This window comes from Cornus florida, unplaced genomic scaffold, assembly GCF_030987335.1.
Source record: "Cornus florida cultivar Cherokee Brave unplaced genomic scaffold, ASM3098733v1 CherokeeBrave_3.0.0_Hap2_Chr06, whole genome shotgun sequence".
Lineage (NCBI taxonomy): Eukaryota > Viridiplantae > Streptophyta > Magnoliopsida > Cornales > Cornaceae > Cornus > Cornus florida.
The window spans coordinates 57,101,479-57,153,116 of record NW_026775576.1 but is presented as its reverse complement, the minus strand read 5'-3'; the positions used below and the strand labels follow the sequence as shown (position 1 = coordinate 57,153,116).

General features: G+C 34.9%; 2 protein-coding genes across 4 annotated transcripts; one reads left to right on the top strand and one right to left on the bottom strand.

Moving 5' to 3' along the window:
* Positions 1–9,020: 9,020 nt before the first annotated feature.
* Positions 9,021–14,645, top strand: LOC132311584 (disease resistance protein RPV1-like). The gene is made up of 6 exons (XM_059809572.1): positions 9,021–9,707; positions 11,053–12,145; positions 12,319–12,603; positions 12,704–13,651; positions 13,759–14,236; positions 14,414–14,645. Exons 1-6 carry the CDS (start codon positions 9,205–9,207, stop codon positions 14,416–14,418), a joined length of 3,312 nt encoding a protein of 1,103 aa, XP_059665555.1. The 5' UTR covers positions 9,021–9,204; the 3' UTR covers positions 14,419–14,645.
* A 500-nt stretch (positions 14,646–15,145) lies between these two features.
* On the bottom strand, positions 15,146–37,636 carry LOC132311583 (type II inositol polyphosphate 5-phosphatase 15-like). Of its 3 annotated transcripts, none has more exons than XM_059809569.1 (11): positions 36,663–37,633; positions 32,589–32,838; positions 26,961–27,759; positions 25,120–25,244; positions 24,598–24,682; positions 23,810–23,975; positions 23,650–23,690; positions 23,264–23,531; positions 22,935–23,058; positions 20,302–20,662; positions 15,146–16,137 (listed from the first exon to the last, which is right to left on the bottom strand). In XM_059809569.1, the coding sequence occupies exons 1-11, from the start codon at positions 37,522–37,524 to the stop codon at positions 15,784–15,786; spliced, it is 3,435 nt and encodes a 1,144-aa protein (XP_059665552.1). In that variant the 5' UTR covers positions 37,525–37,633; the 3' UTR covers positions 15,146–15,783. The 3 variants fall into 3 exon arrangements, with proteins under 3 accessions (XP_059665552.1, XP_059665554.1, XP_059665553.1); XM_059809571.1 differs by having other exon boundaries at positions 36,658–36,745; XM_059809570.1 differs by lacking the exons at positions 15,146–16,137; positions 20,302–20,662 and adding an exon at positions 20,745–20,989 and having other exon boundaries at positions 36,663–37,636.
* Positions 37,637–51,638: the final 14,002 nt, after the last annotated feature.

Genomic DNA, 51,638 nt, shown 5'->3' with positions numbered 1-51,638 from the left:
TTACTTAAATCACTCCTTGACAGAATGTTAATATTATTATACTTGGGCAACAAGTTGTTGCTATATCTATATTTTAATTTTTGTGTAATTCCTTTATTACAAGTCTTCCTCAATTCACCTATAAATAGATATGGTTATTGGAAACAAAATTAAGAGACAATGTAATAAAAGAGATGTAGCATTCCGTGCTCTTTGTGTCATGCATATAAACCCTAGTGGTTGAACCACATTATATTATGTGTTTTTCATGTTTTAATTTCTCTCTTCAATTTTTATTTCTTTCAACACGATATCAGAGCAGGTTTATCATGCCCTACTATATACTCTACTCGTCTCGAATCTTCAAATCAACTCGTCTTGTATCTCCGGATCAACTCGTCTTGTCTCGAATCATCAAATCAACTTATCTCGGATCTCCAGATCAACTCGTCTTGTCTCGGATCTTCAAATCAATTTATCTCAGATCTCCAGATCAACTCATCTCAGATTTACTCATCTCAGACTCTCCACAACTTCATATTTAATTTCAAGTTGGACACTTGAGTTAAATCTCCGTGTACCAACTTGAGGGGAGGTGTTGGCGAATAATTATAGGAGTGATTTAAGCTCTTATATCACTCCTTAATAGAATGTTAGTGTTGCTATACTTGGGTAACAAGTTGTTGCTATATTTATATTTGACTTTCTGTGTAACTCCTTTATTACAAGTCTTTTCCAATTCACTTATATATAGAGGTGGTTATTATAAACAAAATTAAGAGAGAATGTAATGAAAGAGATATAGCCCTCCGGGCTCTTTGTGTTGTAGATGTAAGCCCTATTAGCTGAACCACGTTATATTCTATGTTCTTCATGTTTTAATTTCTCTCTTCAATTTTTATTTCTTTCAACAACTCTTATACCATGTTAACAACCATCTACTCTAAAAGTTTAAGCTTTAGAGAAGGTGCAACTTTAATACTTAAATCCTTTAATATTAAGCAAAACTTTCTCATTGATAAAGTTGTTATGACGGCAATCAAAAGCTTGAAGAATAATAAGATAATGACAGAGCCAACCGAGGAGCACTCTTAAATTAAGAGAGAGAGAGAGAGAGAGAGATCAACAAACAAAATTGAAAAATTATAGACAAATCCAAGGATAATTGAACATGAAAGTTAATAGTAGAATAAAAGAGCACTACATGTGATGGAGTAAATTACAATTCTACTAAAATATCAATAAAGTACTGACTCATATTTTTTCTTCTTACTTGCTTCTCAATTGTTTTTATTTTTTCAGATTATGATCACTGAACCAATATAAACTAGCTTCTCTTTTTGTTGCTTTAATTTATTTCATTAAGGGTAAGGAAAAACATATCAATAGCTCTAATATTTTTAGACAATAAATATGTTGGTGAATTGCACCATGAGTTGTTTACCTTTCATATTGTCTTTTTCCGTGTTGAAACTTTAGTAGGCTTTACTTAATGAAAATGCTCACGGGTCTTGTAGATCATGCCTAGACGGGCTATTTGTTCATCTATATTCAGCTACTAATATAAGAATTAGTCTAATTATGTTTTTCTTTTATTTAGTCTATTACACATCACATTCAATGAAAGTGCTACCAAAACCTTTTAATACCTCTATCCCTTAGCGATGAACACTGCCTCAAATTGCTACACAAGAAGAACAGAAGTGATATTGAATCCTATAATTAAAACAACTTTGGATGATTTTGCGGCAGATGAATAGTTTAGAGAGAGAGAATCGATGAATCCAGAGAATAGTCTAAAAATAGACAAATAATCAACCTTATCTGCAAGATAAAATCTGAAACAGATGGAACAGATGGAAGAAACAGAAGGAGTGACGTTCAGCTTTTCCCAATGATATATTTGTTGAGAGATAATTGTTGGTATGGAAGAGCTAGCTATTGGCTAGTTCTTGGTACAAGTGCAAGTAGGTAATTTAGAAAGGAATTTAGAATTAATCAATAATTTTTTTTTTTTAATTTTTTGGTAGTGAGTACCCACACACACGTTGTCCACGCCACGGCTTGAACCCTTCCCCTTCTCTCTGAGGGCAAGGAGGTTATACCATTGGGCTAATGACTCATTGGTAGAATTAATCAATTAATTGATTCTATTAGAATTCCTTTCAGAAGTGTTAATGCATTCATGTATTTGGTGAAGCCTATTAGTTCTAGGAAGTCAAATTGACTCATAAAGATAAAACATTCAGTGATGCATTCAGTTTATTTAACACCAAAGCATCTTAATGAAAATTTTAGCCAAATTTGTTAAGTGGAATTGACATAATTTGGATCTTCCGAAAGACTATTATAGGCCACGACCTCTCAATTAACTTTTGTATTCAGAATTCTAACTTACGATCATACAACAATTGAAACTTTTAGGAAGTGCATGATCATTAGTTTACCAAAAATTATGCCAAAAGAAATTTTTGTAAAGCTCAGCAGATAGGGGGAGAACATCTTTAGTTTGATAGACATGATCTATTTAGTACTTAAGATTCGCAGCCGTCTGACCAGTCCAATGTGGACTGAATCAATCAAGTCATTCTCTTAATTTATTTGCCTTCAGTTTTTCCTCCTTCCAAACACACGAGTTTTCAGATCTGTGGAATTCTTCACATCCCTTTTCTGCAATTTCAAGTCAAGGGACTAACTTTTGGTTTCTTGCGGCATGGATTCGATTATTTCTGAATCATTTTCTTTATTTGTAATTCTTACATAACCTTTGTTAACTTGTGACAAAAATAGAGTAGAATTTAGAGCGAATATAACAAAAAAAAAGGAGTTCTTGAGTTCAAATTCTTGATTTTCCTTGCTTCTCTTTACTTTATTTTCATATGTATAGTTAATAGTAGTATCATATTTCTATGTTTGTCTTGGGGTTATACTGTGCTTGACATTTTTGTTTCATGGTGTATAATTGTGCTTCAAGAATTTAAACAGAATCCTAAAGATTAGAGTCGAGGAAGCTGAAGGTTAATGATTGCACACACTTGAAATAATAAAATTAGATATCTTTGGTTTTAGATTGGTTACGAGCTTTAAATAGCCTAAAACATCCCTAATTGACCTTGGTTAATTGATCTAATGTCCAGAAATTGATTAGAAACCTTAATTGTATAAAACTGTAGAGGGATCATTTGGGCCTCTTGTGGTTTGATCCATCCATGTACACATTGGGTTGATTGATTGAAAAAAGTGGACCAGTCAAGGGTGGACCAGTAGCTACTGGACCAACCGAGGTCAAGGTGGACCAATCCAAGTTTGTGATGTACAGGATCAATTGAGCTTTTTAGTCAAATCGATTGAGCTTCAAAAAGTGTAGGAAATTCTTGAAGTACTCAAAACTCCAAATTGGTTCTATACTCTCGTGAGTTACAGATATTTACTTCGGCCGGGTTCACCCATGAGAAGGGAGTTTTATGAGACCACAAAATAAAGAAAGAGAGATTTCTTTTTCTCCCAATATTTTACTTCTGTTAAATTTCTAGCTATTTCCATCCTCCTTAACGGTGGACTGACCTTCACAGATATTTACTTCGGGTGGGTTCAAAAAGTGTAGGAAACAAATCGGCCTATCCCTCTGGTTCTATACTCATAAATTTAAGCCAGCCCAGACTAGCCCAGCCCATCATTGCCAGTGTCTTGTTAAGACTAGACACTAGACAACTTTTTGCATTATGTACTGTTGGTCAATTTTTTTTTTTTCCAAATATTTTATACCTATAAAATTCTATGTTTGCCCCCACTTTTTGCATTATGTACACTTGGTCAATTTTTTTATTTTTATTTTTATTTTATATTTTATACCTATAAAATTTTATGTTTTTCCCCACTTTTTGCATTATGTACCCATATAGTTCTTTCCATCAATTTTAAAGGAGGAGTTGGTTTGGTTCCATGCATGGTTGTCAATTGTTGCTCATGAATTTTTGTCAAATCAATCAATTTTTTTTATTTTTTTTATTTTCATACTTTTTAAATATACAAAGAATTTTAAAAATTTTATGCTCCATTATCCTTCTTACTCAACTTTTTAGGTCCTAAAATATTTACGAGTTTGTGAAAATGTGTGTTCAATTATTTGTCTTATTTTTCTTTTGTAGGTGCTTGTTTGTTAATTTAATTATGTATTTCAATATACTGTTGTTTAATTTTTTGTCAGTTTGATTTGTTTGAAACATATGTCTGACTTGAAATTTCCAAAATTTTGTATGAAGTGCCTCTCGTTTAAAAGTTCACCTAGTATCACTCAAAATTTTGAAAGTCCCAGACAGGTCCATAAATTCTATTATGGAGTGACCATTAGGAAGTCTTTCTTCAGCAGCCTAATTTGACCCACCCACTCCTTCCACACGTTCTGTTTGTATGTTAATTGATCTTTATATGCATATATTGTCATTACTTGTAAGTTGTATATTAGATTTGGATTAATTAGGTTGCTATATAATTTAAAATAAAGCTACCTCTCTGTTGGTTGAGATTTGATGCGAGATTTGATGCCCAGTTAACGACAATTTACAAATGTCCAAGGATTGTCATTGTCTTAAAAGAGTAGGGACACCCTTGACCAATAAGGCACACGACAATTTACATATGTCCGAGGATTGTCTTTGTCTTTACTTCTTTGTATATTCCCAAAGGAAGGAAATTGGTTAGATGATAGCAATTGTTACATCTAGGTTATTTTTAAAACAAACTCCCACATCTTGTTGTAACATTTAATTTATTTATTACTAATTTATAATTACAGTTGTTACTCTCATGTTATTTTAATAGATTATTTCTTAGTTTCAATGTTTGCATACATCCCTCCACGTTAAGTTTTTAAATTTGAAACGGAGAAATATTGAGCTTCAGAGTGCCGTATAGAAGTGAGTTTTGACTAAGGGAGATTAGACCACTTACTAAAATCCAACCAAACAAGGCCCTACCATCCATATATTTCTTCTTTCTTTAAAGATTTCTGAGTTTTATTGCCAAATTATTCTTCAATTGCATACTATAAATTATTGGAGAAGATTGAAAGCTCCAACTACTCCCATTAAAAGAAATAGAGTCATGACCACTTTTTAGCAAGAGGAGTGCTAGTTGCAATCCCGCTTGCGACTGCCCTTTCACACGCTTCTTATAAGTCACAATTTCTTTAATTACATGAATAAATCGCTGCATCAATGATGGGCTCATCGAGTCAATGAGCCAACTCTTGACTTGATGATTTTCGATTATCCATGTCTCCAATTTTGGATCTCCAGATGCGGGGTTTTTTGCTTATCCGGTGAGATATCCAGCCTTGTTACGAGCAGCAATCCACATCTCCATGAGTTGAGACCAATAATAAGTAATTAGTCTCATCCAGTATAATTCCAGTTGGAAATGCAGAATTGTCTTGGTGGACTATGATCTGCGGTGACTGAAGTAATTGCCAACTAGACTAACAACAGTAATAAATTTTGAAATATTATATTCAGAATACGAAAAAGAAAAAGAAAAAACAAAAATTAACTTGGTTGGTTGACCAATAAGGCTCGCAACAATTTACATATGTCCCAACCTTGAGAGAGGAAAGTTCCCAGCACCTTGTTTGTTTATGTTCCCGAGTAGAGCATATAACAAGGAAGGAAATTGCTTGGATGATGCTTACCAATTGTTACATAATAATGGGGGAGAGAGACTTTGAAGTATTCAAAACAGGGTCATCTGAGCATTAAGCTTGTGGGCTTCGTACATTTGTTGTAAAATTCAATTCTAACCTCGATTTATATGTTTTTTTTTTTTTATTAATTTTTTAATTTTATTATTTTGATTGGTCATATTGATATAACTCTTGGATGGTCTTAAATAGTAACATATAAGCAAATTATTTTACTCACAACACGACCACTTGATTTAAATGTTTAGTAGTGGTAGATTTTGTGTATATTTTGACATATGAACTGTGTATTATGGAAGTTCTGTATCTATTTATGCATGCTTTCGGTGTACTTGCACATTTGAACTTTGGAAAATTCACCAAGATGAGACAACAGCGTGAAGATTCTCACCACTTGCACATTTTGGTCCGCACACTTTCTGTCCATTCAACTTGACACCAATATGACCCACATACACCGCAAAACTGGTCCACAAATAGTAAGTAATATGGTAGGTGTAATTTATAGTATGCAGAAAAACTTAGGTGGTAATGGAGTAACCTTGTAATCTAATCGCCCCCTCAAACTCAATGTGAATATGAAACCATCTTAAGTTTGGAGACGAGATCATAAAAGCGGTGGTAAAGCATGAAGACTACTTGAGATACGGTAGCGCACGAGTGACGAATTTGTGAAGATTCGCCACGTTGATGGTGCTTTAGGAAACGTATGATGACGTGGCAATGCGATGACGGAATTGTGAAAATTCGACACATTGATGCGCGTGTGAGCGCATCATGATCACTGATGGCGCGTGGTGGCGAGGTAACAGAACTGATTTGGCACGTTAAGGTGCGGGATTATTGCTATTGCACGTGGAAGCACATGGAAGAATGTGATTACCACTTGAGACGCATGGTGGCATGGTGACGGAGCTAATTCGACATATTGAACATATCTGAACGAGTCATCTCGTTGGTTTCCCTGAGGAAGACTTAAACAATGAGGCTTCCCTATATGGGGCATCCCTAGGCGAGGCTTCTCTAAACGAGGCATCTCGTTGGGTTTCCTTGAGGAATAGTTAGACAACGAGGTTTCCCTAGACTGGGCATATGAATATCTTGGCATGCGAAAGCATGCCGCCGGGGATGGGGCTAATGGTGCCATCCGCGACGAAGATTACGATAAACTGATTACCAGTGATCGAAAGCTCTAATACCATGTTAGAAATAAAAGAGAAAATATTATATTGTATTGATGTTTTAATGAAGATTAAATAAAGGTCCAATATATAGGAGAAGGTTTTGGGGTAGGTGAATGAAGAACAAGTAACCTATAAAAAGTAATATGGTAGGTGTAATCATATACGGTTATTTGTAGTATGGAAGAAACTTAGGTGGTAAAAAAAGTAAACTTGTAATCTAACAGTAAGGTTTGGATGCACAGGTGTGAAGATTTGAAAACTTTATGTACAACATAAGTTGGAACACGATGAGTTCGTATGTTTTGGATATTTATATGTCACGAATGAAATATTTTTAGAATTCTAATTTTTTGTATATTGTCAATGTTAAGGCATATTAATTATGAAATTTAAAGATATCTGAAAAACATGTTCTCTGTTTCTTCATTTTATACTTTCTGAAAAAAAAAAAAAAAAAAAAAAAAAAGAAAAGAAAAAAAGAAGTTCATATTTTATTAAGTAATGATAAGGGAACGGAAAAAGAATTCCCGAATTAACATCGAATTTGACGTGGTTAACTATACTTATCACGTGTTAAACAATTATTTTTTGAAAACTGTTTAAGTAGATGAGGTGAACAAAAACAAGTCATATTCGAGGAAATCATTCGGTGACCCTATCATTTTCCTATTTTATTATTTGTGCTACAAAAATTTTCATCCAGTCAATCTAAACATGCAAAACTCTTTTTAGTACCATTGAGATTCCAATGATGGGTTCTAGGTTTCTTAACAAAATCCCTCATAAAAGTGAAGTTATTTTAAAAAGTCGGAATAGAATTTTTTAATGACAACTGTTTGAAATAACAGTTGAAATTAGCTTAAATTAACTTAAACCCTTAAACCTAGTATGAATAATATGAATAATTCACTCAATTGCTGAATCCAAAAATATGAATAATTCACTTATTAATAGTAATAATATTGAGGGAGAAATATTGAGCTTCAGAGTGGCGTATAGAAATGAGTTTTGACAAAGGGAGGTTAGACCACTCACTAAAATCCAACCAAACAAGGCCCTACCTTCCACACACTATACACTTGTATTATTGGACAAGATTGAAAGCCCCAACGACTCCAATTAAGAGAAATCGAGTCATTGACTTCTCTTTATCAATACTATTGCTTTGACCGTCACATATAATTCCATTAACTTTGATATATAATCTCCTATAATTTTATTTTATAGTATTTTTAAGTCTCCATCTTTTTATTATTATCATGTATAACTATTGAGGTATGAATGTAATGACTTCAAAGATGATTAATACTGACTAAGTGATGATATTATCGGTAAATTATTTTTATTACTCAAAGTATTCTAATTTAAAAGAGAACTCTTGATGAGGGATATCAACATTTATCTGAAGCAAAATATTTTAATTTAAAAGAGAACAGAGATATCTCATAATAGAATTTATTTAAAGCAAACTTTTTAACTTTTGATGGACTTATACAATAGCTTTTATTTTACTACCTCCATCCCAAAAATAATGTCATGTTTAGGGAATCGAGTCAGTTCAATTTGTGAGAGTCACGATTCCCTAAAAGTGACATTTTTTATGGGACGAAGGACGTATTTTATTATATTTTTTCTAAACCATCATTCGCTAGTACAAATATTAAAAATAAAAAACGAATACGGTCTCGCTTAATATAATTTTAATTTAAGTTCATAATAATATTAGGAAGTCATTTTGGATAAGTTACACTCCATAAAAATATTAGAAGTCTTTGTTCAACCGCCTAATTTATGTTAATTGATCTTTATTGTCATTACTAGTAAGTTGTTGATTCAGATTTTGATGCCCGATACGGTTTTTACATATAGGGTGGGAGAAACTTTGAAGTATCATCATAATTAGTATTACACACAATTTCTCCAATATACTAATTCATGAATAATTCAACCTTTCATTTTTTTTTCCTAGTTAATTCAACCTTTCATTTTATTCAAATCTCAATATTAAGCTTGTTCTAAGCTCGAACCACTTGCAGATTTTGGTCATTAAATTTTTGGAAATCTTTCTTCAGCAGCCTAATTTGACCCACCTACACCTTTTTCACACACTGTTTTGTTTTTTCCCATCTAAAAAGATATTTTCTTTGATCAATAAAGTTCATAAAAATTTACTATCAACTTCCACATACATGTCCATCACCCAGAAAAAAGATTGCAGTCTCAGAAAATTCCCTGCAACTTCTTATCATGTGCATTCTCTCTCTAAATAGTATAGAGGGGAGAGAGATATTTGAAAGTATCATAGTCACACCGATAAATTTTGCATTCACAAATTAACAAGCCTCAATGGATGCATTTCCTTCTTCTTCTTCTTCTTCTTCTTCTTCTCTGCCTCAATGGAATTATGACGTCTTCTTGAGTTTTAGAGGTGAAGATACCCGCAAGAACTTTGTGGACCATCTCTATATGGCTCTGCAACATAAAGGAATTCACACCTTCAAAGATGATAAGAAACTTCAGAGAGGAAAATCGATTCCTTCTGAGCTCCTCAAGGCAATTAAGGAATCGAAATTTGCAATCATCATTTTTTCAAAAACCTACGCATCGTCCACTTGGTGTTTGGATGAACTCGTACAGATCATTGAATGCAGGAATCAAGTGGGACAAACAATTCTGCCAATTTTCTACAACGTCGATCCGTCACAAGTACGGAAACAAAAGGGAAGTTTTGCAGAAGCATTTGCCAAACATGAGGAAACTTTTGGAGAGGAAAAGGTGCAAAAGTGGAAGGCAGCTTTGGTAGAGGCAGCAAATTTAAGCGGGTGGGATTTGAAGGATGTAGCAAATGGGTAATAACTAACTCAAGAAATTTTATTCTTCTATTATATTTCCTATATGAAATATGTGCACTAGTTTAACTAAACGACTGTGCAATACTTAATTAGAAGAAAACATGAAGCACATTTTATATTTTCAATTAGCATTCTTTTTTATTGAGAAAAACTGCACAATATTTTATACTAAATTTTAATTGTTATTATTAATTATTTTATATCTTGGTAAATAACACACATTTTTGTTCCTTGGAGTTAAAGCCTCAACCTCCCTCTCACTTTGGGAGGAGAGAAGATATCATTATCCTATTAACTCAATCGTATGTTGGCTATATTTTAATTTTAAGTGAGTGTTTTAATCTTTAAATGAATACATAGGTTAGTTTTGGATTTATTATTAGCACTCAATTGCGTATCTCCTTATTTTTCTATTTTTTTCTCTTTTTACACCAAATTAAAATCAAACTAATCTCATTAAAGTTGAATTTTTATTTTTTAGAGTTATTATTAAGTTTTAGATGTTTCTTACCAAAAAGGGGAAAAAAAAATTATGATTTCAAGTTTAATTGATAGGTGGGTTAAACTTAAGATTGCCATTCTAATTAAGTTTTACATTCTTTCTTTCTTTCTTTCTTTTTTTCCTTTTTTTGACTAATTTTGGTCCATAGAACAACTAAAGACTTTATTAAAGTGGTATGTGCTGCTGTTTTCAAATGTAAGTCCATAAATAATAAACATGACTCTTTGTTTTTTTTTTTGTTTTTTTTTCATAGTTGTGTTTGAACATGACTTGTCTAACAAAAACAAAAATATATATAAATATTAATGATCCATAATTAAAATAACTTTTATTTATTTGTGTATTTCTAATACGATTCTTATATCAATTGTATTGTAGTTTGAAGTGGATTTTAGAGGGTTGGATTGAAAATTAATACCTTCCAAACTGCCGGAACTCAATTTCATTTGTCTTTTTGTCCTTTATCTCATTAAAGTAGAAATGATTACATTTGCGAATTTGGGTAATGAAAGATCATTTTGATTTTGTATTCAACAGTTTATATATATATATATTTAGATGTATTGTTGAACCACCGCAAGAAATAAACACAGGCAGCCTTGCTACTAGAACCACTTGTGCATCCCCATGGACCTACATAGAATTTTATAGTAGTACTCATGACTTGAGTTATACTTGAGTTATCAACATTTTTATGATGCATTAGTCTATTTCAATCAATTTAGTTTACCAATTGAGTAATTTATGATCATTATTATTATTTACCCATAAAAAAAATATAAAAAAAAAAAAAAAAATTATGACTCACTAGTTCTTTTTAATGTGCTTTGTACTTCATAGGCATGAGGCGAAATTTATCCAAAAAATTGTTCAAGAGATTATAAAAAAATTGGAACATAAACCATTATATGTTGCCAAGTATGAATTAGTGGGGATAGATTCTCGTTTCAACGGAGTGATCAAATTGCTAAATAAGGGGTCAAAGGATGTGTGCACTGTGGGAATTTGTGGAACTGGGGGAATAGGAAAGACAACCATAGCCAAAGTTGTCTTCAATCGAATATTTAATAAATTTGAAGGTTGCTGTTTCCTTAGTGATGTGAAAGAAGTTTCAGAACGACAGAATGGTCTAACTGATCTGCAACAACAACTCTTGAATGGCATCCTAATGGAAGATCTAAAGATTTCTAATGTTGACTACGGGATCAATGTGATAAAGAAAAGATTATGTTACAAGAAGGTCCTGGTGGTTCTTGACAATGTGGATAGTTTGAAGCAATTGGAAAGTTTAGCTGGAGCAAATGATTGGTTTGGTTTTGGAAGTAGGATCATTGTAACAACCAGAAATGAACGTTTATTGGTGGAGCATAAAGTAGATGAAATGTACAAGGTTGAGTTGTTGAATGACGATGAAGCTCTTCGACTTTTTAGTTGGTATGCTTTCACTAACAACCATCCCTTGGAGGATTATTTGGATCTCTCAGGAAGTGTGATAAATTATGCCCAAGGCCTTCCATTAGCTCTTCAAGTTTTGGGTTCTTTTTTATTTAAAAGGAGTTTAAAAGAGTGGGAACATGAAATGGACAATTTGAAAAGAATTCCTAATAAACAAATTCATGATGTTCTTAAGATAAGTTTTGATGGCCTTGACGACACAGAGAAGGATTTATTCCTTGACATTGCTTGTTTCTTCAAAGGGTATGATGAAGATTATGTAATGGATATATTGGGCAGTAATTGGTTTCACCCACGAATTCCAATTCTTATTGAACGATCATTGATAACTATCGCAAACAACAAGCAGCTATGTATGCATGATTTGTTACAAGAAATGGGTAAGGAAATTGTTCGTCACGAATCACCTGATGATCCTGGCAAACGAAGTAGGTTGTGGTATTATGAAGATATCTATAAAGTGTTCAGAGAGAATACAGTACGTTCTAACCCCATATAAGTTTATTTGCAATTTTGATACTCATGTTGTGTAAAAAAAAAAAAAAAAAAAATAGATTTCTTAATGTTTTTTCCATCTAAGCAGTTGTAAACTTGGATAATTTTAACATTTTAACATTGCATGGTAACTTACACAATGTTCTTGGTGATCAGGTGACCGGAACAATTAAAGGCATTATGCTAAACTTGCCTGATGATCATGTACCAGAGGAGTTACATGTAGATGTCAATGTTTTTGAGAAGATGAAGAAACTAAAACTACTTAAACTCAGTGGGATAAGACCTTGTGGACGCCTTACATATATTTCAAATGAATTATGTTATCTCGATTGGGATGATTACCCTGCAAAGTTTTTGCCATCCAATTTCCATCCAAAAAATCTTGTTCAACTTCGCCTTTGTCACAATCAAATCAAAGAAATACCATCAAGTATCAAGGTATGATCAAAGTTTATTTATACAATTATTTACATATGAATAGTATTGTCGGATTTTATTGAAACTGATTGATTTCTTGCATTGTTTGTTTCCTTTCCAGTTTCTAGATAAGTTAAAATACCTTAATCTCTGTCACTCTTTAAATTTGTATGAAACTCCTGACTTGTCTAGTCTCCCACGTCTCGAGATATTAAATCTTAAAGGATGTAAAAATCTAATTGAGGTCCATAAGTCAATTGGAGTTCACGAGAGGCTTGTTAGTTTGAATCTTGAGGATTGTAAAAATCTGAGGAGTCTCACAAAATACATCAAGTTGGAAAAGTTGGAATCTCTGAATCTAAGAGGATGCTTAAAACTTGAGAAGTTTCCAGAGATTCGGGGGCATATGGATTGTTTGCGGCATCTTTCTTTGACAAAAACTGGAATAAAAGATTTGCCTTCATCAATTGAGCTTCTTGAAGGGCTTCGGTCTTTACGGGTATACAATTGCCGAAAGCTTAAAAGGGTTCCAAGCAACATTTTTTCTAGAATGAAGGATTTAACAATCCTTGACATGAGAGGAACCGCTATAGAACAGTTACCATCGTCCATTGTACACTTGTGTAACCTTAGTGAGCTTCGTCTAAGTGATTTACAAAAATGGTCTCCCAAAACGCCAAATTCATTGGTGCCATTTTCATTGGTGCGAAAGAGAACTCCTCCTGCTTCAACTAATTATTTGCAACTGGAACTGCTCTCCGCTTTGAGCACTTTATCTTATTTAAATTTAAGTGGAAGCAATTTCTCTAGCATACCAACAAGCTTCATTCAACTCGAATGTCTGAGAGTCCTTTATTTGAAAGATTGCACAAGCCTCCGAACGTTGACTTCACTTCCGTCATCTATTGAATTTGTGGATGCACATGGCTGCATATCATTGGAACGGTATTGGATTCCACCAAGTGGAATTGGTCCAAACAATCGCAAATTCAGATTCACTGAGTGCCACAAATTGGTTATGGATGAGATGGAGAACATGCCAAATATATCATCACAAACTCAGCTTCAGGTTAATAACTTAACCTCTCTCATTCTATCTATATATATATATATATATATATATATATATATGTATTCAAAACTTGGGGATCTTTATTGTGTGCGTGCATGAAACAGGGAATTGAATGTATCAGTTTTCCGGGAAGTGAGATTCCGCAGTGGTTTAGGCATAAGAGTGAAGTTGAGGGTTCTTTGTCTTTGGTGGTAGATGATCTATCTTCTTACAATAACGTCGAAGGAATTGCAATCTGTGCTGTTTTGGAACTTGATACATTTTTCACATTGATTATATTTAATCTCCAAATCAACGGTTATAGCGTGTACCTAAAGGCTTATCCGTATGAAAGGTCTGAAGGCAATCACGTTATTGTGAGGAACATAACGGAATTTGATGAAGATGAGTCTAAAGACAAACAACCAATTAAGAATTTGATGAAGAAGAGACCAAAGCTCAGCCCAGGCCCTCCCAATATTTGTGATGATGCCAGCTGTTACATTCAGGCTTCAGTTTTATCAATTGACTGCATACGTGGCACTAGACAAGAAAAGAAGGTGAAGAAAATGGGAATCAGTCTAATTAGGAGCAAGGTTGAAGGTGAGTAGACCCACCCAATAATCATCATATCATACTTTCATCACTCTCTTCACACTCAATTTCTCAATTCTTAAAATCATACCAACATTTTGAACTATATATCATATTTTTCCATATATAATGTTCATTTATGCAGCAATTAATTAATTACTGTATTTGATTGTTGCAATTTTGTAGGCTAACACACAGAAATCCTAGAAGACAGTTGTATGTTTGTGGAGCAACATCCTAGCATTAAGAGGCAAACAAAGGATCATTTGGGTACTTTTGATTGTCAATTTTGTATACAAGAAGCTCTGTCTGTCGTAATAACTATTTCAATCGTGATGGAAAATGTTTTGTTAGTACGTACCAAAATCTTGTGGATTATAATTTCACATCAAGTCCTGAAAATTTTTATTTATAATAATCACACCGTGTAATGGTCACATGCCATATTACAAATGACTTCCTAGCAATACTGAGGGGTCACTTGTCATGGTGATCTTGCCAGTGATCTTGATGAAGGGTGACGAATATCTGGTGGTAATGGCAGCAGCAATGGTCTAATGATGATTATAGTGGTGAGGACAAAGCAGATGGAGGCAGAGGAAATAGTGTGCTGACAGCAGTGGAGGCAATGGCGGTGCAAGTTGTGGTAAGTCGAGGCAATGGTGGTGTAAACTGGCGGATGACCTACTCACCCATTCATGAATTCATATTCCCAAATTCCTTTCATTTTTAAGCCACCCTCTTCTTTTCCTTTCTATTCCGTCAATTCAAACTAAAATGCTAGAGTGAAAAAGGACATGTTTAATGTCCTCGACACTATATAATAAAGACCATAAGGCGCAGCTCAAGAGTAAATTAGGTGCCCCAAACAGACCACGTCATTGGTAAGTTCACCTTCTCGGGCAGAACTACACATCATTACACATTTGAATCTACGTAATACACCATTAACATCAGTAAATACATACAAGTTTTGCGCATGGAGTTCACTGAAGAAGACGATCAATACTCAACTTACTCTCAAGAATAATCCTACCAATCACAACTTTTCACTATAAAGAAAATTTGATTTACTTTTGAATACTAAAAAAATGGAAAATTTTCAAACAGCTGTCCCTCCCTCTATTTTTTTTTTTTTAACTATTTAATTTACAAGAAATTCAAAAGGTAAATGAATTTTGGACATGCTAAATCCAGCTCTTCTCAGCTTTGAACTCCTCACCTCAAAATTTGAGGTTACTTGAGATCTGATACCAGCTTAGCCACAGCTCAATGGTCACCCAATTATTGCTGCTCGGGGCATTTAATTTTGCTATGAACATTCGGAGTGATGTTGTCAGTCCGAATGTGCAACGTTTCTTGATGAAAACGCTACTACAATAAATCAAATTCATTCCAAGATAGCGCAAAATGGCTCTGCACATATTTACATCAGGAAGCTTGCGCAGAAGAATTATATAGAGGAGAGGATACTTCAGCTAGACAGATTAGTACTCAGTTATGCATGCCTCCCATCATCAAATATGGATTTCAGTGCTGACATTATCTTTACTGTTTCAAGGACTATGCAAATTCCGCAAGTGGTCCACCACATCACATGAAGAGCTAAGTCGTGGAAAATCGGACCGGTGAAGGACATTTGCTTGGACACGGCTTGTGTCGGGTTTGTGATCCATACGCATGGTCTTGGCCGAGAAGCTGTGGCGCACACGGACACGGTGATTTCTTGTCTCTGTAGTGCAGTTGCCGCGCACCTTAACCACCAGTATAACTTCCTGATCTCTGTTGTCTTCACACCACCAGTTTTGTGGGATACCATCAACAAACTCCTCTAGGGTTTGGAAGTCCTCATGATGAACTAAAATCTCCACAATATGACCTGGTTTAATAATGCCAGAAGCTGGACTGACCTGGTTTAAATGCATGGTGAATAAGCCAACGTTAACAATAGATAGTACATACAACCAAGACTCAAACTCCCATGGTTGCAGCCCTTAAGACAGCATGCAGTCATTTGATTAAGTAGCGAAAAAACAACATAATAGTGTCAGGCCATAATACATGTTAGTCAAAATTTTAAAATATATATACATATAGAAAAAGATGCAAATATGTAATGACGACAGCATTTCTTGTTGTACATACAGGGATGGTCGAATCAGATATCAAGATATCAGTTTGGCTCTCATAAGAACATACTTTTTTCTATAAGAAATTTAGTAGGTAATCATCAAGGGCCAATATCCCCATTGATATATGTGATGTTGTGGCCCGAATCCTGTTTCGGTCCAGGTTGCAACAACCCGAAATGGGCTTTGTGTGAATCCGAAGCCCACCAAAAATTTTATGACCCTTTTTTGCTTGCAAGTCTTGGACTCTGTTTAGGACACTCTTGTTGCCCAGTATATAAGGGTGTTTGGGGTTTGCAGTGTGTAACCAAAGACCAAGGAAAGAGAGAGAAACTTGTAATCTCCTATTTTTCGCACGGTGAAATTTTTCACCAGATCTTCACCGTGGAGTAGGCTTATGCTGAATTACGTAAATTGTTGTATCTCCGGATCAACTCGTCTTGTCTCGGATCTTCAAATCAACTTATTTCGGATCTCCAGATCAACTCATCTCAGACTCTCCACAACTTCGTATTTAATTTCAAGTTGGACACTTGAGTTAAATCTCCGTGTACCAACTTAAGGGGGGGGGTGTTGGCGAATAATTATAGGAGTGATTTAAGCTCTTAAATCACTCCTTAACAGAATGTTAATGTTGCTATACTTGGGCAACAAGTTGTTGCTATATTTATATTTGACTTTCTATGTAACTCCTTTATTACAAGTCTTTTCCAATTCACCTATATATAGAGGTGGTTATTATAAACAAAATTAAGAGAGAACGTAATGAAAGAGATGTAGCCCTCCGGGCTCTTTGTGTTATGGATGTAAGCCCTATTGGCTGAACCACGTTATATTCTGTGTTCTTCATGTTTTAATTTCTCTCTTCAATTTTTATTTCTTTCAACAACTCTTATACCATGTTAACAACCATCTACTCTAAAAGTTTAAGCTTTAGAGAGGGTGTACTTTAATACTTAAATCCTTTAATATTAAGCAAAACTTTCTCATTGATAAAGTTGTTATGACGGCAATCAAAAGCTTGAAGAATAATAAGATAATGACAGAGCCAACCGAGGAGCACTCTTAAATTAAGAGAGAGAGAGAGAGATCAACAAACAAAATTGAAAAATTATAGACAAATCCAAGGACAATTGAAGGTGTAGAATAAACATGAAAGTTAATAGTAGAATAAAAGAGCACTACATGTGATGGAGTAAATTACAATTCTACTAAAATATCAATAAAGTACTGACTCATATTTTTTCTTCTTACTTGCTTCTCAATTGTTTTTATTTTTTCAGATTAGGATCACTGAACCAATATACACTAGCTTCTCTTTTTGTTGCTTTAATTTATTTCATTAAGGGTAAGGAAAAACATATCAATAGCTCTAATATTTTTAGACAATAAATATGTTGGTGAATTGCACCATGAGTTGTTTACCTTTCACATTATCTTTTTCCGTGTTGAAACTTTAGTAGGCTTTACTTAATGAAAATGCTCACGGGTCTTGTAGATCATGCCTAGACGGGCTATTTGTTCATCTATATTCAGCTACTAATATAAGAATTAGTCTAATTATGTTTTTCTTTTTTTTAGTCTATTACACATCACATTCAATGAAAGTGCAACCAAAACCTTTTAATACCTCTATCCCTTAGCGATGAACACTGCCTGAATTTGCTACACAAGAAGAACAGAAGTGATATTGAATCCTATAATTAAAACAACTTTGGATGATTTTGCGGCAGATGAATAGTTTAGAGAGAGAGAATCGATGAATCCAGAGAATAGTCTAAAAATAGAGAAATAATCAACCTTATCTGCAAGATAAAATCTGAAACAGATGGAAGAAACAGAAGGAGTGACGTTCAGCTTTTCCCAATGATATATTTGTTGAGAGATAATTGTTGGTATGGAAGAGCTAGCTATTGGCTAGTTCTTGGTACAAGTGCAAGTAGGTAATTTAGAAAGGAGTTTAGAATTGATCAATGATTTTTTATTTTTATTTTTTGGTGGTGAGTACCCACACACATGTTGTGCATGCAAGGGCTTGAACCCTTCCCCTCCTCTCTGAGGGCAGGGAGGTTATACCATTGGGCTAATGACCCATTGGTAGAATTAATCAATTAATTGATTCTATTAGAATTCCTTTCAAAAGTGTTAATGCATTCATGTATTTGGACCTATTGATGCCTATTAGTTATAGGAAGTCAAATTGACTCAGAAAGATAAAGCATTCAGTGATGCATTCAGTTTATTTAACACCAAAGTATCTTAATGAAAATTTTAGCCAAATTTGTTAAAGTGGAATAGACGTAATTTGGATCTTCCGAAAGACTATTATAGGCCACCACCTCTCAATTAACTTTTGTATTCAGAATTCTAGCTTACGATCATACAACAATTGAAATTCTTAGGAAGTGCATGATCATTAGTTTACGTTCCTCATTTCCAAAAATTATGCCAAAAATTTTTTTTGTAAAGCTCAGCAGATAGGGGGAGAACATCTTTAGCTTGATAGACATGATCGATTTAGTACTTAAGATTCTCAGCCGTCTGACCAGTCCAATGTGGACTGGATCAATCAAGTCATTCTCTAGAGCTGATTTATTTGCCTTCAGTTTTTCCTCCTTCCAACACACGAGTTTTCAGATCTATGGAATTCTTCACATCCCTTTTCTGTAATTTTGAGTCAAGGGACTAACTTTTGGTTTCTTTCGGCATGGATTCTCTTATTTCTGATCATTTCCTTTATTTGTAATTCTTACATAACCTTTGTTAACTTGTGACAAAAATAGAGTAGAATTTAGAGCGAATATAACATAAAAAAGGAGTTCTTGAGTGCAAATTCTTGATTTTCCTTGCTTCTCTTTACTTTATTTTCATATGTATAGTTAATAGTAGTATCATATTTCCATGTTTGTCTTGGGGTTATACTGTGCTTGACATTTTTGTTTCATGGTGTACAATTGTGCTTCAAGAATTTAAACAGAATCCTAAAGATTAGAGTCAAGGAAGCTGAAGGTTATAACTATGTAAGAGTAATTTAATTTTTGTGGTTAATAAGATAATTCTTATGTGTATGTTTTGTTTAGAATCTTTCATAAATTATTTTGCTAGCAAATAATTAAGTTGTTGGGGTTGAGCCACTTCATTTCGACACTGAAAGTGAAAATTAAGGATTGAAGTAGAGACAAGTTTGCAACAACGAGGTTCCTCTAAGTCAATGATCGCGCACACTTGAAATAATAAAATTAGATATCTTTGGTTTTAGATTGGTTATGAGCTTTAAATAGCCTAAAACATCCCTAATTGACCTTGGTTAATTGATCTAATGTCCAGAAATTGAATAGAAACCTTAATTGTATAAAACTGTAGAGGGATCATTTGGGCCTCTTGTGGTTTGATCCATCCATGTACACATTGGGTTGATTGATTGAAAAAAGTGGACCAGTCAAGGGTGGACCAGTAGCTACTGGACCAACCGAGGTCAAGGTGGACCAATCCAAGTTTGTGATGTACAGGATCAATGGAGCTTTTTAGTCAAATCGATTGAGCTTCAAAAAGTGTAGGAAATTCTTGAAGTACTCAAACTCCAAATTGGTTCTATACTCTTGTGAGTTACAGATATTTACTTCGGGTGGGTTCACCCATAAGAAGGGAGTTTTATGAGACCACAAAATAAAGAAAGAGAGATTTTTTGTTCTCCCAATATTTTACTTCTATTAAATTTCTAGCTATTTCTATCAGACAAAAGATGCAACTTATTAAAACTTGTAAGTACATGAAATATAGTGAAATAATCAGGCTGGCAGGTTGAGGTTCATGCTGAAAATGGTCCAACACATCAATTTGGAAATGTCTGTGTATTATCGAAGCAAAGACCAAACTGTTGCTAATTCCAGAGTGCATGATATGATAAAAGAGCATTCATGATTTTCTAAAAATCAAGGGAATTACCTCAAGCCATCGAGGGAAGCCAAAAGAACCTCTTGGATGATGATTGGATGCTTGTCCATCCTCCTTAACGGTGGACTGACCTTCACAAATGATTTCAAACAATGCGTTGTCTACCCCACATTTGTTAGTTATACGCAAAATGGATGTATCCTGGTTCTGAAGGATTATATTGTTCGTACTTATAATTGTTTCCGGAACCTTGCATAGTTCTTCAAGCATACGCCTGATTTTCTCATTAGATGCCACAATTTCTCCGAACTCTTGTCTTCTCACAGACTCATCTACTCGAGCGATCTCAACACTAAATACGCAACGGACAGGCTTGTGATCACTATCTGTCACATCCATGCAAGCCTCATACCTAATTAGAAGGAGATGTCAAGCCTTTAGCAGAATAAAATGGAATATATATATATGTACAAGGACTAAATAGAGAGAGCAGCGATACCTGGTACAATAAATAGTACTCATTAAAATGGAATAAACGAATTATGTTAGGACTATATATAGAGAGAGCAAAGATACCTGGTACAATAAATACTACTCATTAAAATGCAATAAACGAATTATGTTTCATAAGACTAACATCTACAGATGACAATCTGGCCGGTACGCCCCACCCTGCTTGGGACCGGTTTGGTAGGAGGATAGTTGAGGCAGGTTTGGTTCAAAAGATCTCCATCCCGCCCTGCAGCAGTTATGAATTAGTTTTACTAAATATCCTAAGTTATCGCTAAAACTTCGAGGGTACACTTCCATAATAAGAAGCACGGAAACGAATACGGGACACGGATACGACACGACACGGATACGAATTAGGACACGGACACGGACACGGCAAATAATAAATATATTATATATATATATATGATGTACTTTAAGAAATTAAGAGTAATATTAGTTTTTACAACCTCAGAATGAAAAAATAAATAAATAAATTGTGTTTTGCTGGGAAAAAGAAAGAATGATAGAAAGAGAAAAAAAAAAAAAAAAAAACAAAACAAAACAAAAACAAAACAAAACAAAGAAACAAAGTGGATTAGGGTTTTGTTAGAATAAGAATTAGGCCTTAGCTAAATATAAAGGTAAGAATCCTTAGAAGAGAAAAAAAGTTCATGGGGAATAGAGGAAAAAGGAAAAAGAAATTTATTGGGAAAGGAAAAAAAAAAAGTATCTAGGATTTGTGAAGAACAAGAAGAAGAAAGAAAAGAGGAGGATGAAGAAGAAGAGAGAAAAGAGAATAGAGAGATAGAGAGACCATCAACCGATAGCAAAGCTTTGTTCGTTGGAGAACAAGAGAGTCAAAGATAATCGTGCAAGAGTTTGAACTTTGAACTAAAATATAAGGATAAATATCTAATTGTTCTAATATAAAATTGTTTTATAAAACAACTTTAAAGTAATTCTGTAGTTACCATCATATTGCTGAAAGTTATTAAACAACTCCTAATATTTATACTTCAACTCAACATAGTTTCTAAAACTTTCTTAAAATCCCCAAGAATGGGACACGTGTGTCGGACGCGTATCCATGGTGTGTCGGATGCATGTCCGGATATTCAAGAAAATGTAAAATATTCGGACACGTTTTTTGGCGTGTCCGGCGCGTGTCGGTGTCCGACACGGATTTTTTGCCCTTTTAGGTTGTCCGTGCTACCTAGCAGTTCCATATATAATTGTCTCAACCCCCATGATTCACTTGCCCTTGCCCTAATATTTTCTGCTATTATATTTCCATCATTCACTGCCACCACTGTCATGTTTTCCACTTTTAACACTACCATCCCCAGAAATCATGAAATTCACCAAGGTAATAGTATAGATGTTTAGGTCTATTAGATCATCACTCTCTGCCTCATCATGTGTGTGTGTGTGTTTGTGTGTACCCAAAAAGTTATATTTCACAACCATATCCTCCCTATCCTTGTATTTTCGATTCTGAAGCTGCTCGGGAAAGGGTACCATGACCATCTTCTTCTTTTTTAATCTTCTATACTACTGTTCAAAACTCAACTGACATCAATATGCATCTCTCTCATTTCGAATCCATTCAAACATCATCACTCGCATAGATCTGATTCAAAGTAAGCAGGATAGGGATGGATTTAAGGAAGTACGTTGAGATTGGGAATGGGACTAAATGTGTATACCCCGATGCAGGTATGGGACACGGATGGGAAGGGTTGTTTCTTAGCAGCGCGGGGCAGGAGAGGGAAAACCCGTCCCATACCCACCCCGTTGCCATTCCAACAAGCATTGTGTCACATCCTCCCCTCCTCTTTTTCTTTCCACGCACATACATACACTATGGCACATGTCATGCACCTCATTAGATGCCAGAAGTTTCCATATTATCATAAACCTTGTTTTCTTCTTTTTTATTTTTAAAGAAAAATCACTATCATCTGCAATGGGTATGTAGATGTACAGCTGTCGACATCATGTTAAAAAGTGAAACCACAGGTGCATAACATGCTAACAAGCATTGAAGAGTGCAACCCAAAGGCTTTCATTAAATATGGTATTAGTGTATCACTCTTCACTGTAACACATATGAGTTCTTGTGCTAGTTTTTGTGTATGCATAAACATGTATTTAAGTATTGCATATACAGCCCTATAAGAAAAACTTACTGTGAAATTGAAGAGACTACAGGACAGTCTAAACAACATGTAGATGCTGAAGCTGCACGGCTATCACGGTATAAAATTCTGTCACACCAGGCAGGAACACGCTTCTTTTCACCAGAATCATATCCTAAAAAAGAGTTCACAGCAAAGATCAGACCTAAGAATAACAATTTTAAGAATATCCCTTCAAAGAGACTGAAAGGGAAAAACCATTCATATGAGAGTGACAAGAGTACCAAAGTATTCTATAGAGCTAAGTTAAAATCCAGCTCACAAACTAGATGCTGATACAGCTGATCCACTACTCTCATAAATTCCATAGTAGAAGTTACCTGCTAAACCAGCTTGGTGCCTTTCAAATTTGTATGTTGGAGGAAATCTAATAACTGCTTCACGCAATCCTTGGAAGACATTCCCAGCTTCCATTTCTGCTCGGAGCTGATCCCTTTCTCTAAGCCAATCAAAGCATCGTTGAGAAACAAAATCCCTCGCTTCATCATAAGATATACCATCAAGCCGGTAATTAAAGTCACCAAGAAATATAACCATATCTGCCTCGGATAGCTCAGGCATCCCTTCCACAGAGTGGATACCCACAGCCTGTACAAGCATTAACAACATTTTATCACTCTAAAAATCAAATATAAAATAAATGATTTCTACAACAAGATTATCTGAAGACCAGATAGCTGCAATACTGATCCAGGTATGTACATACATTTGCGCCACGGAGCATTTGAATGGCAGATGAGACACCAGCTGCAACAGAGAGAGCAAAGGTAAGTGGGAACAATTAACAAGCCAAAAAATGTATAAGCAAACACACTCACACAAACTGAACGGGCAATATGCAAGGGAGAAACAGTATATCACCATACCAGCCGTTGCATTGAACAAGTTAGATGGCCGACTAAAGATCATTGTTCGATATACATGATCGAAATCAGCATTGCGACGGTTGACAGCTTCTAAGTGTGCAGCAAAGTGACAGTTTACAAAGCACATTATCCAACCATAAACTCTCATCCTCAAGCCAACAGCTCCCTGGTTGGAAGAGCATTAGCCACATTAATTATATGAATGGTAAAATATAACATGATGGGAAAAAACAAGAGTAATTTCAAGCACAGGAATTCATTCTGTAGAACAATGTCATTCAAATCTTTGTGTCCATGTCTCTTTACATGTTTGTACACACGCGTGCACATACAAGGCAAATCCCCTAAGAAATAACAAAAAAATGTGGAGAAAAATATCAAAAAAGTCCACCGAGTAATGTTGCAACACTTCGTATCAGAACCTGATTTCTTACATTTACATCATTTAAATTAGGAGATAGGAGACTTGGTATTATATTGATAATAATAATAGTTTAAAATGGCATAAATATTACTTGGCAAATCCTCCATAAATCACCTATGACATTAAGGGTAACTTGTTCATCATACAGCAAACAGCCATGAATAGCAATAGTACCAAGTATAAAAATACTGTATGGTATCAAGTTAAACAATGAAAAAAATTTATGGTGATAACACAAATTTCCAAATGATTTTTTTTTTTTTTTGATAAATCCTGTATGATAATTGCTACAAAATAACAAGGACTTTATTTATGTAACTAACAGTATATGGCCAATCGGCAGAACAGAAAAACACAAGTATACCTTATTCCCAATTGCACGCCCGAAACCACATGGAACTGCTGCAACATCAACATCTCCAACATGACCTCTAATATTGTTTCTGACCCTGAAACACAATTACTAGAGATTAGACACTCAAGAAGGATAGAGACCCTAATAAGATCAACAGGAAATAAATGACATAGATGCCTCAGCAATGAAAGAAAATAGTAAACAAAAAATTCAACACTAGGCATTTTGACAACTCATAGTAATAGTAAATACAGGCAATTGTTTGTTACCTGCACTTTATAAACAAGTTGTCGGCTAATAAGAGGAAACTACAGTAGTACTTAGAAGAAGAAAGATAAGTAATGAATTCGCTATCACAATCTTAAACTGCCTTTAAGAGAATAGAAAGAGTTAAAAATCAAATGTTACAGTGACAAAGTGAACTCAGGTTTAAGGGACCAGCTAAACACCCTCAGAATTTATTGGCAGCCTAAATTTGCAATGATGAAAAAGAAACCAAGCCTAATACAAGATTTAAATGAGAATACTCACCACACAGCAATGAGCAAGCCCGCCAGCTGCCTGGAACCAACCCGTTCGAAGGTCGATCCTTCATCCAAAATTTTCCCTATCGCATCCAGCCACCACTGCCCAACAGCACTCCCCTCAAGACCTACCTGCATTTAAAAAAATAAATGAAATAAAAGTCAAAGAATCAAATGGTCACCAAAATTATAAAAAAGAAAATTAAATAAAATAGTACAGTGATATTAGGAACCATACCAAGTCACTTCACCTAAAAAATGCAAAAAAATAAAAAAAATTACATGCTGCAGCTGTCACTTTTGTTTCCAGTTCAAATCAGAAGCATCCCTCCTCTATGTTATATTGCCAACAATGACATGTCTAAACACCTTGTCAGACAAAGATCATAATGGGGATGGGTATGGCATGTGGGTAGGGTATGTCTACTGTCAGGCACCACATTCTTGAAGTGGATTTATTACACAAAGTGGTTGTTCCCAGACCAAAGATCATGTTATCGTGCTTGACAGTTGCAAACTTTTGGCATGACACCAAAGAAAACTATTGTTTTATCTCCTCAATCTCCTTGCTGTCATCCTCTACCCATGACAAAACATGGCATTGTCCTCTCATTAATTTGAATTTTCAGAACATAACTTGGTGCAAAAACCATTGTAACACCTCTTCAAATTGTAGTCAAATTTCTGTTTGATGGATAATTTTATCCTTTAAAGATCATTCAACCAATTTAGGATATCTTATATAGATATGAACATGTATTTCCGACTCATCTGCAATTGTCCATTTCAACACATGGTGACTTGTAGATTTGATCAATACAACAATTCTGAAGAAATAGAACCAATAAAAGAGGCAACTAGACAAGAGCATTGATTCTATTTTCCTGTAAATAGCACGAGCCGCTGAAAGGTGAATGGGTTGAAGGAGCTAAAGGAGAAGAGGAAAGCCAAGAGAATGGGAATTGGGGCTAGGAGGACAGACGTGAATCTCTAGGGTTTAATGAGGGTCTAATTAAGGAAGCTCGATAAAGAGGCAACTGGAGAAGATGTACTCATGTAACCAATCACAAATAGTTGGAATTAATGCTTTATTAAGTGATTAAGTTGGTTTTCTTGCTAAAGTGCCCTTTATATGAACACAATATGACATAAATAGCACAAGTCGCCGAAACAAAAGTTCCTACTAAAGTGCCCTCTATATGAACACAATACAACGTAGAAGAGAAGAGCATTTGAAATACAAACATAACTTTCACCAGCACATGCTTCAAAAATTAGGAAAGCCTTGAGGTACGTGGATAAGGGCCTCACAGAATCTGAACCATGAGTTTAAGCCTCTGAGAATCTGAGACAAACCTTGACGACTAGGCCTTACCTTTTTATGCACTAACACGTACCTAAAATTTAGTTTTGAGAAACAAGAAAGGTGAAGTTCATAAAAATATCTGACGACAGATCCCAGGTTTAATTGTCATTTCTTTAAAACCATCACAGGTTCATATTTTTATAATTTCTCTCCATAAAACCAAACAAGCAGATGAATGTTTAGTGTTCTGTTAGTCTTTCCTCTGATGCTTTAATTTTCGATGTAGATGTAATAGAATAGGTTTCGATGACACTCTGAGTTGTCTCAAGTATGTCTGTGTTTGTCAGATGTCTATCATGAATAGGTATCCATGCGACATAACTTCTACATTCGAACTTAATCAGGATCCATTAAGTATAAAAAGTAGCTCCTTCTGAAACTTGTACTTCAAAATATTTAACTTATGAAATGCCTCTTGGGTGATAGTAATGTCAAAAGAATAAGCTAAAAAATATTGGCTTAGAAAGTCCTAGATAACTTACAGTTTCTTTTGCTGCAGACATTGCAAGAAAGCCAGCACCCATTTCTACTTCCTGCAATCCAACAACCACAATGCCAACATCCACAGCTGCAGAACCAAGCCAGGATATAAGAGAGTCATGAGAGGCTCTTCCTTGTCCAACATTCCATGTACCGGCCAATATTTTTAAGGTTTCTAGCCTTGTATATAGAAATTCTTTGCCAGCTAATTCTGAACACAATATGCTATCAACAGATCCTGGAGATGTTATATTCCATCCTCGTATACCACCGTGATTAGCCAAAGTGAAAATATAACCAGCCTCAGCAGCCATATCTATTACAGGACTGTTGTGAGCTACCCAACTTCCAAGTAGATTACCATCGAAATCCAACACCTGGACCGTGCCACTCACATAACCTACCCATATTCGTGACCCAAACGTACAAAAACACTGAACAGAAAAAGAATGGTACTGGAACTCTTGCAAACGATTTCCATTTCCATCCCACTGCACAAGTAATCCATTCGAACACCCAGTCCAAATCATTCCATCAATAGTAGTAATCAGTGATTCAGTTCTCCTGTTATCATCTCCAAAAGCTCCCTTCACTGCAGCTCGACGAACAGCATCAGCTGCTCCCAGTAAAGCATTACGTGAGCGTTGAAAGAAACTGAAGGAACCTTGTGCTTTCTCCTTCTTTGAACCAGAAAAATACTTCACCTTCACCTCGTCTTCCATTGGATCTTGTATTAGTGACATGTTCTCAACTTGACCATCTATGTTGAACATTTTCAGTAACTCCCTTGTACGAGCATCCCTGCAGAATAACAATTCTTAAGATGATTCAAACTCATGTATGAAATAGAAGAGTTAGACAAGAATATAGAATCAACAAGGACAAATAAGCTAATACTAATTTTTCATCAAATGTTGTCACAGATTTCTTTAAAACCACACCCTGCATTAAGGCAAGAGGCAAGCCAAGGCCAAGAGCAGCAGAGATACCTTGAGAGTTGAGACATGCCATGGCCAGCAAGGGCAGCCCTCAGTGTTAGCACACTTGGCACTGGGCATTGGTGTGGCAAAGGGCTGAGGAGCATTTCGGTAATTTAGCAATGTTGTGGGATTTTCTCAAATTAGACATCATAACTTCTCACATATGGGGGATGTTTCCTCCTATCATACCAACGATTTCTAATTTTGCATACATAGAGAGGCTGATATGACATCCTCTCAGCCCCAAAATCTAGTGTGCACTAGGGTATTACTGATGAACCATGACCAAGCGTGTGGACTCTTTATGTGCCAACAAGGCAGTTGTAGCATTGGTGATTGGTTGAGACCTTTCACAAATTGTAGGCTTTTCAGAATAGTGCCAGATAGAAAATTTGTGGCAGTTAAGCTCGATTTTCACATTAGCTTCCTTCGGTGTATGACACATTAAAATACGGTTGTGCAGACAATTGCCAGTGCACATAAAGAACAAACATAACTGCTCAGAGGCAGATAATGTTGATGAGTCCTAGAAGTTTTGTACAACTGTATCTAGGAGATGATGTTGATGAAACAGTCCCAGATGCTTTGTAGGAATGTCATGTAAAACTCACTGTAATGTTATATATGGAGGGATCACAAAGAGTCTTTGGTCAGATATGAGTTCCTTCATATTCAGTAAGTTGAACAAAAAGGCTGAGGAGTGATTTCCCTGTAAATCTGCGTGCAATGTGAGTTTATCTGATCAATTGTGTGCAAAAAAGGAAAATTCCAAGTGACAATATAGTGTCGGATCAGTTTGGCGGCAATGGTCGGTGGGTATCAGCAAAAGGATGACCTGCCTTGAGGATTTCATTGGCCCTTTACACTGAGAAGATGCCATCTCTCTTGTCATCAGATCAGTCGTTCCAGCTTCAAACTCTTAAAGGGACATCCTTCTCCGCACCACATTGGTCTTGCTTCGAAGTTGACTACCATCAACAAGTTGGATATTTTTTAAAAGTTGTGTAATATGTAATGGTCTTTAAGTTTATAATTAACTGACGGTCGTTTAAGTTGATGTCTTATCATCACATCATTCCATTTTCATGTTATCTAGCATGCAATTATTCATTTTATTCAATTAAAATGCTGTACTTCATGTTGGATTTTCAAATTGAAAAGGATATGGTATGTTATATGCTTTTGCTCTGTGAAAGGAATTTGATACTGATTCTTCTTAAATATTTGAAAATGCTAAATTGATATTAGAAAGTGAAATTTTTAAAAATCAGACATGTTGAAACCAATTGTGAAAAGGCAGAATGCCTAGTATGATGAAATTCTGTTTGGACACAGTACTTTGCAGAGCACTTAACATCCTTGTGAGGAGGTGGCCGCGGGGTGGGGTGGGGGGTGGGGGGGTGTATTTTATCATGATACATGATCTCATGGACTTCTATGATTAGCGAACAAGGAATTCTGTGTGTCTGATCACTGGCGTGCAAAGTCAAACTTTGATACTAATTCTCAAGCATTGAAGACAACTTTTTTAATGGGTCTATTCAGGTGTTTCCGGGCCGGTAGAAAATTCAGATAAGAGGTATATTTTGGGAAATGCTGTCCGATTAGAAGAAGGTGGGACTGACCTTGGTATAACGGGGCAATTTTAATGTAGTGAGATTCCCAAGTGAGAGAACAAGAGAGCCGCAATTATTTATAAATAGAAACTTTTAGTTCACTGATTTTCGCCTTCTGATGGACTAGTCTGAGCCAGATTCAGTTGGTAGAGCAATAGGGGTATTCCCACTTTGTCTAGGTCGAAGTTAGAACAGATTCTAGTGTTGCGCGAGTGGAAAGACACTTTTCTAATGTGGCTCAATTGACCTTGCATCACTAATCTTCGATCATATTGACATCTTAGTAGATGAAAAGAGTCATTACAGGTGGCCGAAAGACATAACTTCAATGATCTTGTGAGGAATTGATGCACTGGGTATATAAGGTAACTAGTTTTTCAGGATTTTTTTGGGCTTGAAAACTGAAGATATCTAAGGAAGATTAGAGACAAAAGCAATGAGACTTGAGGAGTCTTTGCAACCTAGAATGAAAAAAGCAAAAGTGCTAGGAAAAATCAAGGATTTGGATGGAGAAGAAATGGATACTGGGCTAAATGAAAAGAAAATGGCAAGAAAAGATGAATAAAAAGACTGAGCTTGGGAAATTCACAAATGGAGAAAATGAATTGGAGGCAAAATCCAGGATTTTATGGCTTAAGAAAGGGGATATAAATACTAAATTTTTCTAGAGACTAACGAATCCACATAGGGTCGATCACATAAAAAGTATATTGTGGATAGAGAAGAGATTAGCATATAGGATGATATCAAAACAAGCATAGTTGAATTCTATGCTAAGCTGTACTATGAGACAACTATAAGACAGCATGGTTTGGAGTGCAGTAGGACCTGGAGGCCAGACATGGAGTGGCTGGAAAGGTCATTCATGAGATGGTAACTTCTTTATAGAATTGCAATGGAAACAATGCCCCCAGACAAAATGGTATGATGATGGCTTTCTCCCAACAGATTAACTGGCGATCAGGAATGATGGTCTCGATGCGATAATTTGGTTTCTCACTTGGGGGTGCTCAGAGGAGCTTGAACGCTTCCTTAATTGCTCTAATGCCCAAAAAAGGAGCCAGGAACTACAAGGACTTTAAACCTATCAGCTTTAGTTGAGAGTGCGTATAAGCTTATAACTAACGTATTGGCCTTAGGTCTTTGAGGCAATAATTGGGCTTAGCATGAATCTCAAAATGCCTTTGTTTAGGTTGATAAATCTTGGACACAGTACTTGTAGCAAATGAGTTTATGAAATAGATTTCAGCATCCATTGGAATATTTTGTAGCATGTGGTAGCGAAGGATGGATTTAAGCCCAATTGAAGAAAACGCATCCCATCTCTTCCTTGGGACTTTGTTGAAGGATAGGACATTCTGGGATTTGGTATTAAAAGAGTGTACCGAGAGGAGATTAGAAGGGCAGAAGAGGCAATATCACCTAAAGGGAGGCAAGCTTACTCTTATAAAGAGTACTCTATTTTCCAATAGCTATTTCAGTGCAAGCAAAACTAGATAAGCTGCAGAGGGATTTTCTATTGATAGGTATTCAGGATGATTCAAATTGTTTTTTCTTTCATAAATAGGATGATTCAAATATCACTTGGCTGATTGAGAACCAATTGTTCTCCTGTGTAAGTTTGAGGGTTGAGACTCAAAAACTTGAATCTTTTTAAATCAATCTCCATTTTGGAGCAGTGGCCCAGAAAAAAATGCAAAAGGTGTCAATAGACTGTGGAGGAGGGTTAATAGTGGAGCGGAGATGGCATGCGAGAAAGGTACGCATCTGTTACAGATTGGAGTGTGAAATACTATTAAGAATGGTTGAAATGATTTCATTTCATGGTGGGGAATGGTAACTAAATCCACTTTTGGTATGACCATTGGTGCAGAAAGGTACTCCTCGAGGTTTTCTTGGGATGTGTTCCCCATTTTCTAATACAATTTTACTTGTCAAAAATATATATATATAGAAGACGAAGAAGAAGAAGAAGAAGAAGAAAGGTACTCCTCGAGAGGTTGTTCCTGAGGCTCTTTAAGACTGCTGCAGATGAGGAGGCTCTTGTAGCAAGCACGGTTGTTTAGGACATCGAGTTTACCAGGGGATTGCAGGACTGGGAGGTCTAGGCAGTGTAGGCTTTCCTTGTGTTGTAGTATCAGTAGGTCGATGTAAGAGAGGAGGGCTCTCATGGTAAGTTTATGTCTAAGGGCAGAAAGTTCAAGGTTCAATAGTTTTATAGGATGCTGTAACGAAGGGGCAGCCACAATGTTCCATAGAAGGCTATCAGGAAGGCAGACCTGAAAGTGTCTACCTTTTGGATGGACGCACTTCCGATCCTTACCGTTGACAACTTGATCAAGAGACATAGCATTATGGTCAACTTGTACGTTTAGGAGAGTTGGGGAGACAGCAGACCATTTGTTGCTCCAATGCCCATTGGCAAGAGACTTGCTGGTGTTGAATCTTTTCTCTATTGAGTATTCTGTAGGTATCGCCTAGATCTTGTCAAAGGCTGTGTCTAGATGAAGAAGAGATGGTAGACAGTCAGAACAAGACTTGTAGCAGCAAAATCCATTTAGTTCTTGGTGATGTCTATGCCGGGAAAGAAATCGTAGCTCCTTCAAAGGGGTAAACATAATTATCTAGAAATTGGGAATAGTGTTTTTAAATTATTTGCTCTTTTTGTGTCTTGGGAAAATTGTTTCTCATGGCAAGTATTTTGTAGAATTTTTGGGGATATGAAATTATAGATCTTGTATAATTATGTTCTGTGTACTTGAGTCGTTGCCCCTTTGGCACTTTTAATGAAATAATTGCTTATAGAAAAAAAAAAAAAAAAAAAAAAAAATTAATTAAATTTTACATTTTGTAGATTATTTCCAAAGGAAACATATATTTCCAAGAAATTAAACTGCCAACAAAAACAACTTGTCATTAACTTTCCAAAAAACAATATCCAGTGGGAAAAGTATTGCAATGCAAATGAAAAAAATACCCAGCACCCTCCTCTTTTTATACCTTCAAAAAACAAAATCCAAAGTAAAAAACTTACCACAATGCAAATGACAGACACCCAGCACTCCACACTTTTGCTCCAGAATGATCAGATGACATATACTTTACATCTGAAGAGAATATGTTACAGCCACCATTCACATTGACTTGGCTCCTAAGGTCAATGTATGATCTCTCCACCAATAAAGCAGCCATGTGCCTTTCCTCCATTGTCAGAGAAAGAGATTTTTCAATGGCCTCCCATGGCCAGATCTTAATTACACCATCAGAACCCGACCATAAATCACCTGGATGAAAAATAGAAGTCAGAAAAACAGCATAAATAATCTGCAGACAACATAAATTCCATTATTTCCCGTCTGTTTTGTTAAACTACATACCACAAAAAAATCTGAAATTTTGAAGTTTAAACAGAAAAGAGAAAATGAAACTTTGAGAAGTACATACACACCCACTTGAAGCCTCACAGAAATGCAAATATTACAACTAAGAAATACTTGGTATCCAAAAAGTATCGAATGTGTGAGCAAAGTATCGGATAATGGCCAAAGTATTGAATACGTGACTGCATTATTTGAGAAGTTTCGAACACATATTTGAAATAAAATAGTAGATATTTTCACTTATCAAAAAAAAAAAAAAAAAGTAGATATTTTCAAATTATGACCTTTTGGAAAGTATCGAACACCCATCCATCCATAAGTATCCGACAAGAACCGATATCCGACATGGATACATTCTCCCTATATGAGTATTTGTGCTTGATAGAACTGATCTTCCCAGGTATAGAATTGATCTTCCCAGGTATAGTAACAATCAAAGGCCATCTCTTTAATCTCTTCTCTCATCACAAAATCTGTGTTATTACTTTTAGGTCTTCTGTGGTAATAAGTTGTAACAATTTAGGTGTTTTTAACTCATAACATGCCTATTAACCAAATGAATCTAAATTTAATTCTTTTTCCACCAGTTGCAACTCCAAGCAACAAATATTAAGGCACTTGCCTTGGTAAAGAGAGAGATTGTTGGGGCTCTATGAACATGGACCAAGAACATGCTAGGAAGCATAGACACGGACAACATACATGGACAATAAAATATATAAAAAAAAATTATATTAAAAAACATATTATATATAAAAACAATATTATTTTTTCAGTAAAGATAAACAATATTATTTCCAAATAAGAAAATTTAATATTTCATGACTACACCATGAAATTTATAAATTATGAAGCTTATAATTATAACTAAAAGAAAATCACATAGATGTATAAGATGCATTGGTCATGGGCCCGGTTACTAACGCTTTCACTTTCTTACTTTTGCTTTCTTCAAAAGTAAAATCATAATTTTCATTCCTGAATCTGAAATACAAAGTAGAATTATGTTTACTAATTTTTTATGCTTTCAATATTTTCAAAGAAAGAAATTAGAAAGCAAGTTTAATAATTATAATTTTGATTTTGTTTTCTAAATTTACAATCAATGTTGTATACTCTTTATATGATATATATATATATATATATGTATGTATGATCACAGCTGCAATTGACGCCGGAATGGACCACCACCAGGTATGGGAAGAAATTCGTCACTGCTACCTTTCAATCAAATGAATAAGAAGACTTGGTTGATTCAAGGATTCTGTGATTGAAACCAAATGTACAAGGCATGGGAAGAAATTGGTGTGCCGCGTTGGTCAACATCAGCGACTGACGTTGTTTTCCTCATCTTCCTCTTAGTTGATTTGAGCCTCAATTTGCTCTTCCTCTGACGAATTCGAGCCGCCCGACAGAGATCCTTTGTTGAATCCTTTGATTTTGATGGTGGGTTTCGCCATCGACAATAGCTCCTCCGTGGGAAGCGAGTGTTTGTAGAGAGAGAAAGAGAGAGACATAGGAGGGAGGCATTCTAACATAAACTAAAGAAGATTTCGGATGTGGCGATGGTGGAGGTGGTTGTCGGCAATGGCGATGGTGGTGGTGGTTGTCGACGGCGAGGGTCTGCCCTCTAGGGATTTGTTTTTTTTTTTTTCTTCTTCTTCTGTGACTGGTTGATGGATTTGGGTTTATTGTTGATGGTGTGTATGAGAGAGGAGAGATTGGTGCTTCAATCCAATTTTGAATACAGAGAAAGAGTGATTGGGGCTTGATTCGATATCGAATACAGAGAAACTGAAGCTACATCATCATCTTCTTCGGCATCGTCGTCTTCGTCCAGATAGACAGAGAGCGATACTGATAGAGAGAGAGTGTGGTCGCCGGGTGGTGTCTTCCATCCTCGTCGGTGGTTAGTGTCTTCCATTGTTGCCGGTTGGTGGGATAAGATGATGATGATAGAGAGGGAGAGGATGATGGGTGATGCTCAGAATGGGTGATGCTCGGCTGATGGGTCAGTGAATGCTACAGTAACAGAAAGTATTTTCTGTGTACAGTGGAGAAAATAGAGAAAGTAACAAATCTTCACTTTCTCTTTCCTTCATTAAATGTGAAAGTACTTTCTAAAAGCTGAAAAGAAAATTCATCTTAATAAACATAATTTGTACTTTTACTTTATATTTTTAGGAATTGAAAGTATAAAACAGGAATGATTCCTGTTAGTAAATAGGCCCCATATATTACGCATGCCCGACAAGTGTCTCTTAAGATTTATTTATTTTTTAATCAAGGACATTTTCAATATGTGTCTGACACGTATCGGAGAGTGTCCAACAAGAATCGGGTTCGAAATATCTCAAAAATGGACAGGAACCTCCTTAAAATCGTCTATGCTTCTAAGAATACGTGTAAAAAAGGAAGTGTGTCAATTGTCAGGCATCCCAAAATCTCAAAAACTTAGGACTTAACTTGAAATGTGTCCAGAGGTGTGATGTGCACTACGTGGAAACATCCTACACATTTATATAAACAATGTATTATATAACAGTGTAATGTAATGTGTTCTTTAATGATGTACTCAATTAGAATTTAAATTAATATGATGTGGTAAAAAAAATGGGTTTCATCTATTAGTAGAAAACTCTCCTTTGGTATCAAATTTAAACTTTTTCTTTTTCTTCTATCATCACATGTAGAGCGTCAAGGTATCATATTTGAGTTTGAGGGTCGAACACATCCCACACCCATATCTACGGGAGTCTATGCAATACAGCTAGACTTCCGATTTTCATTATGTATGGGACTAGAAATGTTTGAATTTATTTAAATAGTATAACATTACAGTGTAGTTTTAATTTTCTTTTGATTCATTTTGTTGTTGTCCCACATCGAAAAGTGAATGGGACTTGAAGGCCATTATGATACCTGGTCTCTCTTCAAACTATGCGAAAGTTATGGGTATCCTGATTGGATCTATTGTTATGAAAGGAAAAGAAAAGAAAAGAAAAAATAATATAAAATTGATGGGGGTCTTTCACAAAGAGATAGCTTTTACTCTGTTTGAGGAGGTGAGATCATACCATCTAAGCTAATGTCCAGAAACATAATCAGAAATATGTAAAGATATTCCACAGGTAACAAGGCTATTATTGTAAATAACCCACATAATCAAGCCAGATCACAGCTCGGTGACCCTGGTCCATTTACACTCTTCACACCTATCCCTATTCTGATGATTGTTTTCCATACCCGTCTCCCTTGGAGCCAGGTAATCGAGTTAAATTGATATCACTGATTAAAAACAAGAATGTTTCGGTACATTATGTTTCATTTATTGGGAAATTGATGGAGGAAGTATTTTGAGTGAAATTGAGTTTTGTCCATTTACAAATTGGGTTGAATGGGTATTTCTAATTGAAAAGAAAAATATTACAGCAAGTTACATTTCAAAATGGATGGAGTATAGAGTTTAAATGAAATACCAATTTTCTGATTAAATTCATATGATCAATTTTGCATCAGCTTCAAAAGAATATCTAAATGGGTTTTCATTCTTGTATATACCAAGAAGCATGAAGATGCATTTATAACTAAACAGAGCATAATCATAATGGGACTTAACACACTGCAGGAATCATGCCAAAACAAATGTGTTTCATTTACTTGATCCAAACAAATAAGCTTACACAAATGTAGAACATAATATTGCGATTCAAAAAAATGCACCTTACCATAAGATGTCATGACAATGGAAAAAACAGCACCACGATGAGCCTGCCATGAGAAGCCTTCCTTGAAAGGAGACCCATCTGAACACTGATCCATCTTCCACGACCTAATCTTCCCATCCCTGTGCCCACTCCACACCACCCCATTTGCAACATCCGCAATCAAGCAAAGGGTCGGCGAAGTGCGAACGTACTCGCAGAATGGAGCCGCCTCCTCATCTCCACGACGAGTCATTGTCTCCTTCGTCCCATTCCTGTACACATCCGACAACTTCCAGAATCGCACTCCACACTCCGAACCCGCCCACAATTGAGACTCCGTCGACACCAGAGTCCTCAGAAAACTCCCAATCTGCGTTTCCCTGAGCGGGTGAGGCCTCAATTCAAGACTCGGCGGCCGTCCGGGATGCACGGCGGCTCGAAGCGGAACCTTGAAGATCCCGCTTCCTCCACCGCGGGCTACGAACTCCGGCAGAGCCCGACGATTGGAATCTGGCCCATTCTGATCATCGTTATTCGGCGACGAGAGCTTTCGATCCAAGAACTGGATCATGTAATCGAGCCGCTTGCCGGCGCTCTGGACAATCCCATTCTCGAAACCAGAACTTCCGGCCGAACAGAACTCATCTTCCGACGACGAATCGTCGAACCGATCAAACACTTTGGGACTACGATGACTACCTTGATCTTCGTTGAGACTAAATTGCCTAACCGCTCTGTGTAGATGATTTTCTTCTTCTTCTTCTTCTTCTTCGTTTCCGAGCCCCAAATTTTCACTGTAACAGTGCAGTTTTCGGTACGAAGAGGCGGTACTCGGTGATGAGAGAACATCAGCATCGTCGTCTTCGATTAAAGCACCTTCCATGGCGATAGATTCTAGAGCGATAATCTAGAGAGAGAGAGAATTTAGAGAGAGAAAGTGTGATAACGGAGTGAGGGTGAAACCGTGAAACCGATGAGTGTGGGAGAGCCGGTCATGTTGGGACAGGGGGATTCGGGTTTCGGGTTCGGACACAAAAGGTCAACGAAAAGACATGATGTTGACTTTTATGTCCATGATCGCCAATGGACACGTAACTCTCATCACCGTCCATCTGGCTTCTGTCTACCAATAAAAAACGTTCCTAGTATAATCCTCCATTAGTAATTTTTTTGGTAATTCATTTTTTATTCTAATTTTGGGAAGGGAAAAAACAGTTACTTGAGGATAAGGGCAATTTTTGTGTTTGATAAAAAAATGTTTTGTTTTATATAATGAATAGTAATTAAAAGTGAAAATATAAATTTTGAATTTCTATACTGTAACAATGACAAATATTGTAATAATAAATAGTATTTTAAAAAATAATAATTTGAAAAACTCTTAACGACCTTTTTAAATTAACCATTGTATTTTTTTACCAAACAAGTTTATATATTTTTGCTTTCAAAAAATTTGCAACTAATAAACATTAGCGAACATGCTCAGACTTATCCTTCAAAACACCATACAACAAAATAATTGTTTTATTTCGGGCTAAAAGAAAAACAAAAAAATAAAAGGTGGTACCAAACAAGTCCTAAATAAAAACTTTGAGTTGTGTGTTTAATTGAATTGGAATTATATTTTTAAATTTTTTTCATTAAATGAGCCGGTTCCAAATAACTTTTCACTCAAATTACCATTGTCAAGTTCAAATTATTTTTTATTTGAAGTAGTAAGTTTGGAAGTACATCTGTTCTTACAAAATTATGAATAACTATTAAGACTCGTAAATATAATATATTTATTTGGACTTGCTTGGATCGAAACCGATTTTTTATTTTTTATTTTCCTAGATGACAATTTCAAGTTTAATCCCAAATTTAATTTCAAAACTCAGTATACATTTCAAATCAGTTGAATTAGAGCTCAAGAAACAATATCCAAGTCATTCAAATTGGTTTCATTTGCAATAATTTTCATGTGATACTGAAGGAAAAAGCTACCTAGTTTTTTGGACTTTGGCCAATAAAGAGACAAAAGTCATCAAATATGTCTTAATCAGTTAGACCGATCAGCATAAAATCATATGTGTGTGTGTATATATATATATAAATATTGAGTCTGATTTGAATTTTCTGTCACGTATGTGTGTGTATTATATTATATAGGCATATAGTCGTATATACAAAATAATACTGAGTCTGAATTGAATTTTCATGTGTGTGTATATTATATAGGCATACATACATACATATATATATATATATATATATATAGCATATGACTAGTATTTGTGTGTGGATGTAAAACGCCCATTCAGATTCTTATTTAGCGATCATGACAAAAGTCAACAAGTATTTTTTTTTTTTTTTCTTTTTCTTTTTATTTCTTTCTAATAAGTGGTGAGTGAGTTAGGCTAACATGGCTGGTATTGATAGTGTATTTATATATTATATTTTGGTCAAACATGATCTTCATTTGCAGGTAGAGGTAGGTTATGAGTCCATTATTAGAGAATATGAAATTATTGATGAACATGAAGCTATGTTTGTGACAACCACCATAATAATTCTAAATAATTTCAATCTATTGAAGCCAAAGGAAATAAGATTTAGTAAATTAGTTTTGAGTCTAACAATACTGCTTATAATTTATATTGGATTAGCACAAGAGTTAATATATACTCCGTATGTTTTTACTTATTTTTTTTGTTTGTGATAAAAACTTAATTGAGCCGGACCAACCTATGCTTGTTGCATGCATCTTATTTTAAAAAAAGTGAACCCCATGCACTATTCACCCGGTTCAATGAAGTTTTACTCCAACTTGAGTTGTGAGCAAGGTGCACCATATCATTTCACTTTTTAAAAAAAATGTTGAAGGCTCAAATCCAACATAAGTATCTGCATGACTAAATTTTTTGTCAAAATATGCTCCAACATGCATAATTCAACATGCATGTGTTCCACGTAACCAAGGGTGTCACTTGGATGAGCCAACTTGAATTTAATTTGAAAAGAGTAAGAAATGCGATATTTGCTCCCCTCATATGGTGAAAGAGGGGATCCGTTTGAAAAAAAAAAAAAAAAAAAAAAAAAAAAAGGATAATATTAGTTATAAGAGAAAAAAAAAGTATATTAACATCTTTTATTCATTTTTGGATAAATTATGTGAAAAAAAGAAAAGAAATAATAGTGTTTTTGTTTGGAAAAAATAAAAGAGAGAAAATAAAATAAAGGTTAAGAATTAAATTACTATCATAACCTTTTTATAAAATGTTACGAGATAGAAGTCAAATACTATAAGAAGGTAGTTTTGGTATTATGAAAATACTGTTTACTCACTATCCTTTCCTTCCAAATCTTCTAATTTTTTTTGGAGAATAACACATGAGGGATTTGAAGAGATAGCAATTCCTCCAATTTCTCCCAATCCTTTCTATTCTCTTCATTAAAAGCTACCCAACACGTGATTTTCAGAATCCATTATTTTCTTTTTTTTTCCAAATTCCTCCAAATCACTCGATCCAAACGAAGAAAATGTGAAAAAAAAAAATAATAAATAGTGAGTTACAAACTTGAACAGATCTTTTTTATATGAGACTCTGCAATTCGTTGGATTTAGATTGAAAAATGTCAACCAAAACTTAATTTGGATTGGACTTTGTTAAGGTGACAATTAAATAGTACATAACCATTACTTAAATCAATGTTGCACTTTGACCCCTCAATTAGCAATTAGATAATTAAAGCTATCAATCCGATTATACAATTAATATATTAATATTGGTTTCTTGATTTGCTTTAGAAAAATTACTGCTTTGAATAAAGTTCCTCTAACCAACCATTCTCGCCTCAACCTGGCTACGCTCCGTTGTCTCGGATTTCAATCGATCCAAACAAATCATGATTAGCTATCGGATAATTGTATGATTGTTTTTCTCTTAGAAGATTGATTCCATCATAGCCCATTGAGTCCTAAAAGACCAGACCTCTAGATTCCAAATTTGTGAGCCCTGTGGCCCAAGTTCTTGGATTTTTTTACTCAAAAATGGGTTCTTGTAAAAGAGGCCCAATTGAAAATTTCACCATTTCTACTACAGGTATGTGGGTCAGGGGCCCAAAATCAATGTTGAATTTATACAACAGCCCATTTTCTGGAAACTTCGTCGCAAATTAACTGCATATAAGTCAATCAAACCCATTAATGTTCGTTGTATCACCGTGGGCCAGTTTGGTTGGGAAAAAAATAGAATATGTTAGGTCTGTTTAGTATGTGTTTTGTTTTTAACTGAAACAAAATAAGTGTTTGTTGTAAATTGTTTTGAATAGTAATCAGAAGTATGTTTGATAACGTTTATTTATTACAAGATTTTTGGAAGTAAAAATACGAAAACTTGTTTGATAAAAAAGTGTTATAAATTTGAAAAATATAATGTTTACTATAAAAGTATTATTTAAGAATTTTTCAAAATTTTTTTTTACTACAATACTCAGTGCGGAAACATACAAAATATCAAATTGGTGTTTCGATTTTTTGATATTATTCCCGAAACGTTTTGGCACTGTACAAAACAATTTTTACAAAATGTATTTTTTTCACTGTTCACTACAATAACACCCAACAAAAACAAAATGTGTATCAAACATGCCATTATTTTTGTGTTTGGTATAAAATTTTGGAAGGAATAAAAAAAAATAATAAATAAATAGATAAAAAAAAAAACAGTCACATATGAAATTTTCATTTATTTGTGAATAGTTAGAATGTAGTAACTCTTATGTAACTAAATGTTGTCAGCTAGACTTACTATTCTGCAGCAACTCATGTGCCTACTTCATTATACGTACAATCTCAAAACTACAGTGGTTCTATAATTTCTATTAGTTTATTTACACATATACATTAAACAAACAACATTAATGATATGTACTTGTTTTTCCATATTTTGAATATTCTCTTCAAATATTTTAGACTCCATTTTGACTATTATGTATCTGTTTTCACTTAATTTTTCTCATTTGAGTATTTTATTTTGTATTCAAAATTTTCTGTTTCATTCACCACGAAAAAAAAAAAAAAAATCTGTTTCATTCTTCCACAGAGCATAACTTTTTAATTTGATTTTTATTTATAATTTTGTATATCTATTTTTACTCCTACCCATTTGATTAATTTTTGTTTCTTTTCATATTTGTTTTTTTATCCGCAAACATGTCTTGCTTATTTACATAGTATTTTCTTAGGTTATCGAAAGGCCGGGTGCATGTCTTGAAATTTGTCCACAATCAAAATCAACAAGGGTTCGCCTTTTTTTTTTTTGGTATTTTTATTTTTGTCAAGTACTATAGTGAAAAAATATGTTTGGTAAAAACTATTTTGTTTTAAATAATGTTAAAATGTTTCGTGAATAGTAATCAAAAGTTGAAACACCAATTTTGTTTATATGTTTTTGCACTATAACAACGGCTACTATAATAATGAAAAAAAAAAAATTTGAAAAACTCACAAATGACATTTTTAAACTAGTCATTATATTTTTAAAGAGAAATGATAGATCTTCTAACCTTAATTGTCGACTTTTCCTCCGAATATAACTTGGTTGGATCCCATTAGAACTCTTAAAAAAATTTCCAAAAAAAATTGAAAAACTCACAAATGACATTTTTAAACTAGCCATTATATTTTTAAAGAGAAATTATAGGTCTTCCAACCTTAATTGCCGACTCTTTCTCCGAATATAACGTGTTTGGATCCCATTAGAACTCTTAAATTTTTTTTCGTAAATATCTTTTTATTTTCGACTCATTTCCAACCACGTTATATTCAGAGAAAGAGTCGGCAATTAAGGTTGGAAGATTTATCACTTCTTATTTTTAAAACTTACAATATTTTTCTAACAAATATGTTTTTTTTTTTTGTTTTTGCTTCCAAAATTTTTACAATAAATAGACATTACCAAGCATGCTTCTAATTACTATTCAAAATACCTCCAACAAAATACTTATTTTGTTTTGGGTTAAGACAAGAATGCAAAAATAAAACGTATACCAAACGGACCCTAAGTAAAAGCCATGAATGTTGTAACAAGGTCATCAACTTCATTGTAATTTTTTGTTATTCTTAGATATTTGTGTATGTGAATTTTTTTTTCTTTTTTCATTCATTGGTGAAAAATTTACACACCCATTCATTCCAACCTTCACCTTTACCTTTACCTTTACCTTTACCTTTGTGACTTTGTGCGTGCGTGTGTGGTTGTGAAGATGTAAGAATTGCAAATTCTGCCATGAATAGTGTTAGCTTGATTGCCCCTATCTAGCTAGCTCACTCATTATATGAACATAAATGTAAAGTTTCATTTGTATATAAAATTTTGAAATGAATGGATTTCAGTGTAACTTTTTATAGAGCACTTATAGATTTATATTAAGGTTAAATAATTTAACTTTAGATTCCAAAAATATCCATGTCATCGACATTTATTAGTCATGTTGTTTTCGGATTGTGTAATTAATTTAGTTTTTCACTTCAAAAAATATTGCAATGCATAAAATGATCCGAAACCATTAGATGCGTTGCGTTGTATCTTCTATACACCTAGTTTTGCTTAATATTATCATATCACTCTTTTAATTCATCTTTAACAAGTGTAAAAATAAAATATAAATTTTCATCTTTAACCATCAAATTAATCTTCTACTTAAACTCAAATGTTGCATTCCTTTCAAATTCATCACATTAATTCATTTAAATTTACTACACTTATCATGTTGAGAGTTATGATAAATGCACTCCCCTTTCATTGTTAATGCTTTGTTTGGATGAAAAAATTAATGGAAACTTAGATGAAAGGGAGAGGGAAATGGTCGGTTGAGATATCCTAGGGAAAGAAAGGTGTCTCCTTCAGTTTTGTTTGGTTAAATGAATTAATGAAAAAATAGATGGAATGGAGAAGGGAATGGATGGATGAGATATCTCTAAAGAAGAGAAGGTGTCTCCCTCATTTTTTGTTTGGTTGAAGGAATTAATGAAAAAATGGATGGAATGGAGAAGGAAATTGACGGATGAGATATCCCTAGGGAAGGAAAGACGTCTCTTTCATTTTTTGTTTGGTTAGATAGAATGGATAATAGAAAATATACCAACACGCGAGTGGCGTAATAGCATTAGACTCATACTTCTCAAAGAGAGGTTAGGGGTTCGAGCCTCAATAGAAGTATGTGTGTGTGAGTACCTAACTAAAAAAAAAAAAAAAAAGATGAATGTGGTGAGACATTTTTTTTTTTAGAATGTAGGGAAAAAGAGTTTTATATTGTTTTTACTAATAAACCCTAATTATATAAAATTATAAAAATTATATATTCATTCCAAATTATGCAAGGACAGGGTTAAAAATGAAAATTAAGAACTTGTTGATTGTTATCCTGATTTCTCTCTCTTCTACCCTCAATTTTGGAGGGTTAGAAAATTACAAAGGAGGGTTTCTCCCTCTTTTCCTTTTCCTTCAACCAATTACAAAAAACTTCTTTTATCGCCCTCTCCTCCATCCCTCCTCAACCAGTCTCTCTAGCCAAATGTAACATAAATAACACTATCCTATTTGATTTAACTCATGATAATCAAGTAGAAGGGATATTTTCTAAGTTAACTCACTTTCTCTATATATAAAGGGTATTTTTATCATTTAAATTAAAAAATTCAAATTTTACCATGAAATGATATTATCATCTTTGATTCCATTCATGATAATTAAATATAAAAGATATCACCTAAGTTCCTTTAAAAGACGAGGTATAAAAGGGCATCAACATCATGTAAATTAAGAAAAAAGAAAAAAACTCCACTTTGAAAAAGTTATATAATCTTAGATGGTGCAAGTATCATGTTATTTGAGTCATTGGATTTTCTATTTGTTCGAAAGTTCATGTTGGAATTTTGCATCCTACTCTCTCCTGTAACCACTAATTTTTTAACATCTCGTCATGAAATATGTATATATATATATACTCCGTATATAATCTTTGATGATAATGGAGTATTAAGGAGCATTTACCTCATTTTAAATGAGGAAACCGGGAATGATTTAACATTATCTTACCAGCTAGAATCCAACCCAAGAAGTAAAATGTCCCTTATGGCCCCGGAATCCACAAAGCACAAGTGCATGCATCATACATATATAACACATGTATGGTAGGTTTATGTATGGTAGGTTTGAGGAGTTCTAGAGGAGTGAGTGATTGGGTAGGTGGGAGGCATTAAAGAAGGGAGTGGAGGGGACAAAAGGCATGTAATGATAAAGAAAGAAAGAGATCCAATGAAATGTCTCTCATGACAAGTTATTTTCTTCCACTCTTTTCTATTCTTCTTGTTAGGAAAGCGTGCGTGCCAAACTCCAAGAACGCAGTAAGGGATGTAAGGAATAGTCAAGTCCAACTGTACAGATTACAGAGAGAGAAACAAGAATACAGCACATCATATACATATGGGTAAATTACAAAAAACACCCTCAATTTTTAGGGTTTCGTAAAACATTCTTCTCAACTTTCATTTTTCACAAAACCTCCTTTTACTATTTCAAATATATACAGATGTCCACTTACCCCTTACGGACCATTACAATAATGATAGAAATTTGATTTTTTTGGACCTAAAATCTCTATAATATCATTCTTTAATTGAATTATATTCCGTATCATATAAATGTGTAGAGCTCTAAATTTTTTTTTTTCCTTGATGTGGGGTAAAATGGTAAATTAGACGTATATTAGAGCTGCAAATGAGTCAAGCCAAGTCAAAATCGAGCCTATTCAGACTCAGTTCTTTCATTTGTGAGCTCAGCTTGAGATCGTGACAAGGTCTAGAAGCTGAGCCCAGGTTCGGCTCTTTTAATAACAAAAATTGTTTGGACTCGATTTAAGCGTGTATTCAAGATTGATTTTGGCTATTCATGAACTTATATGAGTCTACACAAGCCTGTATTCATTAATATGCTAATGAGAATTTATGTTATTATGAATGTGTCATGAACCTATACAAGTTTATGGTCACGAACATATACGAGCTAACATAAGCTCATGGTTCACGAGCTAGCCTAGAGAGTCGATCCTAATATTGTTTAGAATTGGCTCGTTTACTAAACAAGTTTAGAAATTAAATTCGGCTCGTTTGCTTAACGAATTAGTCTGAACCGAACTCGAGTTATTCATAAACCGCTCAACTCATTTGAATCTCTAATTTTATCAGCTTGAAGGTAAATTGTAACTTTTAAATAGTTAAGGGAGTTACTTGCATTATCAGGGAGGTATTTGCAGAATTGTAAATTTTAAGAGTTCTTTTTGCAGTTAATTATATCTATATGTATATATATGTACGCATGTGTGTGTGTATATTTTATTGAGAAAAGAGATATGGGTAGTAGGTCATAGGTGGTGGGTGCCATGGAGTTGGCACTGTCCAATAAATGCAAAAGCAGGGCCAAATCACACATATTTATTGTATGAACATATGTATCTCTATATGTATTGAATTTGAATGTGCATGAGAGAGAGAGAAACTGGCGGGGGTCAGAGGGACAACCCGAAATAAATGCAATTGCTTTTGCTTTTATTACTTGTAGTAATATTCATATATAATAAAATATTTATTACACCCATTTTGCACCGTGTTGCGTGCTTATGTCGGGATATACCTAAACCCTTTAGAACCGTCCTTTTCAGATCAAACAACTCACAACTAATCAGTGACTTGTATGTATGAATTTAATATATATATATAAGCACATCTCTCTCTCTCTCTTATAATTCCCTAGTAATAATTTAGGGTTCCAATGAGCATATTTAGCAATGCCCTTAGGTTATATATAGTGTATATATGTAAATGTAAAATTTGAAGCAACCAACCATGTCAGCACCAACATTCTGTTCAGCAGCTAGCCTTCAGTCTCTTCGCCAGTTCATTTGATCATTTTTTTTGTGTGGCAAACTATAAAACATATATATTTAAGTAATTTATAAACTTGTGATTGATTGTTGTCACACACTGATATGGTAATCAATGTCCTTCGCAGAATTACTAGCAAAAAACCAAAGCTTTTCAGTATTCACTGTCTATATATATATATATATATTGTGAATATAAGAACTCTAATTTTTTCTAAAGCTTTTCATTATTATATGTTTTGATTTAATATTTTTCTGATTGTCATTGCAAATTTTCAATAGAGATGGAATTAGCACCAACGTCTAACAATTTTCTGAAGAATTCAAGAAGGGGAATATTTATCTATTTGCTTATGATTTATTCCCAATAGGACATATAATAAAACTGCAATAAGCTAGAAGTGGGAGAAAGGGTGAGAGACAGAGAGAGGTCCATTGGTTGGTTTGTTTCACATCAGGGATATTTTTGTCCTTTTACTTGGTTGCTCAATACAGTCTTTTTTTTTTTTTGGCAAAGAAAGACCATACGACATCTACATTGAAAGGCAAAACCACAACAACCAGACAAGAACCACAAAGTACAACAAGAAACAAAAGCTAGTAATATGAACTAACACTCGGTCAAGATCATAGTGGTGACAACTAGGGATTAAAGGATGTCAGGAACCGTAGGAGTACTAGCCCCCACAAGCAATGCTAGCTGAGTCGCAAAAGACTGAGACGATTCTGAGTTATATGAATCTGTCATATGAGCCCCAGACCTCCCCGAAGATTCAGATTTTAAGCCAACCGCACTCCCAATAGCATCCATGGCCGCAGTTGTAGCACCAATAGTATCAACCACAGTTCTAACCTTCTTCTCCCCTCGCACATGGCCTCTTGAAGAACCACCATAAATTGATTATCTACGTTTACGACCCTTCCGAACCGGTGAAGAATCTTAGCTATGAGAGGTGGCAGACGAGTCAGAGGTAGACCCAAACACCGGTTTGACATGACTTTTACCTTTCTTCCATTCTGTAGAAAATTTATCCCACCTTTGCAGTGAAAGAATTCGGCCTTTAATAGGAGAGTTAACTGGAACCGACGCCATAATATCGTCATTTTGCACTGAGGTCACATGACTGGGGGAGGATGAACCTGGAACAAGGCCATCATCCAGTGGTACACCAGGAAGACCCACAGGTCCAGCAACCTCACCCTTACCAATATCTTGTTCCTTTAACACAACACTAAAAAATTCTCCTAAAACTTCACCCCCAACCAAACGTGACTGGCCACCCACACTGGAAAGAGCTACCACAACATTTCTTGATTGATCGCCCCTAAGAAACCCCGTAGCAGTGGTAGGAAAATCCAACTAATCACCTACCCAAGGAGAAATCTGATGAAACATGGAAGATGATTTAGAACCAGCTAGACCTCCTTCAGAATCCGTATCCTTATCTTTTAAATACAACCAATTTTTACAACTCTCATCCCCCACCGATTCCAGCCCTTCATTGTCTTGACTCCACAGATCTTTCCCCAAGAAACTATCCACCCCTAACCAATTCCCATATTCCTTAAGATCATCCGGACCCACAGAAAGGCCATTCAAACAAGATTTCCATTGATGACCTATAATCCCACAAGCAAAACAAAACGACGGTAACTTTTCATCCTAACTTGCGCTCGTGACCCTCACCCGTTGGACTGGTAAGAAGAACATGGCGCCGAAGAGGCTGCGTAATATCCATCGCCACCCTAATCCGAAGAACTCTACTATCATTTCGCTATAACTCTTTCCCATCAGTCAAACTTTTATCCCTCAGCTCAACTTTTAAACAACTACCAAAGGTAAAAGCAATTCGGTGCCCAACTTTCTCAGAAAGTAAATTAGCATTCATATCAAAAAGTTGGATCCAAAAAGGAGAAACATGAAATAGAGCATCAGACCCTAATAAACCCTCCTCCCATTTTTTAATCACCACCAAATGACCGTTAAAGAGCCACGGACACCCATCCAAGATACGCTGCCTAACAGTAGCATCCGAAACAATCAACTGAAAGAGATTTCACGCCACCTAATAAATTTATATCCGCTTTGCTAGAGACTCCTGTTGCTTGTCTTTTGGCTATAATTTATGAAAGAGTTTACCAAATGTAAATTTTGCACCAGCCAAACTAGTAGTTTTAGAAGCCCACACCTTGCCAAATAAACTTGAGCGACATAACTGATTACTTTGGGCAATATCATCCACTGATAATTGAATAGGCTCCTTTTCCTTAAGAGTCAACGTCATACCACGGAACTGGGCCATAACAAAATCATCCATCGCCATCCTGCCAAGAAAAGGCCAACAAAAGAATATAAGAAAAACCACAACCCCCCACTGAAGTCGCCCCACCCAGCGGAATTCAACCTAAAAAGACACTAAAAAGTAAGACACAACAATGTAAAGGAGTGGAATAAAGGAAAGAATGCCAAAATAGAAAAAGGTGGTACCAAAGAAAATATCAGCATGATAAAGATATATAGAAACCACAAAAAGCGAACAAAGTCGTATTAACGACGCCAAACAACCCCAACCATACACGTGGGACATTTGCAGAGAAGATAAGACAGATCAGCATCAAAATACATACCAGAGAGAAACAGTCTCATCACCACCTTAGACACATATAAAACAAATGCAATAGTAGCGTCCTACAGTAACCTAAACCAAACAATAAGCAAATCAGAGATAAGCAATGTCAGCACCGACTTAAACACACAGAGGACCAAGTCAATATTGTGGTCCCACAGTAATCCAAATAAAACAAGAATCAGATCTTCGGCAAACATTATCCATGGCGTTCGGAATAGCATCGGCATAGACCACGAAAAAGCAAAACCCACATGTAGGCCCCACAGCAATCCAGCCGAAGCATCTAGAGAAGCAGAGCACCACGTTAGCCATGAGATCAGCTAAACAGCAGCACTCCACAAGGGCGCCAGAATAGTGGCACTCCACAAGGACTCTGGCCAAAAAAATCGACGAAGCAACACTGTAAAAGGCAAACCAAACAGCACACCGTCAATCAATGGATAACAAGTACCCCAAGAAGAAAAGAAGCGCAGCCTTTGCCAGTAAGTCCCCCAAAATCGATAGAACAACATAATCAGAACGGAGTTTTTGGCCCCAATCCTGGTCCCAAAGATACCATAGAGAGGAACAGATAACTCCACAGAAAACCACACACAGGTGCGCGTACAACCCCACGAAAAAGACGCCACCATCCATCAAGCACAAGCACGGGAACGCCAACAAATAAGAAATCCCAACAAAACTGACCTTGGAATACATACACAATATGAAACAAAGCAAAGGAGAGAAGCCAAAACAACAAAATAGAAGTCCACCAGAGCTTCCACAGAACAATAATGTTGCCAATAACAACCCGAAAGTAAGAGAAACACCCAAAGAAAGCCATTACTCAGAAAGAGACATAGAACCAAATGGAAACCCGAATCGCTAACCACAGACCCCAAAGAAAGAGAAGGAATAGAAAAAACAAACATAAACTAGGACGAAAAGAGAATCCAAAGCTAACCCCGAAGATGGGGAAGAAGGCAACAACGAAACAAAAAGAGAGCAATTGATTCCAAGAACACGGAACCAGTAGATCCAGATACACCACTCACAAAAGAGGTGAGAAAACAAACACAAAACAAAACAACCAAAACCTTGATAGCAGCAAGGAACCCTAAACGTGTTAGGAAACCCTAAGAATAGGGAAAGTTCGTACCTAGGTTTCAAATACCATTATAGCAGTTTTTAATACAACGTTCAATTATATATATAATGCACTATACAAAAGTTTAAATTTTACCAGAGTACTGCCTTCGTCAATTAAGAATAGAATCTCTCTCTTTGATGTTACCAAGAGAACAATACAAAATTGTTACTCGTGTATCAAATCCTCTCTTTTCTTTTTATTTATTTATTTTTTTTTTTAAAAAAAATAGTTTTTAAACCCTTATTTTCAAAATTGTCTACAAAATATTTTTATACAATTTTTTGATTTTTAATTTTTTAAAATAAAAAAAATTATTAAAAAACAAACTATACCAAACAGATTATATATTGTCAGTATAATCACTTTCTCCTTAATTACCCCGTCATCTACATAGTGGTAGTTGTTTGGATTTTTATCTCAAATTCTATATGAATCCGTTTGGTTAGGCCGAAATTATGATGGAAAGCGAAAGTGAAAGAAAGTAAAAGAAAGGAAAAGGAAATCAAGTTTCCATCGGCATTTCGTTAGCAATAATTTTTTTCAAAAAAGTTAGAAAATATTATTTTGTGTGTTTGAAAAACATGAAAGTGAAAAGAAAGTGAGTATAGTTACCAAAACTACCCTTTTAGTTATAAGATTACTTTGTACTCTTTTGCAACATTACTGTATCTTTTGAATTATGAGCAAAATTAAAATTTTAAGTTCAAAATGAAACAATGAATATGATATTTAAACGAAATATAGTGCTTCAACTAAATTAGTTTGATACATCTAGTAAATGTAGAATTAAAACTAAATTAGTTTGGTACATCTAATTTATTTAGAGTCCTAAAGTCGAAAGAAGTCTATGTATGAATTAAATTGTAAATTGTATATGTAGAGATACTAATCCTAGTTTTTCACCCTACACTCTGCTCCTAAATATTCAGCTATATATATATATATATATATATATATATATCACTCTAAATCATTATTAATTATGAAAGGAAAAAAATATAATAAAATTTTAATTTTGTATGTACACATATAAAACTATATACAATTAAATTAATATTACATTATCATATAAGCAATTTACAATAGAAGGGAATTGACCTATTAATGAAGTTTGTAGAGAAAGTGGCATGGGCATAATAGGAAACTAAGATATGAAGGCACCACTTTTACGGGAAAGTAAAATTTCCTTATGTTTTTGCGAGAAACATTTTGAGGAAAATTAAGCGGTTGCGAGAATTTACTTTCCTAAAAATTTTCTCTTTCACCCTAACCAAACTCTTAACAAATTTAAAAAATTTCTGTTTCTTT

Excerpts from the sequence above, each read along its gene's own strand:
- LOC132311584 (XM_059809572.1), top strand. The coding sequence starts at position 9,205 with ATGGATGCATTTCCTTCTTCTTCTTCTTCTTCTTCTTCTTCTCTGCCT. Across the intron at positions 12,146-12,318 it reads AAGTGTTCAGAGAGAATACA|GTGACCGGAACAATTAAAGG; the intron begins GTACGTTCTAAC and ends CTTGGTGATCAG. Across the intron at positions 12,604-12,703 it reads AAATACCATCAAGTATCAAG|TTTCTAGATAAGTTAAAATA; the intron begins GTATGATCAAAG and ends TTTCCTTTCCAG.
- LOC132311583 (XM_059809569.1), bottom strand. The coding sequence starts at position 37,524 with ATGGAAGGTGCTTTAATCGAAGACGACGATGCTGATGTTCTCTCATCA. Across the intron at positions 23,976-24,597 it reads GGCGTGCAATTGGGAATAAG|GGAGCTGTTGGCTTGAGGAT; the intron begins GTATACTTGTGT and ends TCTTCCAACCAG. Across the intron at positions 20,663-22,934 it reads GTAGTCTCTTCAATTTCACA|GTATGAGGCTTGCATGGATG; the intron begins GTAAGTTTTTCT and ends CCTTCTAATTAG.